The following is a 72,089-nucleotide window of genomic DNA, read 5'->3' as shown; positions in this document are numbered from 1 at the left end:
GACATGCTAAGCGCTAAGAGGCCTACATTGGGAAAAAGAATATCTTCAAATAAAAACTACACAGATGCATTCTGTGAAACTTATTTCTGATCTGTAAATTCAGTTAACAGAGATAAAACATATTTTTGATTGAGCAGTTATGAAACACTCTTTTTGTAGAAAATGCAAGTGGAGATTCGGAGCGCTAAGAGGGTAATATTGGAAAAAGGAATGTCTTCAAATATAAACTACACAGAATCATTCGGTGAAACTTCTTTCTGATCTGTGCATTCAGCTAACAGAGTTAAACCATACTTTTGATTGAGCAGATCTGAAAACTCTTTCTGTAGAAAATGCAACTGGACATTTGGAGCGCTAAGAGCGTAGTAGTGGAAAAAGGAATATATTCAAATATAAACTACACAGAAGCATTCTGTGAAACTCCTTTCTGATCTGAGCATTCAGCTAACAGAGTTAAACCATACTTTTGATTGAGCAGTTTTGAAACACTCTGTCTGTAGAAAATGCAACTGGACATTCGTAGCGCTAAGTGGGTAATAGTGGAAAAAAGAATATGTTCAAATATAAACTACACAGAAGCATTGTATGAAACTTCTTTCTGTTCTGTGCATTCAACTAACAGAGTTGAACCTTACTTTTGATTGAGCCGTTCTGAAACACTCTTTCTGTAGAAACTGCAATTGGACATTCTGAGCGCTAAGAGGCCTATATTGGGAAAAAAATGTCTACAAATAAAAACTACACAGAAGAATTGTGTGAAACTTCTTTCTGTTCTGTTTGTTCAACTAAAAGAGTTGAACCTTAGTTTTGATTGAGCCGTTCTGAAACACTCTTTCTGTAGAAAATGCAAGTGGAGATTCGGAGCGCTAAGAGGGTAATAGTGGAAAAAGGAATGTCTCCAAATATAAACTACACAGAATCATTCTGTGAAACTTCTTTCTGATCTGTGCATTCAGCTAACAGAGTTAAACCATACTTTTGATTGAGCAGATCTGAACACTCTTTCTGTAGAAAATGCAACTGGACATTTGGAGCGCTAAGAGAGTAGTAGTGGAAAAAGGAATATATTCAAATATAAACTACACAGAAGCATTCTGTGAAACTTCTTTCTGATCTGAGCATTCAGCTAACAGAGTTAAACCATACTTTTGATTGAACAGTTTTGAAACACTCTGTCTGTAGAAAATGCAACTGGACATTCGTAGCGCTAAGTGGGTAATAGTGGAAAAAAGAATATGTTCAAATATAAACTACACAGAAGCATTGTATGAAACTTCTTTCTGTTCTGTGCATTCAACTAACAGAGTTGAACCTTACTTTTGATTGAGCCGTTCTGAAACACTCTTTCTGTAGAAACTGCAATTGGACATTCTGAGCGCTAAGACGCCTATATTGGGAAAAAGAATGTCTACAAATAAAAACTACACAGAAGAATTGTGTGAAACTTCTTTCTGTTCTGTTTGTTCAACTAAAAGAGTTGAACCTTAGTTTTGATTGAGCCGTTCTGAAACACTCTTTCTGTAGAAAATGCAAGTGGAGATTCGGAGCGCTAAGAGGGTAATAGTGGAAAAAGGAATGTCTCCATATATAAACTACACAGAATCATTCTGTGAAACTTCTTTCTGATCTGTGCATTCAGCTAACAGAGTTAAACCATACTTTTGATTGAGCAGATATGAACACTCTTTCTGTAGAAAATGCAACTGGACTTTTGGAGCGCTAAGAGAGTAGTAGTGGAAAAAGGAATATATTCAAATATAAACTACACAGAAGCATTCTGTGAAACTTCTCTCTGATCTGAGCATTCAGCTAACAGAGTTAAACCATACTTTTGATTGAGCAGTTTTGAAACACTCTGTCTGTAGAAAATGCCACTGGACATTCGTAGCGCTAAGTGGGTAATAGTGGAAAAAAGAATATATTCAAATATAAACTACACAGAAGCATTGTATGAAACTTCTTTCTGTTCTGTGCATTCAACTAACAGAGTTGAACCTTACTTTTGATTGAGCCTTTCTGAAACACTCTTTCTGTAGAAACTGCAATTGGACATTCAGAGCGCTAAGAGGCCTATATTGGGAAAAATAATATCTTCAAATAAAAACTACACAGAAGCATTGTGTGAAACTTATTTCTGATATGTTCATTAAGCTAACAGAGTTAAACCATACTTTTGATTGCGCAGTTCTGAACACTCTTTCTGTAGAAAATGCAAGTGGACATTCTGAGCGCTAAGAGGGTAATAGTGGAAAAAGGAATATATTCAAATATAAACTACACAGTAGCATTCTGTGAAAATTCTTTCTGTTCTGTGCATTCAACTAACAGAGTTGAAACTTACTTTTGATTGAGCCGTTCTGAAACACTCTTTCTGTAGAAACTGCAATTGGACATGCTAAGCGCTAAGAGGCCTACATTGCGAAAAAGAATATCTTCAAATAAAAACTACACAGATGCATTCTGTGAAACTTATTTCTGATCTGTAAATTCAGTTAACAGAGATAAAACATATTTTTGATTCAGCAGTTATGAAACACTCTTTTTGTAGAAAATGCAAGTGGAGATTCGGAGCGCTAAGAGGGTAATAGTGGAAAAAGGAATGTCTTCAAATATAAACTACACAGAATCATTCAGTGAAACTTCTTTCTGATCTGTGCATTCAGCTAACAAAGTTAAACCATACTTCTGATTGAGCAGATCTGAACACTCTTTCTGTAGAAAATGCAACTGGACATTTGGAGCGCTAAGAGAGTAGTAGTGGAAAAAGGAATATATTCAAATATAAACTACACAGAAGCATTCTGTGAATCTTCTTTCTGATCTGAGCATTCACCTAACAGAGTTAAACCATACTTTTGATTGAGCAGTTTTGAAACACTCTGTCTGTAGAAAATGCAACTGTACATTCGTAGCGCTAAGTGGGTAATAGTGGAAAAAGGAATATGTTCAAATATAAACTACACAGAAGCATTGTATGAAACTTCTTTCTGTTCTGTGCATTCAACTAACAGAGTTGAACCTTACTTTTGATTGAGCCGTTCTGAAACTCTCTTTCTGTAGAAACTGCAATTGGACATTCTGAGCACTAAGAGGCCTATATTGGGAAAAATAATATCTTCAAATAAAAACTACACAGAAACATTGTGTGAAACTTATTTCTGATATGTTCATTAAGCTAACAGAGTTAAACCATACTTTTGATTGCGCAGTTCTGAACACTCTTTCTGTAGAAAATGCAAGTGGACATTCGGAGCGCTAAGAGGGTAATAGTGGAAAAAGGAATATATACAAATATAAACTACATAGTAGCATTCTGTGAAAATTCTTTCTGTTCTGTGCATTCAACTAACAGAGTTGAACCTTACTTTTGATTGAGCCGTTCTGAAACACTCTTTCTGTAGAAACTGCAATTGGACATGCTAAGCGCTAAGAGGCCTACATTGGGAAAAAGAATATCTTCAAATAAAAACTACACAGATGCATTCTGTGAAACTTAATTCTGATCTGTAAATTCAGTTAACAGAGATAAAACATATTTTTGATTGAGCAGTTATGAAACACTCTTTTTGTAGAAAATGCAAGTGGAGATTCGGAGCGCTAAGAGGGTAATAGTGGAAAAAGGAATGTCTTCAAATATAAACTACACAGAATCATTCGGTGAAACTTTTTTCTGATCTGTTCATTCAGCTAACAGAGTTAAACCATACTTTTGATTGAGCAGATCTGAACACTCTTTCTGTAGAAAATGCAACTGGACATTTGGAGCGCTAAGAGCGTAGTAGTGGAAAAAGGAATATATTCAAATATAAACTACACAGAAGCATTCTGTGAAACTTCTTTCTGATCTGAGCATTCAGCTAACAGAGTTACACCATACTTTTGATTGAGCAGTTTTGAAACACTCTGTCTGTAGTAAATGCAACTGGACATTCGTAGCGCTAAGTGGGTAATAGTGGAAAAAAGAATATGTTCAAATATAAACTACACAGAAGCATTGTATGAAATTTCTTTCTGTTCTGTGCATTCAACTAACAGAGTTGAACCTTACTTTTGATTGAGCCGTTCTGAAACACTCTTTCTGTAGAAACTGCAATTGGACATTCTGAGCGCTAAGAGGCCTATATTGGGAAAAAGAATGTCTACAAATAAAAACTACACAGAAGAATTGTGTGAAACTTATTTCTGTTCTGTTTGTTCAACTAAAAGTGTTGAACCTTAGTTTTGATTGAGCCATTCTGAAACACTCTTTCTGTAGAAAATGCAAGTGGAGATTCGGAGCGCTAAGAGGGTAAGAGTGGAAAAAGGAATGTCTCCAAATATAAACTACACAGAATCATTCTGTGAAACTTCTTTCTGATCTGTGCATTCAGCTAACAGAGTTAAACCATACTTTTGATTGAGCAGATCTGAACACTCTTTCTGTAGAAAATGCAACTGGACTTTTGGAGCGCTAAGAGTGTAGTAGTGGAAAAAGGAATATATTCAAATATAAACTACACAGAAGCATTCTGTGAAACTTCTTTCTGATCTGAGCATTCAGCTAACAGAGTTAAACCATACTTTTGATTGAGCAGTTTTGAAACACTCTGTCTGTAGAAAATGCAACTGGACATTTGTAGCGCTAAGTGGGTAATAGTGGAAAAAAGAATATGTTCAAATATAAACTACACAGAAGCATTGTATGAAACTTCTTTCTGTTCTGTGCATTCAACTAACAGAGTTGAACCTTACTTTTGATTGAGCCTTTCTGAAACACTCTTTCTGTAGAAACTGCAATTGGACATTCAGAGCGCTAAGAGGCCTATATTGGGAAAAATAATATCTTCAAATAAAAACTACACAGAAGCATTTTGTGAAACTTATTTCTGATATGTTCATTAAGCTAACAGAGTTAAACCATACTTTTGATTGCGCAGTTCTGAACACTCTTTCTGTAGAAAATGCAAGTGGACATTCTGAGCGCTAAGAGGGTAAGAGTGGAAAAAGGAATATATTCAAATATAAACTACACAGTAGCATTCTGTGAAAATTCTTTCTGTTCTGTGCATTCAACTAACAGAGTTGAAACTTACTTTTGATTGAGCCGTTCTGAAACACTCTTTCTGTAGAAACTGCAATTGGACATGCTAAGCGCTAAGAGGCCTACATTGGGAAAAAGAATATCTTCAAATAAAAACTACACAGATGCATTCTGTGAAACTTATTTCTGATCTGTAAATTCAGTTAACAGAGATAAAACATATTTTTGATTCAGCAGTTATGAAACACTCTTTTTGTAGAAAATGCAAGTGGAGATTCGGAGCGCTAAGAGGGTAATAGTGGAAAAAGGAATGTCTTCAAATATAAACTACACAGAATCATTCGGTGAAACTTCTTTCTGATCTGTGCATTCAGCTAACAGAGTTAAACCATACTTCTGATTGAGCAGATCTGAACACTCTTTCTGTAGAAAATGCAACTGGACATTTGGAGCGCTAAGAGCGTAGTAGTGGAAAAAGGAATATATTCAAATGTAAACTACACAGAAGCATTCTGTGAAACTTTTTCTGATCTGAGCATTCAGCTAACAGAGTTAAACCATTCTTTTGATTGAGCAGTTTTGAAACACTCTGTCTGTAGAAAATGCAACTGGACATTCGTAGCGCTAAGTGGGTAATAGTGGAAAAAAGAATATGTTCAAATATAAACTACACAAAAGCATTGTATGAAACTTCTTTCTGTTCTGTGCATTCAACTAACAGAGTTGAACCTTACTTTTGATTGAGCCTTTCTGAAACACTCTTTCTGTAGAAACTGCAATTGGACATTCTGAGCGCTAAGAGGCCTATATTGGGAAAAATAATATCTTCAAATAAAAACTACACAGAAGCATTGTGTGAAACTTATTTCTGATATGTTCATTAAGCTAACAGAGTTAAACCATACTTTTGATTGCGCAGTTCTGAACACTCTTTCTGCAGAAAATGCAAGTGGACATTCGGAGCGCTAAGAGGGTAATAGTGGAAAAAGGAATATATTCAAATATAAACTACACAGTAGCATTCTGTGAAACTTCTTTCTGTTCTGTGCATTCAACTAACAGAGTTGAACCTTACTTTTGATTGAGCCGTTCTGAAACACTCTTTCTGTAGAAACTGCAATTGGACATGCTAAGCGCTAAGAGGCCTACATTGGGAAAAAGAATATCTTCAATTAAAAATTACACAGATGCATTCTGTGAAACTTATTTCTGATCTGTAAATTAAGTTAACAGAGATAAAACATATTTTTGATTGAGCAGTTATGAAACACTCTTTTTGTAGAAAATGCAAGTGGAGATACGGAGCGCTAAGAGGGTAATAGTGGAAAAAGGAATGTCTTCAAATATAAACTACACAGAATCATTCGGTGAAACTTCTTTCTGATCTGTGCATTCAGCTAACAGAGTTAAACCATACTTTTGATTGAGCAGATCTGAAAACTCTTTCTGTAGAAAATGCAACTGGACATTTGGAGCGCTAAGAGCGTAGTAGTGGAAAAAGGAATATATTCAAATATAAACTACACAGAAGCATTCTGTGAAACTTCTTTCTGATCTGAGCATTCAGCTAACAGAGTTAAACCATACTTTTGATTGAGCAGTTTTGAAACACTCTGTCTGTAGAAAATGCAACTGGACATTCGTAGCGCTAAGTGGGTAATAGTGGAAAAAAGAATATGTTCAAATATAAACTACACAGAAGCATTGTATGAAACTTCTTTCTGTTCTGTGCATTCAACTAACAGAGTTGAACCTTACTTTTGATTGAGCCGTTCTGAAACACTCTTTCTGTAGAAACTGCAATTGGACATTCTGAGCGCTAAGAGGCCTATATTGGGAAAAAGAATGTCTACAAATAAAAACTACACAGAAGAATTCTGTGAAACTTCTTTCTGTTCTGTTTGTTCAACTAAAAGAGTTGAACCTTAGTTTTGATTGAGCCGTTCTGAAACACTCTTTCTGTAGAAAATGCAAGTGGAGATTCGGAGCGCTAAGAGGGTAATAGTGGAAAAAGGAATGTCTCCAAATATAAACTACACAGAATCATTGTGTGAAACTTCTTTCTGATCTGTGCATTCAGCTAACAGAGTTAAACCATACTTTTGATTGAGCAGATCTGAACACTCTTTCTGTAGAAAATGCAACTGGACATTTGGAGCGCTAAGAGAGTAGTAGTGGAAAAAGGAATATATTCAAATATAAACTACACAGAAGCATTCTGTGAAACTTCTTTCTGATCTGAGCATTCAGCTAACAGAGTTAAACCATACTTTTGATTGAGCAGTTTTGAAACACTCTGTCTGTAGAAAATGCAACTGGACATTCGTAGCGCTAAGTGGGTAATAGTGTAAAAAAGAATATGCTCAAATATAAACTACACAGAAGCATTGTATGAAACTTCTTTCTGTTCTGTGCATTCAACTAACAGAGTTGAACCTTACTTTTGATTGAGCCTTTCTGAAACACTCTTTCTGTAGAAACTGCAATTGGACATTCTGAGCGCTAAGAGGCCTATATTGGGAAAAATAATATCTTCAAATAAAAACTACCCAGAAGCATTGTGTGAAACTTATTTCTGATATGTTCATTAAGCTAACAGAGTTAAACCATACTTTTGATTGCGCAGTTCTGAACACTCTTTCTGCAGAAAATGCAAGTAGACATTCGGAGCGCTAAGATGGTAATAGTGGAAAAAGGAATATATTCAAATATAAACTACACAGTATCATTCTGTGAAAATAGTTTCTGTTCTGTGCATTCAACTTACAGAGTTGAACCTGACTTTTGATTGAGCCGTTCTGAAACACTCTTTCTGTAGAAACTGCAATTGGACATGCTAAGCGCTAAGAGGCCTACATTGGGAAAAAGAATATCTTCAAATAAAAACTACACAGATGCATTCTGTGAAACTTATTTCTGATCTGTAAATTCAGTTAACAGAGATAAAACATATTTTTGATTGAGCAGTTATGAAACACTCTTTTTGTAGAAAATGCAAGTGGAGATTCGGAGCGCTAAGAGGGTAATATTGGAAAAAGGAATGTCTTCAAATATAAACTACACAGAATCATTCGGTGAAACTTCTTTCTGATCTGTGCATTCAGCTAACAGAGTTAAACCATACTTTTGATTGAGCAGATCTGAAAACTCTTTCTGTAGAAAATGCAACTGGACATTTGGAGCGCTAAGAGCGTAGTAGTGGAAAAAGGAATATATTCAAATATAAACTACACAGAAGCATTCTGTGAAACTCCTTTCTGATCTGAGCATTCAGCTAACAGATTTAAACCATACTTTTGATTGAGCAGTTTTGAAACACTCTGTCTGTAGAAAATGCAACTGGACATTCGTAGCGCTAAGTGGGTAATAGTGGAAAAAAGAATATGTTCAAATATAATCTACACAGAAGCATTGTATGAAACTTCTTTCTGTTCTGTGCATTCAACTAACAGAGTTGAACCTTACTTTTGATTGAGCCGTTCTGAAACACTCTTTCTGTAGAAACTGCAATTGGACATTCTGAGCGCTAAGACGCCTATATTGGGAAAAAGAATGTCTACAAATAAAAACTAAACAGAAGAATTGTGTGAAACTTCTTTCTGTTCTGTTTGTTCAACTAAAAGAGTTGAACCTTAGTTTTGATTGAGCCGTTCTGAAACACTCTTTCTGTAGAAAATGCAAGTGGAGATTCGGAGCGCTAAGAGGGTAATAGTGGAAAAAGGAATGTCTCCAAATATAAACTACACAGAATCATTCTGTGAAACTTCTTTCTGATCTGTGCATTCAGCTAACAGAGTTAAACCATACTTTTGATTGAGCAGATATGAACACTCTTTCTGTAGAAAATGCAACTGGACTTTTGGAGCGCTAAGAGAGTAGTAGTGGAAAAAGGAATATATTCAAATATAAACTACACAGAAGCATTCTGTGAAACTTCTTTCTGATCTGAGCATTCAGCTAACAGAGTTAAACCATACTTTTGATTGAGCAGTTTTGAAACACTCTGTCTGTAGAAAATGCAACTGGACATTCATAGCGCTAAGTGGGTAATAGTGGAAAAAAGAATATGTTCAAATATAAACTACGCAGAAGCATTGTATGAAACTTCTTTCTGTTCTGTGCATTCAACTAACAGAGTTGAACCTTACTTTTGATTGAGCCTTTCTGAAACACTCTTTCTGTAGAAACTGCAATTGGACATTCAGAGCGCTAAGAGGCCTATATTGGGAAAAATAATATCTTCAAATAAAAACTACACAGAAGCATTGTGTGAAACTTATTTCTGATATGTTCATTAAGCTAACAGAGTTAAACCATACTTTTGATTGCGCAGTTCTGAACACTCTTTCTGTAGAAAATGCAAGTGGACATTCTGAGCGCTAAGAGGGTAATAGTGGAAAAAGGAATATATTCAAATATAAACTACACAGTAGCATTCTGTGAAAATTCTTTCTGTTCTGTGCATTCAACTAACAGAGTTGAAACTTACTTTTGATTGAGGCGTTCTGAAACACTCTTTCTGTAGAAACTGCAATTGGACATGCTAAGCGCTAAGAGGCCTACATTGCGAAAAAGAATATCTTCAAATAAAAACTACACAGATGCATTCTGTGAAACTTATTTCTGATCTGTAAATTCAGTTAACAGAGATAAAACATATTTTTGATTCAGCAGTTATGAAACACTCTTTTTGTAGAAAATGCAAGTGGAGATTCGGAGCGCTAAGAGGGTAATAGTGGAAAAAGGAATGTCTTCAAATATAAACTACACAGAATCATTCGGTGAAACTTCTTTCTGATCTGTGCATTCAGCTAACAGAGTTAAACCATACTTCTGATTGAGCATATCTGAACACTCTTTCTGTAGAAAATGCAACTGGACATTTGGAGCGCTAAGAGCGTAGTAGTGGAAAAAGGAATATATTCAAATGTAAACTACACAGAAGCATTCTGTGAAACTTTTTCTGATCTGAGCATTCAGCTAACAGAGTTAAACCATTCTTTTGATTGAGCAGTTTTGAAACACTCTGTCTGTAGAAAATGCAACTGGACATTCGTAGCGCTAAGTGGGTAATAGTGGAAAAAAGAATATGTTCAAATATAAACTACACAAAAGCATTGTATGAAACTTCTTTCTGTTCTGTGCATTCAACTAACAGAGTTGAACCTTACTTTTGATTGAGCCTTTCTGAAACACTCTTTCTGTAGAAACTGCAATTGGACATTCTGAGCGCTAAGAGGCCTATATTGGGAAAAATAATATCTTCAAATAAAAACTACACAGAAGCATTGTGTGAAACTTATTTCTGATATGTTCATTAAGCTAACAGAGTTAAACCATACTTTTGATTGCGCAGTTCTGAACACTCTTTCTGCAGAAAATGCAAGTGGACATTCGGAGCGCTAAGAGGGTAATAGTGGAAAAAGGAATATATTCAAATATAAACTACACAGTAGCATTCTGTGAAACTTCTTTCTGTTCTGTGCATTCAACTAACAGAGTTGAACCTTACTTTTGATTGAGCCGTTCTGAAACACTCTTTCTGTAGAAACTGCAATTGGACATGCTAAGCGCTAAGAGGCCTACATTGGGAAAAAGAATATCTTCAATTAAAAATTACACAGATGCATTCTGTGAAACTTATTTCTGATCTGTAAATTAAGTTAACAGAGATAAAACATATTTTTGATTGAGCAGTTATGAAACACTCTTTTTGTAGAAAATGCAAGTGGAGATTCGGAGCGCTAAGAGGGTAATAGTGGAAAAAGGAATGTCTTCAAATATAAACTACACAGAATCATTCGGTGAAACTTCTTTCTGATCTGTGCATTCAGCTAACAGAGTTAAACCATACTTTTGATTGAGCAGATCTGAAAACTCTTTCTGTAGAAAATGCAACTGGACATTTGGAGCGCTAAGAGCGTAATAGTGGAAAAAGGAATATATTCAAATATAAACTACACAGAAGCATTCTGTGAAACTTCTTTCTGATCTGAGCATTCAGCTAACAGAGTTAAACCATACTTTTGATTGAGCAGTTTTGAAACACTCTGTCTGTAGAAAATGCAACTGGACATTCGTAGCGCTAAGTGGGTAATAGTGGAAAAAAGAATATGTTCAAATATAAACTACACAGAAGCATTGTATGAAACTTCTTTCTGTTCTGTGCATTCAACTAACAGAGTTGAACCTTACTTTTGATTGAGCCGTTCTGAAACACTCTTTCTGTAGAAACTGCAATTGGACATTCTGAGCGCTAAGAGGCCTATATTGGGAAAAAGAATGTCTACAAATAAAAACTACACAGAAGAATTCTGTGAAACTTCTTTCTGTTCTGTTTGTTCAACTAAAAGAGTTGAACCTTAGTTTTGATTGAGCCGTTCTGAAACACTCTTTCTGTAGAAAATGCAAGTGGAGATTCGGAGCGCTAAGAGGGTAATAGTGGAAAAAGGAATGTCTCCAAATATAAACTACACAGAATCATTGTGTGAAACTTCTTTCTGATCTGTGCATTCAGCTAACAGAGTTAAACCATACTTTTGATTGAGCAGATCTGAACACTCTTTCTGTAGAAAATGCAACTGGACATTTGGAGCGCTAAGAGAGTAGTAGTGGAAAAAGGAATATATTCAAATATAAACTACACAGAAGCATTCTGTGAAACTTCTTTCTGATCTGAGCATTCAGCTAACAGAGTTAAACCATACTTTTGATTGAGCAGTTTTGAAACACTCTGTCTGTAGAAAATGCAACTGGACATTCGTAGCGCTAAGTGGGTAATAGTGTAAAAAAGAATATGCTCAAATATAAACTACACAGAAGCATTGTATGAAACTTCTTTCTGTTCTGTGCATTCAACTAACAGAGTTGAACCTTACTTTTGATTGAGCCTTTCTGAAACACTCTTTCTGTAGAAACTGCAATTGGACATTCTGAGCGCTAAGAGGCCTATATTGGGAAAAATAATATCTTCAAATAAAAACTACCCAGAAGCATTGTGTGAAACTTATTTCTGATATGTTCATTAAGCTAACAGAGTTAAACCATACTTTTGATTGCGCAGTTCTGAACACTCTTTCTGCAGAAAATGCAAGTAGACATTCGGAGCGCTAAGATGGTAATAGTGGAAAAAGGAATATATTCAAATATAAACTACACAGTATCATTCTGTGAAAATAGTTTCTGTTCTGTGCATTCAACTAACAGAGTTGAACCTGACTTTTGATTGAGCCGTTCTGAAACACTCTTTCTGTAGAAACTGCAATTGGACATGCTAAGCGCTAAGAGGCCTACATTGGGAAAAAGAATATCTTCAAATAAAAACTACACAGATGCATTCTGTGAAACTTATTTCTGATCTGTAAATTCAGTTAACAGAGATAAAACATATTTTTGATTGAGCAGTTATGAAACACTCTTTTTGTAGAAAATGCAAGTGGAGATTCGGAGCGCTAAGAGGGTAATATTGGAAAAAGGAATGTCTTCAAATATAAACTACACAGAATCATTCGGTGAAACTTCTTTCTGATCTGTGCATTCAGCTAACAGAGTTAAACCATACTTTTGATTGAGCAGATCTGAAAACTCTTTCTGTAGAAAATGCAACTGGACATTTGGAGCGCTAAGAGCGTAGTAGTGGAAAAAGGAATATATTCAAATATAAACTACACAGAAGCATTCTGTGAAACTTCTTTCTGATCTGAGCATTCAGCTAACAGAGTTAAACCATACTTTTGATTGAGCCGTTTTGAAACACTCTGTCTGTAGAAAATGCAACTGGACATTCGTAGCGCTAAGTGGGTAATAGTGGAAAAAAGAATATGTTCAAATATAATCTACACAGAAGCATTGTATGAAACTTCTTTCTGTTCTGTGCATTCAACTAACAGAGTTGAACCTTACTTTTGATTGAGCCGTTCTGAAACACTCTTTCTGTAGAAACTGCAATTGGACATTCTGAGCGCTAAGACGCCTATATTGGGAAAAAGAATGTCTACAAATAAAAACTAAACAGAAGAATTGTGTGAAACTTCTTTCTGTTCTGTTTGTTCAACTAAAAGAGTTGAACCTTAGTTTTGATTGAGCCGTTCTGAAACACTCTTTCTGTAGAAAATGCAAGTGGAGATTCGGAGCGCTAAGAGGGTAATAGTGGAAAAAGGAATGTCTCCAAATATAAACTACACAGAATCATTCTGTGAAACTTCTTTCTGATCTGTGCATTCAGCTAACAGAGTTAAACCATACTTTTGATTGAGCAGATATGAACACTCTTTCTGTAGAAAATGCAACTGGACTTTTGGAGCGCTAAGAGAGTAGTAGTGGAAAAAGGAATATATTCAAATATAAACTACACAGAAGCATTCTGTGAAACTTCTTTCTGATCTGAGCATTCAGCTAACAGAGTTAAACCATACTTTTGATTGAGCAGTTTTGAAACACTCTGTCTGTAGAAAATGCAACTGGACATTCGTAGCGCTAAGTGGGTAATAGTGGAAAAAAGAATATGTTCAAATATAAACTACGCAGAAGCATTGTATGAAACTTCTTTCTGTTCTGTGCATTCAACTAACAGAGTTGAACCTTACTTTTGATTGAGCCTTTCTGAAACACTCTTTCTGTAGAAACTGCAATTGGACATTCAGAGCGCTAAGAGGCCTATATTGGGAAAAATAATATCTTCAAATAAAAACTACACAGAAGCATTGTGTGAAACTTATTTCTGATATGTTCATTAAGCTAACAGAGTTAAACCATACTTTTGATTGCGCAGTTCTGAACACTCTTTCTGTAGAAAATGCAAGTGGACATTCTGAGCGCTAAGAGGGTAATAGTGGAAAAAGGAATATATTCAAATATAAACTACACAGTAGCATTCTGTGAAAATTCTTTCTGTTCTGTGCATTCAACTAACAGAGTTGAAACTTACTTTTGATTGAGGCGTTCTGAAACACTCTTTCTGTAGAAACTGCAATTGGACATGCTAAGCGCTAAGAGGCCTACATTGCGAAAAAGAATATCTTCAAATAAAAACTACACAGATGCATTCTGTGAAACTTATTTCTGATCTGTAAATTCAGTTAACAGAGATAAAACATATTTTTGATTGAGCAGTTATGAAACACTCTTTTTGTAGAAAATGCAAGTGGAGATTCGGAGCGTTAAGAGGGTAATAGTGGAAAAAGGAATGTCTTCAAATATAAACTACACAGAATCATTCGGTGAAACTTCTTTCTGATGTGTGCATTCAGCTAACAGAGTTAAACCATACTTCTGATTGAGCAGATCTGAACACTCTTTCTGTAGAAAATGCAACTGGACATTTGGAGCGCTAAGAGAGTAGTAGTGGAAAAAGGAATATATTCAAATATAAACTACACAGAAGCATTCTGTGAAATTTCTTTCTGATCTGAGCATTCACCTAACAGAGTTAAACCATACTTTTGATTGAGCAGTTTTGAAACACTCTGTCTGTAGAAAATGCAACTGGACATTCGTAGCGCTAAGTGGGTAATAGTGGAAAAAAGAATATGTTCAAATATAAACTACACAGAAGCATTGTATGAAACTTCTTTCTGTACTGTGCATTCAACTAACAGAGTTGAACCTTACTTTTGATTGAGCCGTTCTGAAACACTCTTTCTGTAGAAACTGCAATTGGACATTCTGAGCACTAAGAGGCCTATATTGGGAAAAATAATATCTTCAAATAAAAACTACACAGAAACATTGTGTGAAACTTATTTCTGATATGTTCATTAAGCTAACAGAGTTAAACCATACTTTTGATTGCGCAGTTCTGAACACTCTTTCTGTAGAAAATGCAAGTGGACATTCGGAGCGCTAAGAGGGTAATAGTGGAAAAAGGAATATATACAAATATAAACTACACAGTAGCATTCTGTGAAAATTCTTTCTGTCTGTGCATTCAACTAACAGAGTTGAACCTTACTTTTGATTGAGCCGTTCTGAAACACTCTTTCTGTAGAAACTGCAATTGGACATGCTAAGCGCTAAGAGGCCTACATTGGGAAAAAGAATATCTTCAAATAAAAACTACACAGATGCATTCTGTGAAACTTATTTCTGATCTGTAAATTCAGTTAACAGAGATAAAACATATTTTTGATTGAGCAGTTATGAAACACTCTTTTTGTAGAAAATGCAAGTGGAGATTCGGAGCGCTAAGAGGGTAATAGTGGAAAAAGGAATGTCTTCAAATATAAACTACACAGAATCATTCGGTGAAACTTCTTTCTGATCTGTGCATTCGGCTAACAGAGTTAAACCATACTTTTGATTGAGCAGATCTGAAAACTCTTTCTGTAGAAAATGCAACTGGACAGTTGGAGCGCTAAGAGCGTAGTAGTGGAAAAAGGAATATATTCAAATATAAACTACACAGAAGCATTCTGTGAAACTTCTTTCTGATCTGAGCATTCAGCTAACAGAGTTAAACCATACTTTTGATTGAGCAGTTTTGAAACACTCTGTCTGTAGAAAATGCAACTGGACATTCGTAGCGCTAAGTGGGTAATAGTGGAAAAAAGAATATGTTCAAATATAAACTACACAGAAGCATTGTATGAAACTTCTTTCTGTTCTGTGCATTCAACTAACAGAGTTGAACCTTACTTTTGATTGAGCCGTTCTGAAACACTCTTTCTGTAGAAACTGCAATTGGACATTCTGAGCGCTAAGACGCCTATATTGGGAAAAAGAATGTCTACAAATAAAAACTAAACAGAAGAATTGTGTGAAACTTCTTTCTGTTCTGTTTGTTCAACTAAAAGAGTTGAACCTTAGTTTTGATTGAGCCGTTCTGAAACACTCTTTCTGTAGAAAATGCAAGTGGAGATTCGGAGCGCTAAGAGGGTAATAGTGGAAAAAGGAATGTCTCCAAATATAAACTACACAGAATCATTCTGTGAAACTTCTTTCTGATCTGTGCATTCAGCTAACAGAGTTAAACCATACTTTTGATTGAGCAGATATGAACACTCTTTCTGTAGAAAATGCAACTGGACTTTTGGAGCGCTAAGAGAGTAGTAGTGGAAAAGGGAATATATTCAAATATAAACTACACAGAAGCATTCTGTGAAACTTCTTTCTGATCTGAGCATTCAGCTAACAGAGTTAAACCATACTTTTGATTGAGCAGTTTTGAAACACTCTGTCTGTAGAAAATGCAACTGGACATTCGTAGCGCTAAGTGGGTAATAGTGGAAAAAAGAATATGTTCAAATATAAACTACACAGAAGCATTGTATGAAACTTCTTTCTGTTCTGTGCATTCAACTAACAGAGTTGAACCTTACTTTTGATTGAGCCGTTCTGAAACACTCTTTCTGTAGAAACTGCAATTGGACATTCTGAGCGCTAAGAGGCCTATATTGGGAAAAAGAATGTCTACAAATAAAAACTACACAGAAGAATTCTGTGAAACTTCTTTCTGTTCTGTTTGTTCAACTAAAAGAGTTGAACCTTAGTTTTGATTGAGCCGTTCTGAAACACTCTTTCTGTAGAAAATGCAAGTGGAGATTCGGAGCGCTAAGAGGGTAATAGTGGAAAAAGGAATGTCTCCAAATATAAACTACACAGAATCATTGTGTGAAACTTTTTTCTGATCTGTGCATTCAGCTAACAGAGTTAAACCATACTTTTGATTGAGCAGATCTGAACACTCTTTCTGTAGAAAATGCAACTGGACATTTGGAGCGCTAAGAGAGTAGTAGTGGAAAAAGGAATATATTCAAATATAAACTACACAGAAGCATTCTGTGAAACTTCTTTCTGATCTGAGCATTCAGCTAACAGAGTTAAACCATACTTTTGATTGAGCAGTTTTGAAACACTCTGTCTGTAGAAAATGCAACTGGACATTCGTAGCGCTAAGTGGGTAATAGTGGAAAAAAGAATATGCTCAAATATAAACTACACAGAAGCATTGTATGAAACTTCTTTCTGTTCTGTGCATTCAACTAACAGAGTTGAACCTTACTTTTGATTGAGCCTTTCTGAAACACTCTTTCTGTAGAAAATGCAATTGGACATTCTGAGCGCTAAGAGGCCTATATTGGGAAAAATAATATCTTCAAATAAAAACTACCCAGAAGCATTGTGTGAAACTTATTTCTGATATGTTCATTAAGCTAACAGAGTTAAACCATACTTTTGATTGCGCAGTTCTGAACACTCTTTCTGCAGAAAATGCAAGTAGACATTCCGAGCGCTAAGATGGTAATAGTGGAAAAAGGAATATATTCAAATATAAACTACACAGTATCATTCTGTGAAAATAGTTTCTGTTCTGTGCATTCAACTAACAGAGTTGAACCTGACTTTTGATTGAGCCGTTCTGAAACACTCTTTCTGTAGTAACTGCAATTGGACATGCTAAGCGCTAAGAGGCCTACATTGGGAAAAAGAATATCTTCAAATAAAAACTACACAGATGCATTCTGTGAAACTTATTTCTGATCTGTAAATTCAGTTAACAGAGATAAAACATATTTTTGATTGAGCAGTTATGAAACACTCTTTTTGTAGAAAATGCAAGTGGAGATTCGGAGCGCTAAGAGGGTAATATTGGAAAAAGGAATGTCTTCAAATATAAACTACACAGAATCATTCGGTGAAACATCTTTCTGATCTGTGCATTCGGCTAACAGAGTTAAACCATACTTTTGATTGAGCAGATCTGAAAACTCTTTCTGTAGAAAATGCAACTGGACAGTTGGAGCGCTAAGAGCGTAGTAGTGGAAAAAGGAATATATTCAAATATAAACTACACAGAAGCATTCTGTGAAACTTCTTTCTCATCTGAGCATTCAGCTAACAGAGTTAAACCATACTTTTGATTGAGCAGTTTTGAAACACTCTGTCTGTAGAAAATGCAACTGGACATTCGTAGCGCTAAGTGGGTAATAGTGGAAAAAAGAATATGTTCAAATATAAACTACACAGAAGCATTGTATGAAACTTCTTTCTGTTCTGTGCATTCAACTAACAGAGTTGAACCTTACTTTGATTGAGCCGTTCTGAAACACTCTTTCTGTAGAAACTGCAATTGGACATTCTGAGCGCTAAGACGCCTATATTGGGAAAAAGAATGTCTACAAATAAAAACTAAACAGAAGAATTGTGTGAAACTTCTTTCTGTTCTGTTTGTTCAACTAAAAGAGTTGAACCTTATTTTTGATTGAGCCGTTCTGAAACACTCTTTCTGTAGAAAATGCAAGTGGAGATTCGGAGCGCTAAGAGGGTAATAGTGGAAAAAGGAATGTCTCCAAATATAAACTACACAGAATCATTCTGTGAAACTTCTTTCTGATCTGTGCATTCAGCTAACAGAGTTAAACCATACTTTTGATTGAGCAGATATGAACACTCTTTCTGTAGAAAATGCAACTGGACTTTTGGAGCGCTAAGAGAGTAGTAGTGGAAAAAGGAATATATTCAAATATAAACTACACAGAAGCATTCTGTGAAACTTCTTTCTGATCTGAGCATTCAGCTAACAGAGTTAAACCATACTTTTGATTGAGCAGTTTTGAAACACTCTGTCTGTAGAAAATGCAACTGGACATTCGTAGCGCTAAGTGGGTAATAGTGGAAAAAAGAATATGTTCAAATATAAACTACACAGAAGCATTGTATGAAACTTCTTTCTGTTCTGTGCATTCAACTAACAGAGTTGAACCTTACTTTTGATTGAGCCTTTCTGAAACACTCTTTCTGTAGAAACTGCAATTGGACATTCAGAGCGCTATGAGGCCTGTATTGGGAAAAATAATATCTTCAAATAAAAACGACACAGAAGCATTGTGTGAAACTTATTTCTGATATGTTCATTAAGCTAACAGAGTTAAACCATACTTTTGATTGCGCAGTTCTGAACACTCTTTCTGTAGAAAATGCAAGTGGACATTCTGAGCGCTAAGAGGGTAATAGTGGAAAAAGGAATATATTCAAATATAAACTACACAGTAGCATTCTGTGAAAATTCTTTCTGTTCTGTGCATTCAACTAACAGAGTTGAAACTTACTTTTGATTGAGCCGTTCTGAAACACTCTTTCTGTAGAAACTGCAATTGGACATGCTAAGCGCTAAGAGGCCTACATTGCGAAAAAGAATATCTTCAAATAAAAACTACACAGATGCATTCTGTGAAACTTATTTCTGATCTGTAAATTCAGTTAACAGAGATAAAACATATTTTTGATTCAGCAGTTATGAAACACTCTTTTTGTAGAAAATGCAAGTGGAGATTCGGAGCGCTAAGAGGGTAATAGTGGAAAAAGGAATGTCTTCAAATATAAACTACACAGAATCATTCGGTGAAACTTCTTTCTGATCTGTGCATTCAGCTAACAGAGTTAAACCATACTTCTGATTGAGAAGATCTGAACACTCTTTCTGTAGAAAATGCAACTGGACATTTGGAGCGCTAAGAGAGTAGTAGTGGAAAAAGGAATATATTCAAATATAGACTACACAGAAGCATTCTGTGAAATTTCTTTCTGATCTGAGCATTCACCTAACAGAGTTAAACCATACTTTTGATTGAGCAGTTTTGAAACACTCTGTCTGTCGAAAATGCAACTGGACATTCGTAGCGCTAAGTGGGTAATAGTGGAAAAAAGAATATGTTCAAATATAAACTACACAGAAGCATTGTATGAAACTTCTTTCTGTTCTGTGCATTCAACTAACAGAGTTGAATCTTACTTTTGATTGAGCCGTTCTGAAACACTCTTTCTGTAGAAACTGCAATTGGACATTCTGAGCACTAAGAGGCCTATATTGGGAAAAATAATATCTTCAAATAAAAACTACACAGAAACATTGTGTGAAACTTATTTCTGATATGTTCATTAAGCTAACAGAGTTAAACCATACTTTTGATTGCGCAGTTCTGAACACTCTTTCTGTAGAAAATGCAAGTGGACATTCGGAGCGCTAAGAGGGTAATAGTGGAAAAAGGAATATATACAAATATAAACTACACAGTAGCATTCTGTGAAAATTCTTTCTGTCTGTGCATTCAACTAACAGAGTTGAACCTTACTTTTGATTGAGCCGTTCTGAAACACTCTTTCTGTAGAAACTGCAATTGGACATGCTAAGCGCTAAGAGGCCTACATTGGGAAAGAGAATATCTTCAAATAAAAACTACACAGATGCATTCTGTGAAACTTATTTCTGATCTGTAAATTCAGTTAACAGAGATAAAACATATTTTTGATTGAGCAGTTGTGAAACACTCTTTTTGTAGAAAATGCAAGTGGAGATTCGGAGCGCTAAGAGGGTAATAGTGGAAAAAGGAATGTCTTCAAATATAAACTACACAGAATCATTCGGTGAAACTTTTTTCTGATCTGTGCATTCAGCTAACAGAGTTAAACCATACTTTTGATTGAGCAGATCTGAACACTCTTTCTGTAGAAAATGCAACTGGACATTTGGAGCGCTAAGAGCGTAGTAGTGGAAAAAGGAATATATTCAAATATAAACTACACAGAAGCATTCTGTGAAACTTCTTTCTGATCTGAGCATTCAGCTAACAGAGTTAAACCATACTTTTGATTGAGCAGTTTTGAAACACTCTGTCTGTAGAAAATGCAACTGGACATTCGTAGCGCTAAGTGGGTAATAGTGGAAAAAAGAATATGTTCAAATATAAACTACACAGAAGCATTGTATGAAACTTCTTTCTGTTCTGTGCATTCAACTAACAGAGTTGAACCTTACTTTTGATTGAGCCGTTCTGAAACACTCTTTCTGTAGAAACTGCAATTGGACATTCTGAGCGCTAAGACGCCTATATTTGGAAAAAGAATGTCTACAAATAAAAACTAAACAGAAGAATTGTGTGAAACTTCTTTCTGTTCTGTTTGTTCAACTAAAAGAGTTGAACCTTAGTTTTGATTGAGCCGTTCTGAAACACTCTTTCTGTAGAAAATGCAAGTGGAGATTCGGAGCGCTAAGAGGGTAATAGTGGAAAAAGGAATGTCTCCAAATATAAACTACACAGAATCATTCTGTGAAACTTCTTTCTGATCTGTGCATTCAGCTAACAGAGTTAAACCATACTTTTGATTGAGCAGATATGAACACTCTTTCTGTAGAAAATGCAACTGGACTTTTGGAGCGCTAAGAGAGTAGTAGTGGAAAAAGGAATATATTCAAATATAAACTACACAGAAGCATTCTGTGAAACTTCTTTCTGATCTGAGCATTCAGCTAACAGAGTTAAACCATACTTTTGATTGAGCAGTTTTGAAACACTGTCTGTAGAAAATGCAACTGGACATTCGTAGCGCTAAGTGGGTAATAGTGGAAAAAAGAATATGTTCAAATATAAACTACACAGAAGCATTGTATGAAATTTCTTTCTGTTCTGTGCATTCAACTAACAGAGTTGAACCTTACTTTTGATTGAGCCTTTCTGAAACACTCTTTCTGTAGAAACTGCAATTGGACATTCAGAGCGCTAAGAGGCCTATATTGGGAAAAATAATATCTTCAAATAAAAACTACACAGAAGCATTGTGTGAAACTTATTTCTGATATGTTCATTAAGCTAACAGAGTTAAACCATACTTTTGATTGCGCAGTTCTGAACACTCTTTCTGTAGAAAATGCAAGTGGACATTCTGAGCGCTAAGAGGGTAATAGTGGAAAAAGGAATATATTCAAATATAAACTACACAGTAGCATTCTGTGAAAATTCTTTCTGTTCTGTGCATTCAACTAACAGAGTTGAAACTTACTTTTGATTGAGCCGTTCTGAAACACTCTTTCTGTAGAAACTGCAATTGGACATGCTAAGCGCTAAGAGGCCTACATTGCGAAAAAGAATATCTTCAAATAAAAACTACACAGATGCATTCTGTGAAACTTATTTCTGATCTGTAAATTCAGTTAACAGAGATAAAACATATTTTTGATTCAGCAGTTATGAAACACTCTTTTTGTAGAAAATGCAAGTGGAGATTCGGAGCGCTAAGAGGGTAATAGTGGAAAAAGGAATGTCTTCAAATATAAACTACACAGAATCATTCGGTGAAACTTCTTTCTGATCTGTGCATTCAGCTAACAGAGTTAAACCATACTTCTGATTGAGCAGATCTGAACACTCTTTCTGTAGAAAATGCAACTGGACATTTGGAGCGCTAAGAGAGTAGTAGTGGAAAAAGGAATATATTCAAATATAAACTACACAGAAGCATTCTGTGAAATTTCTTTCTGATCTGAGCATTCACCTAACAGAGTTAAACCATACTTTTGATTGAGCAGTTTTGAAACACTCTGTCTGTAGAAAATGCAACTGGACATTCGTAGCGCTAAGTGGGTAATAGTGGAAAAAAGAATATGTTCAAATATAAACTACACAGAAGCATTGTATGAAACTTCTTTCTGTTCTGTGCATTCAACTAACAGAGTTGAACCTTACTTTTGATTGAGCCGTTCTGAAACACTCTTTCTGTAGAAACTGCAATTGGACATTCTGAGCACTAAGAGGCCTATATTGGGAAAAATAATATCTTCAAATAAAAACTACACAGAAACATTGTGTGAAACTTATTTCTGATATGTTCATTAAGCTAACAGAGTTAAACCATACTTTTGATTGCGCAGTTCTGAACACTCTTTCTGTAGAAAATGCAAGTGGACATTCGGAGCGCTAAGAGGGTAATAGTGGAAAAAGGAATATATACAAATATAAACTACACAGTAGCATTCTGTGAAAATTCTTTCTGTCTGTGCATTCAACTAACAGAGTTGAACCTTACTTTTGATTGAGCCGTTCTGAAACACTCTTTCTGTAGAAACTGCAATTGGACATGCTAAGCGCTAAGAGGCCTACATTGGGAAAAAGAATATCTTCAAATAAAAACTACACAGATGCATTCTGTGAAACTTATTTCTGATCTGTAAATTCAGTTAACAGAGATAAAACATATTTTTGATTGAGCAGTTATGAAACACTCTTTTTGTAGAAAATGCAAGTGGAGATTCGGAGCCCTAAGAGGGTAATAGTGGAAAAAGGAATGTCTTCAAATATAAACTACACAGAATCATTCGGTGAAACTTTTTTCTGATCTGTGCATTCAGCTAACAGAGTTAAACAATACTTTTGATTGAGCAGATATGAACACTCTTTCTGTAGAAAATGCAACTGGACTTTTGGAGCGCTAAGAGAGTAGTAGTGGAAAAAGGAATATATTCAAATATAAACTACACAGAAGCATTCTGTGAAACTTCTTTCTGATCTGAGCATTCAGCTAACAGAGTTAAACCATACTTTTGATTGAGCAGTTTTGAAACACTCTGTCTGTAGAAAATGCAACGGGACATTCGTAGCGCTAAGTGGGTAATAGTGGAAAAAAAATATGTTCAAATATAAACTACACAGAAGCATTGTATGAAACTTCTTTCTGTTCTGTGCATTCAACTAACAGAGTTGAACCTTACTTTTGATTGAGCCTTTCTGAAACACTCTTTCTGTAGAAACTGCAATTGGACATTCAGAGCGCTAAGAGGCCTATATTGGGAAAAATAATATCTTCAAATAAAAACTACACAGAAGCATTGTGTGAAACTTATTTCTGATATGTTCATTAAGCTAACAGAGTTAAACCATACTTTTGATTGCGCAGTTCTGAACACTCTTTCTGTAGAAAATGCAAGTGGACATTCTGAGCGCTAAGAGGGTAATAGTGGAAAAAGGAATATATTCAAATATAAACTACACAGTAGCATTCAGTGAAAATTCTTTCTGTTCTGTGCATTCAACTAACAGAGTTGAACCTTACTTTTGACTGAGCCGTTCTGAAACACTCTTTCTGTAGATACTGCAATTGGACATGCTAAGCGCTAAGAGGCCTACATTGGGAAAAAGAATATCTTCAAATAAAAACTACACAGATGCATTCTGTGAAACTTATTTCTGATCTGTAAATTCAGTTAACAGAGATAAAACATATTTTTGATTCAGCAGTTATGAAACACTCTTTTTGTAGAAAATGCAAGTGGAGATTCGGAGCGCTAAGAGGGTAATAGTGGAAAAAGGAATGTCTTCAAATTTAAACTACACAGAATCATTCGGTGAAACTTCTTTCTGATCTGTGCATTCAGCTAACAGAGTTAAACCATACTTCTGATTGAGCAGATCTGAACACTCTTTCTGTACAAAATGCAACTGGACATTTGGAGCGCTAAGAGAGTAGTAGTGGAAAAAGGAATATATTCAAATATAAACTACACAGAAGCATTCTGTGAAACTTCATTCTGATCTGAGCATTCACCTAACAGAGTTAAACCATACTTTTGATTGAGCAGTTTTGAAACACTCTGTCTGTAGAAAATGCAACTGTACATTCGTAGCGCTAAGTGGGTAATAGTGGAAAAAAGAATATGTTCAAATATAAACTACAAAGAATCATTGTATGAAACTTCTTTCTGTTCTGTGCATTCAACTAACAGAGTTGAACCTTACTTTTGATTGAGCCGTTCTGAAACACTCTTTCTGTAGAAACTGCAATTGGACATTCTGAGCACTAAGAGGCCTATATTGGGAAAAATAATATCTTCAAATAAAAACTACACAGAAACATTGTGTGAAACTTATTTCTGATATGTTCATTAAGCTAACAGAGTTAAACCATACTTTTGATTGCGCAGTTCTGAACACTCTTTCTGTAGAAAATGCAAGTGGACATTCGGAGCGCTAAGAGGGTAATAGTGGAAAAAGGAATATATACAAATATAAACTACACAGTTGCATTCTGTGAAAATTCTTTCTGTTCTGTGCATTCAACTAACAGAGTTGAACCTTACTTTTGATTGAGCCGTTCTGAAACACTCTTTCTGTAGAAACTGCAATTGGACATGCTAAGCGCTAAGAGGCCTACATTGGGAAAAAGAATATCTTCAAATAAAAACTACACAGATGCATTCTGTGAAACTTATTTCTGATCTGTAAATTCAGTTAACAGAGATAAAACATATTTTTGATTGAGCAGTTATGAAACACTCTTTTTGTAGAAAATGCAAGTGGAGATTCGGAGCGCTAAAAGGGTAATAGTGGAAAAAGGAATGTCTTCAAATATAAACTACACAGAATCATTCGGTGAAACTTCTTTCTGATCTGTGCATTCAGCTAACAGAGTTAAACCATACTTTTGATTGAGCAGATCTGAACACTCTTTCTGTAGAAAATGCAACTGGACATTTGGAGCGCTAAGAGCGTATTAGTGGAAAAAGGAATATATTCAAATATAAACTACACAGAAGCATTCTGTGAAACTTCTTTCTGATCTGAGCATTCAGCTAACAGAGTTAAACCATACTTTTGATTGAGCAGTTTTGAAACACTCTGTCTGTAGAAAATGCAACTGGACATTCGTAGCGCTAAGTGGGTAATAGTGGAAAAAAGAATATGTTCAAATATAAATTACACAGAAGCATTGTATGAAATTTCTTTCTGTTCTGTGCATTCAACTAACAGAGTTGAACCTTACTTTTGATTGAGCCGTTCTGAAACACTCTTTCTGTAGAAACTGCAATTGGACATTCTGAGCGCTAAGAGGCCTATATTGGGAAAAAGAATGTCTACAAATAAAAACTACACAGAAGAATTGTGTGAAACTTCTTTCTGTTCTGTTTGTTCAACTAAAAGTGTTGAACCTTAGTTTTGATTGAGCCGTTCTGAAACACTCTTTCTGTAGAAAATGCAAGTGGAGATTCGGAGCGCTAAGAGGGTAATAGTGGAAAAAGGAATGTCTCCAAATATAAACTACACAGAATCATTCTGTGAAACTTCTTTCTGATCTGTGCATTCAGCTAACAGAGTTAAACCATACTTTTGATTGAGAAGATCTGAACACTCTTTCTGTAGAAAATGCAACTGGACATTTGGAGCGCTAAGAGAGTAGTAGTGGAAAAAGGAATATATTCAAATATAAACTACACAGAAGCATTCTGTGAAACTTCTTTCTGATCTGAGCATTCAGCTAACAGAGTTAAACCATACTTTTGATTGAGCAGTTTTGAAACACTCTGTCTGTAGAAAATGCAACTGGACATTCGTAGCGCTAAGTGGGTAATAGTGGAAAAAAGAATATGTTCAAATATAAACTACACAGAAGCATTGTATGAAATTTCTTTCTGTTCTGTGCATTCAACTAACAGAGTTGAACCTTACTTTTGATTGAGCCGTTCTGAAACACTCTTTCTGTAGAAACTGCAATTGGACATTCTGAGCGCTAAGAGGCCTATATTGGGAAAAAGAATGTCTACAAATAAAAACTACACAGAAGAATTGTGTGAAACTTCTTTCTGTTCTGTTTGTTCAACTAAAAGTGTTGAACCTTAGTTTTGATTGAGCCGTTCTGAAACACTCTTTCTGTAGAAAATGCAAGTGGAGATTCGGAGCGCTAAGAAGGTAATAGTGGAAAAAGGAATGTCTCCAAATATAAACTACACAGAATCATTCTGTGAAACTTCTTTCTGATCTGTGCATTCAGCTAACAGAGTTAAACCATACTTTTGATTGAGCAGATCTGAACACTCTTTCTGTAGAAAATGCAACTGGACATTTGGAGCGCTAAGAGAGTAGTAGTGGAAAAAGGAATATATTCAAATATAAACTACACAGAAGCATTCTGTGAAACTTCTTTCTGATCTCAGCATTCAGCTAACAGAGTTAAACCATACTTTTGATTGAGCAGTTTTGAAACACTCTGTCTGTAGAAAATGCAACTGGACATTCGTAGCGCTAAGTGGGTAATAGTGGAAAAAAGAATATGTTCAAATATAAACTACACAGAATCATTGTATGAAACTTCTTTCTGTTCTGTGCATTCAACTAACAGAGTTGAACCTTACTTTTGATTGAGCCTTTCTGAAACACTCTTTCTGTAGAAACTGCAATTGGACATTCTGAGCGCTAAGAGGCTTCTATTGGGAAAAATAATATCTTCAAATAAAAACTACACAGAAGCATTGTGTGAAACTTATTTCTGATATGTTCATTAAGCTAACAGAGTTAAACCATACTTTTGATTGCGCAGTGCTGAACCCTCTTTCTGTAGAAAATGCAAGTGGACATTCGGAGCGCTAAGAGGGTAAGAGTGGAAAAAGGACTATATTCAAATATAAACTACACAGTAGCATTCTGTGAAAATTCTTTCTGTTCTGTGCATTCAACTAACAGAGTTGAACCTTACTTTTGATTGAGCCGTTCTGAAACACTCTTTCTGTAGAAACTGCAATTGGACATTCTGAGCGCTAAGAGGCCTAGATTGGGAAAAAGAATGTCTACAAATAAAAACTACACAGAAGAATTGTGTGAAACATCTTTCTGTTCTGTTTGTTCAACTAAAAGAGTTGAACCTTAGTTTTGATTGGGCCGTTCTGAAACACTCTTTCTGTAGAAAATGCAAGTGGAGATTCGGAGCGCTAAGAGGGTAATAGTGGAAAAAGGAATGTCTCAAAATATAAACTACACAGAATCATTCTGTGAAACTTCTTTCCGATCTGTGCATTCAGCTAACAGAGTTAAACCATACTTTTGATTGAGCAGATCTGAACACTCTTTCTGTAGAAAATGCAACTGGATATTTGGAGCGCTAAGAGTGTAGTAGTGGAAAAAGGAATATATTCAAATATAAACTACACCGAAGCATTCTGTGAAACTTCTTTCTGATTTGAGCATTCAGCTAACAGAGTTAAACCATACTTTTGATTGAGCAGTTTTGAAACACTCTGTCTGTAGAAAATGCAACTGGACATTCGTAGCGCTAAGTGGGTAATAGTGGAAAAAAGAATATGTTCAAATATAAACTACACAGAAGCATTGTATGAAACTTCTTTCTGTTCTGTGCATTCAACTAACAGAGTTGAACCTTACTTTTGATTGAGCCTTTCTGAAACACTCTTTCTGTAGAAACTGCAATTGGAAATTCTGAGCGCTAAGAGGCCTCTATTGGGAAAAATAATATCTTCAAATAAAAACTACACAGAAGCATTGTGTGAAACTTATTTCTGATATGTTCATTAAGCTAACAGAGTTAAACCATACTTTTGATTGCGCAGTGCTGAACCCTCTTTCTGTAGAAAATGCAAGTGGACATTCGGAGCGCTAAGAGGGTAATAGTGGAAAAAGGACTATATTCAAATATAAACTACACAATAGCATTCTGTGAAAATACTTTCTGTTCTGTGCATTCAACTAACAGAGTTGAACCTTACTTTTGATTGAGCCGTTCTGAAACACTCTTTCTGTAGAAACTGCAATTGGACATTCTGAGCGCTAAGAGGCCTAGATTGGGAAAAAGAATGTCTACAAATAAAAACTACACAGAAGAATTGTGTGAAACTTCTTTCTGTTCTGTTTGTTCAACTAAAAGAGTTGAACCTTAGTTTTGATTGGGCCGTTCTGAAACACTCTTTCTGTAGAAAATGCAAGTGGAGATTCGGAGCTCTAAGAGGTTAATAGTGGAAAAAGGAATGTCTCAAAATATAAACTACACAGAATCATTCTGTGAAACTTCTTTCCGATCTGTGCATTCAGCTAACAGAGTTAAACCATACTTTTGATTGAGCAGATCTGAACACTCTTTCTGTAGAAAATGCAACTGGATATTTGGAGCGCTAAGAGTGTAGTAGTGGAAAAAGGAATATATTCAAATATAAACTACACCGAAGCATTCTGTGAAACTTCTTTCTGATTTGAGCATTCAGCTAACAGAGTTAAACCATACTTTTGATTGAGCAGTTTTGAAACACTCTGTCTGTAGAAAATGCAACTGGACATTCGTAGCGCTAAGTGGGTAATAGTGGAAAAAAGAATATGTTCTAATATAAACTACACAGAAGCATTGTATGAAACTTCTTTCTGTTCTGTGCATTCAACTAACAGAGTTGAACCTTACTTTTGATTGAGCCTTTCTGAAACACTCTTTCTGTAGAAACTGCAATTGGAAATTCTGAGCGCTAAGAGGCCTCTATTGGGAAAAATAATATCTTCAAATAAAAACTACACAGAAGCATTGTGTGAAACTTATTTCTGATATGTTCATTAAGCTAACAGAGTTAAACCATACTTTTGATTGCGCAGTGCTGAACCCTCTTTCTGTAGAAAATGCAAGTGGACATTCGGAGCGCTAAGAGGGTAATAGTGGAAAAAGGACTATATTCAAATATAAACTACACAGTAGCATTCTGTGAAAATTCTTTCTGTTCTGTGCATTCAACTAACAGAGTTGAACCTTACTTTTGATTGAGCCGTTCTGAAACACTCTTTCTGTAGAAACTGCAATTGGACATTCTGAGCGCTAAGAGGCCTAGATTGGGAAAAAGAATGTCTACAAATAAAAACTACACAGAAGAATTGTGTGAAACTTCTTTCTGTTCTGTTTGTTTAACTAAAAGAGGTGAACCTTAGTTTTGATTGAGCCGTTCTGAAACACTCTTTCTGTAGAAAATGCAAGTGGAGATTCGGAGCGCTAAGAGGGTAATAGTGGAAAAAGGAATGTCTCAAAATATAAACTACACAGAATCATTCTGTGAAACTTCTTTCCGATCTGTGCATTCAGCTAACAGAGTTAAACCATTCTTTTGATTGAGCAGATCTGAACACTCTTTCTGTAGAAAATGCAACTGGATATTTGGAGCGCTAAGAGTGTAGTAGTGGAAAAAGGAATATATTCAAATATAAACTACACCGAAGCATTCTGTGAAACTTCTTTCTGATTTGAGCATTCAGCTAACAGAGTTAAACCATACTTTTGATTGAGCAGTTTTGAAACACTCTGTCTGTAGAAAATGCAACTGGACATTCGTAGCGCTAAGTGGGTAATAGTGGAAAAAAGAATATGTTCAAATATAAACTACACAGAAGCATTGTATGAAACTTCTTTCTGTTCTGTGCATTCAACTAACAGAGTTGAACCTTACTTTTGATTGAGCCTTTCTTAAACACTCTTTCTGTAGAAACTGCAATTGGAAATTCTGAGCGCTAAGAGGCCTCTATTGGGAAAAATAATATCTTCAAATAAAAACTACACAGAAGCATTGTGTGAAACTTATTTCTGATATGTTCATTAAGCTAACAGAGTTAAACCATACTTTTGATTGCGCAGTGCTGAACCCTCTTTCTGTAGAAAATGCAAGTGGACATTCGGAGCGCTAAGAGGGTAATAGTGGAAAAAGGACTATATTCAAATATAAACTATACAGTAGCATTCTGTGAAAATTCTTTCTGTTCTGTGCATTCAACTAACAGAGTTGAACCTTACTTTTGATTGAGCCGTTCTGAAACACTCTTTCTGTAGAAACTGCAATTGTACATGGTAAGCGCTAAGAGGCCTACATTGGGAAAAAGAATCTCTTCAAATAAAAACTACACAGATGCATTCTGTGAAACTTATTTCTGATCTGTAAATTCAGTTAACAGAGATAAAACATATTTTTGATTGAGCAGTTATGAAACACTCTTTTTGTAGAAAATGCAAGTGGAGATTCGGAGCGCTAAGAGGGTAATAGTGGAAAAAGGAATGTCTTCAAATATAAACTACACAGAATCATTCGGTGAAACTTCTTTCTGATCTGTGCATTCAGCTAACAGAGTTAAACCATACTTTTGATTGAGCAGATCTGAACACTCTTTCTGTAGAAAACGCAACTGGACATTTGGAGCGCTAAGCGCGTAGTAGTGGAAAAAGGAATATATTCAAATATAAACTACACAGAAGCATTCTGTGAAACTTCTTTCTGATCTGAGCATTCAGCTAACAGAGTTAAACCATACTTTTGATTGAGCAGTTTTGAAACACTTTGTCTGTAGAAAATGCAACTGGACATTGGTAGCGCTAAGTGGGTAATAGTGGAAAAAAGAATATGTTCAAATATAAACTACACAGAAGCATTGTATGAAACTTCTTTCTGTTCTGTGCATTCAACTAACAGAGTTGAACCTTACTTTTGATTGAGCCTTTCTGAAACACTCTTTCTGTAGAAACTGCAATTGGACATTCTGAGCGCTAAGAGGCCTCTATTGGGAAAAAAAATATCTTCAAATAAAAACTACACAGAAGCATTGTGTGAAACTTATTTCTGATATGTTCATTAAGCTAACAGAGTTAAACCATACTTTTGATTGCGCAGTGCTGAACCCTCTTTCTGTAGAAAATGCAAGTGGACATTCGGAGCGCTAAGAGGGTAAGAGTGGAAAAAGGACTATATTCAAATATAAACTACACAGTAGCATTCTGTGAAAATTCTTTCTGTTCTGTGCATTCAACTAACAGAGTTGAACCTTACTTTTGATTGAGCCGTTCTGAAACACTCTTTCTGTAGAAACTGCAATTGGACATTCTGAGCGCTAAGAGGCCTAGATAGGGAAAAAGAATGTCTAAAAATAAAAAGTACACAGAAGAATTGTGTGAAACTTCTTTCTGTTCTGTTTGTTCAACTAAAAGAGTTGAACCTTAGTTTTGATTGAGCCGTTCTGAAACACTCTTTCTGTAGAAAATGCAAGTGGAGATTCGGAGCGCTAAGAGGGTAATAGTGGAAAAAGGAATGTCTCAAAATATAAACTACACAGAATCATTCTGTGAAACTTGTTTCCGATCTGTGCATTCAGCTAACAGAGTTAAACCATACTTTTGATTGAGCAGATCAGAACACTCTTTCTGTAGAAAATGCAAATGGATATTTGGAGCGCTAAGAGTTTAGTAGTGGAAAAAGGAATATATTCAAATATAAACTACACCGAAGCATTCTGTGAAACTTCTTTCTGATTTGAGCATTCAGCTAACAGAGTTAAACCATACTTTTGATTGAGCAGTTTTGAAACACTCTGTCTGTAGAAAATGCAACTGGACATTCGTAGCGCTAAGTGGGTAATAGTGGAAAAAAGTATATGTTCAAATATAAACTACACAGAAGCATTGTATGAAACTTCTTTCTGTTCTGTGCATTCAACTAACAGAGTTGAAACTTACTTTTGATTGAGCCTTTCTGAAACACTCTTTCTGTAGAAACTGCAATTGGAAATTCTGAGCGCTAAGAGGCCTCTATTGGGAAAAATAATATCTTCAAATAAAAACTACACAGAAGCATTGTGTGAAACTTATTTCTGATATGTTCCTTAAGCTAACAGAGTTAAACCATACTTTTGATTGCGCAGTGCTGAACCCTCTTTCTGTAGAAAATGCAAGTGGACATTCGGAGCGCTAAGAGGGTAATAGTGGAAAAAGGACTATATTCAAATATAAACTACACAGTAGCATTCTGTGAAAATTCTTTCTGTTCTGTGCATTCAACTAACAGAGTTGAACCTTACTTTTGATTGAGCCGTTCTGAAACACTCTTTCTGTAGAAACTGCAATTGGACATTCTGAGCGCTAAGAGGCCTATATTGGGAAAAAGAATGTCTACAAATAAAAACTACACAGAAGAATTGTGTGAAACTTCTTTCTGTTCTGTTTGTTCAACTAAAAGAGTTGAACCTTAGTTTTGATTGAGCCGTTCTGATACACTCTTTCTGTAGAAAATGCAAGTGGAGATTCGGAGCGCTAAGAGGGTAATAGTGGAAAAAGGAATGTCTCCAAATATAAACTACACAGAATCATTCTGTGAAACTTCTTTCCGATCTGTGCATTCAGCTAACAGAGTTAAACCATACTTTTGATTGAGCAGATCTGAACACTCTTTCTGTAGAAAATGCAACTGGACATTTGGAGCGCTAAGAGAGTAGTAGTGGAAAAAGGAATATATTCAAATATAAACTACACAGAAGCATTCTGTGAAACTTCTTTCTGATTTCAGCATTCAGCTAACAGAGTTAAACCATACTTTTCATTGAGCAGTTTTGAAACACTCTGTCTGTAGAAAATGCAACTGGACATTCGTAGCGCTAAGTGGGTAATAGTGGAAAAAAGAATATGTTCAAATATAAACTACACAGAAACATTGTATGAAACTTCTTTCTGTTCTGTGCATTCAACTAACAGAGTTGAACCTTACTTTTGATTGAGCCTTTCTGAAACACTCTTTCTGTAGAAACTGCAATTGGACATTCTGAGCGCTAAGAGGCCTCTATTGGGAAAAATAATATCTTCAAATAAAAACTACACAGAAGCATTGTGTGAATCTTATTTCTGATATGTTCATTAAGCTAACAGAGTTAAACCATACTTTTGATTGCGCAGTTCTGAACCCTCTTTCTGAAGAAAATGCAAGTGGACATTCGGAGCGCTATGAGGGTAATAGTGGAAAAAGGACTATATTCAAATATAAACTACACAGTAGCATTCTGTGAAAATTCTTTCTGTTCTGTGCATTCAACTAACAGAGTTGAACCTTACTTTTGATTGAGCCGTTCTGAAACACTCTTTCTGTAGAAACTGCAATTGGACATGCTAAGCGCTAAGAGGCCTACTTTGGGAAAAAGAATATCTTCAAATAAAAACTACACAGATGCATTCTGTGAAACTTATTTCTGGTCTGTAAATTCAGTTAACAGAGATAAAACATATTTTTGATTGAGCAGTTATGAAACACTCTTTTTGTAGAAAATACAAGTGGAGATTCGGAGCGCTAAGAGGGTAATAGTGGAAAAAGGAATGTCTTCAAATATAAACTACACAGAATCATTCGGTGAAACTTCTTTCTGATCTGTGCATTCAGCTAACAGAGTTAAACCATACTTTTGATTGAGCAGATCTGAACACTCTTTCTGTAGAAAATGCAACTGGACATTTGGAGCGCTAAGAGCGTAGTAGTGGAAAAAGGAATATATTCATATATAAACTACACAGAAGCATTCTGTGAAACTTCTTTCTGATCTGAGCATTCAGCTAACAGAGTTAAACCATACTTTTGATTGAGCAGTTTTGAAACACTCTGTCTGTAGAAAATGCAACTGGACATTCGTAGCGCTAAGTGGGTAATAGTGGAAAAAAAATATGTTCAAATATAAACTACACAGAAGCATTGTATGAAACTTCTTTCTGTTCTGTGGATTCAACTAACAGAGTTGAACCTTACTTTTGATTGAGCCGTTCTGAAACACTCTTTCTGTAGAAACTGCAATTGGACATTCTGAGCGCTAAGAGGCCTATATTGGGAAAAAGAATGTCTACAAATAAAAACTACACAGAAGAATTGTGTGAAAATTCTTTCTGTTCTGTTTGTTCAACTAAAAGAGTTGAACCTTAGTTTTGATTGAGCCGTTCTGAAACACTCTGTCTGTAGAGAATGCAAGTGGAGATTCGGAGCGCTAAGAGGATAATAGTGGAAAAAGGAATGTCTCCAAATATAAACTACACAGAATCATTCTGTGAAACTTCTTTCTGATCTGTGCATTCAGCTAACAGAGTTAAACCATACTTTTGATTGAGCAGATCTGAACATTCTTTCTGTAGAAAATGCAACTGGACATTTGGAGCGCTAAGAGAGTAGTAGTGGAAAAAGTAATATATTCAAATATAAACTACACAGAAGCATTCTGTGAAACTTCTTTCTGATCTGAGCATTCAGCTAACAGAGTTAAACCATACTTTTGATTGAGCAGTTTTGAAACACTCTGTCTGTAGAAAATGCAACTGGACATTCGTAGCGCTAAGTGGGTAATAGTGGAAAAAAGAATATGTTCAAATATAAACTACACAGAAGCATTGTATGAAACTTCTTTCTGTTCTGTGCATTCAACTAACAGAGTTGAACCTTACTTTTGATTGAGCCTTTCTGAAACACTCTTTCTGTAGAAACTGCAATTGGACATTCTGAGTGCTAAGAGGCCTCTATTGGGAAAAATAATATCTTCAAATAAAAACTACACAGAAGCATTTTGTGAAACTTATTTCTGATATGTTCATTAAGCTAAGAGAGTTAAACCATACTTTTGATTGCGCAGTTCTGAACACTCTTTCTGTAGAAAATGCAAGTGGACATTCGGAGCGCTAAGAGGGTAATAGTGGAAAAAGGAATATATTCAAATATAAACTACACAGTAGCATTCTGTGAAACTTCTTTCTGTTCTGTGCATTCAACTAACAGAGTTGAACCTTACTTTTGATTGAGCCGTTCTGAAACACTCTTTCTGTAGAAACTGCAATTGGACATGCTAAGCGCTAAGAGGCCTACATTGGGCAAAAGAATATCTTCAAATAAAAACTACACAGATGCATTCTGTGAAACTTATTTCTGATCTGTAAATTCAGTTAACAGAGATAAAACATATTTTTGATTGAGCAGTTATGAAACACTCTTTTTGTAGAAAATGCAAGTGGAGATTCGGAGCGCTAAGAGGGTAATAGTGGAAAAAGGAATGTCTTCAAATATAAACTACACAGAATCATTCGGTGAAACTTCTTTCTGATCTGTGCATTCAGCTAACAGAGTTAAACCATACTTTTGATTGAGCAGATCTGAACATTCTTTCTGTAGAAAATGCAACTGGACATTTGGAGCGCTAAGAGCGTAGTAGTGGAAAAAGGAATATATTCAAATATAAACTACACAGAAGCATTCTGTGAAACTTCTTTCTGATCTGAGCATTCAGCTAACAGAGTTAAACCATAGTTTTGATTGAGCAGTTTTGAAACACTCTGTCTGTAGAAAATGCAACTGGACATTCGTAGCGCTAAGTGGGTAATAGTGGAAAAAAGAATATGTTCAAATATAAACTACACAGAAGCATTGTATGAAACTTCTTTCTGTTCTGTGCATTCAACTAACAGAGTTGAACCTTACTTTTGATTGAGCCTTTCTGAAACACTCTTTCTGTAGAAACTGCAAATGGACATTCTGAGCGCTAAGAGGCCTCTATAGGGAAAAATAATATCTTCAAATAAAAACTACACAGAAGCATTGTGTGAAACTTATTTCTGATATGTTCATTAAGCTAACAGAGTTAAACCATACTTTTGATTGCGCAGTGCTGAACCCTCTTTCTGTAGAAAATGCAAGTGGACATTCGGAGCGCTAAGAGGGTAATAGTGGAAAAAGGAATATATTCAAATATAAACTACACAGAAGTATTCTGTGAAACTTATTTCTGATCTGAGCATTCAGCTAACAGAGTTAAACCATACATTTGATTGAGCAGTTTTGAAACACTCTGTCTGTAGAAAATGCAACTAGACATTCGTAGCGCTAAATGGGTAATAGTGGAAAAAAGAATATGTTCAAATATAAACTACAGAGAAGCATTGTATGAAACTTCTTTCTGTTCTGTGCATTCAACTAACAGAGTTGAACCTTACTTTTGATTGAGCCGTTCTGAAACACTCTTTCTGTAGAAACTGCAATTGGACATTCTGAGCGCTAAGAGGCCTATATTGGGAAAAAGAAATTCTACAAATAAAAACTACACAGAAGAATTGTGTGAAACTTCTTTCTGTTCTGTTTGTTCAACTAAAAGAGTTGAACATTAGTTTTGATTGAGCCGTTCTGAAACACTCTTTCTGTAGAAAATGCAAGTGGAGATTCGGAGCGCTAAGAGGGTAATAGTGGAAAAAGGAATGTCTCCAAATATAAACTACACAGAATCATTCTGTGAAACTTCTTTCTAATCTGTGCATTCAGCTAACAGAATTAAACCATACTTTTGATTGAGCAGATCTGAACACTCTTTCTGTAGAAAATGCAACTGGACATTTGGAGCGCTAAGATAGTAGTAGTGGAAAAAGGAATATATTCAAATATAAACTACACAGAAGCATTCTGTGAAACTTCTTTCTGATCTGAGCATTCAGCTAACGGAGTTAAACCATACTTTTGATTGAGCAGTTTTGAAACACTCTGTCTGTAGAAAATGCAACTGGACATTCGTAGCACTAAGTGGGTAATAGTGGAAAAAAGAATATGTTCAAATATAAACTACACAGAAGCATTGTATGAAACTTCTTTCTGTTCTGTGCATTCAACTAACAGAGTTGAACCTTACTTTTGATTGAGCCTTTCTGAAACACTCTTTCTGTAGAAACTGCAATTGGAAATTCTGAGCGCTAAGAGGCCTCTATTGGGAAAAATAATATCTTCAAATAAAAACTACACAGAAGCATTGTGTGAAACTTATTTCTGATATGTTCATTAAGCTAACAGAGTTAAACCATACTTTTGATTGCACAGTGCTGAACCCTCTTTCTGTAGAAATTGCAAGTGGACATTCGGAGCGCTAAGAGGGTAAGAGTGGAAAAAGGACTATATTCAAATATAAACTACACAGTAGCATTCTGTGAAAATTCTTTCTGTTCTGTGCATTCAACTAACAGAGTTGAACCTTACTTTTGATTGAGCCGTTCTGAAACACTCTTTCTGTAGAAACTGCAATTGGACATGCTAAGCGCTAAGAGGCCTACATTGGGAAAAAGAATATCTTCAAATAAAAACTACACAGATGCATTCTGTGAAACTTATTTCTGATCTGTAAATTCAGTTAACAGAGATAAAACATATTTTTGATTGAGCAGTTATGAAACACTCTTTTTGTAGAAAATGCAAGTGGAGATTCGGAGCGCTAAGAGGGTAATAGTGGAAAAAGGAATGTCTTCAAATATAAACTACACAGAATCATTCGGTGAAACTTCTTTCTGATCTGTGCATTCAGGTAACAGAGTTAAACCATACTTTTGATTGAGCAGATCTGAACACTCTTTCTGTAGAAAATGCAACTGGACATTTGGAGCGCTAAGAGCGTAGTAGTGGAAAAAGGAATATATTCAAATATAAACTACACAGAAGCATTCTGTGAAACTTCTTTCTGATCTGAGCATTCAGCTAACAGAGTTAAACCATACTTTTGATTGAGCAGTTTTGAAACACTCTGTCTGTAGAAAATGCAACTGGACATTCGTAGCGCTAAGTGGGTAATAGTGGAAAAAAGAATATGTTCAAATATAAACTACACAGAAGCATTGTATGAAACTTCTTTCTGCTCTGTGCATTCAACTAACAGAGTTGAACCTTACTTTTGATTGAGCCTTTCTGAAACACTCTTTCTGTAGAAACTGCAATTGGACATTCTGAGCGCTAAGAGGCTTCTATTGGGAAAAATAATATCTTCAAATAAAAACTACACAGAAGCATTGTGTGAAACTTATTTCTGATATGTTCATTAAGCTAACAGAGTTAAACCATACTTTTGATTGCGCAGTTCTGAACACTCTTTCTGTAGAAAATGCAAGTGGACATTCGGAGCGCTAAGAGGGTAATAGTGGAAAAAGGAATATATTCAAATATAAACTACACAGTAGCATTCTGTGAAAATACTTTCTGTTCTGTGCATTCAACTAACAGAGTTGAACCTTACTTTTGATTGAGCCGTTCTGAAACACTCTTTCTGTAGAAACTGCAATTGGACATGCTAAGCGCTAAGAGGCCTACATTGGGAAAAAGAATATCTTCAAATAAAAACTACACAGATGCATTCTGTGAAACTTATTTCTGATCTGTAAATTCAGTTAACACAGATAAAACATATTTTTGATTGAGCAGTTATGAAACACTCTTTTTGTAGAAAATGCAAGTGGAGATTCGGAGCGCTAAGAGGGTAATAGTGGAAAAAGGAATGTCTTCAAATATAAACTACACAGAATCATTCGGTGAAACTTCTTTCTGATCTGTGCATTCAGGTAACAGAGTTAAACCATACTTTTGATTGAGCAGATCTGAACACTCTTTCTGTAGAAAATGCAACTGGACATTTGGAGCGCTAAGAGCGTAGTAGTGGAAAAAGGAATATATTCAAATATAAACTACACAGAAGCATTCTGTGAAACTTCTTTCTGATCTGAGCATTGAGCTAACAGAGTTAAACCATACTTTTGATTGAGCAGTTTTGAAACACTCTGTCTGTAGAAAATGCAACTGGACATTCGTAGGGCTAAGTGGGTAATAGTGGAAAAAAGAATATGTTCAAATATAAACTACACAGAATCATTGTATGAAACTTCTTTCTGTTCTGTGCATTCAACTAACAGAGTTGAACCTTACTTTTGATTGAGCCTTTCTGAAACACTCTTTCTGTAGAAACTGCAAATGGACATTCTGAGCGCTAAGAGGCCTCTATAGGGAAAAATAATATCTTCAAATAAAAACTACACAGAAGCATTGTGTGAAACTTATTTCTGATATGTTCATTAAGCTAACAGAGTTAAACCATACTTTTGATTGCGCAGTGCTGAACCCTCTTTCTGTAGAAAATGCAAGTGGACATTCGGAGCGCTAAGAGGGTAATAGTGGAAAAAGGAATGTATTCAAATATAAACTACACAGAAGCATTCTGTGAAACTTCTTTCTGATCTGAGCATTCAGCTAACAGAGTTAAACCATACTTTTGATTGAGCAGTTTTGAAACACTCTGTCTGTAGAAAATGCAACTGGACATTCGTAGCGCTAAGTGGGTAATAGTGGAAAAAAGAATATGTTCAAATATAAACTACACAGAAGCATTGTATGAAACTTCTTTCTGTTCTGTGCATTGAACTAACAGAGTTGAACCTTACTTTTGATTGAGCCTTTCTGAAACACTCTTTCTGTAGAAACTGCAATTGTACATTCTGAGCGCTAAGAGGCCTCTATTGGGAAAAATATTATCTTCAAATAAAAACTACACAGAAGCATTGTGTGAAACTTATTTCTGATATGTTCATTAAGCTAACAGAGTTAAACCATACTTTTGATTGCGCAGTTCTGGACACTCTTTCTGTAGAAAATGCAAGTGGACATTCGGAGCGCTAAGAGGGTACTAGTGGAAAAAGGAATATATTCAAATATAATCTACACAGTAGCATTCTGTGAAAATTCTTTCTGTTCTGTGCATTCAACTAACAGAGTTGAACCTTACTTTTGATTGAGCCGTTCTGAAACACTCTTTCTGTAGAAACTGCAATTGGACATGCTAAGCGCTAAGAGGCCTAGATTGGGAAAAAGAATATCTTCAAATAAAAACTACACAGATGCATTCTGTGAAACTTATTTCTGATCTGTAAATTCAGTTAACAGAGATAAAACATATTTTTGATTGAGCAGTTATGAAACACTCTTTTTGTAGAAAATGCAAGTGGAGATTCGGAGCGCTAAGAGGGTAATAGTGGAAAAAGGAATGTCTTCAAATATAAACTACACAGAATCATTCGGTGAAACTTCTTTCTGATCTGTGCATTCAGCTAACAGAGTTAAACCATACTTTTGATTGAGCAGATCTGACCACTCTTTCTGTAGAAAATGCAACTGGACATTTGGAGCGCTAAGAGCGTAGTAGTGGAAAAAGGAATATATTCAAATATAAACTACACAGAAGTATTCTGTGAAACTTATTTCTGATCTGAGCATTCAGCTAACAGAGTTAAACCATACATTTGATTGAGCAGTTTTGAAACACTCTGTCTGTAGAAAATGCAACTAGACATTCGTAGCGCTAAATGGGTAATAGTGGAAAAAAGAATATGTTCAAATATAAACTACACAGAAGCATTGTATGAAACTTCTTTCTGTTCTGTGCATTCAACTAACAGAGTTGAACCTTACTTTTGATTGAGCCGTTCTGAAACACTCTTTCTGTAGAAACTGCAATTGGACATTCTGAGCGCTAAGAGGCCTATATTGGGAAAAAGAAATTCTACAAATAAAAACTACACAGAAGAATTGTGTGAAACTTCTTTCTGTTCTGTTTGTTCAACTAAAAGAGTTGAACATTAGTTTTGATTGAGCCGTTCTGAAACACTCTTTCTGTAGAAAATGCAAGTGGAGATTCGGAGCGCTAAGAGGGTAATAGTGGAAAAAGGAATGTCTCAAATATAAACTACACAGAATCATTCTGTGAAACTTCTTTCTGATCTGTGCATTCAGCTAACAGAATTAAACCATACTTTTGATTGAGCAGATCTGAACACTCTTTCTGTAGAAAATGCAACTGGACATTTGGAGCGCTAAGAGAGTAGTAGTGGAAAAAGGAATATATTCAAATATAAACTACACAGAAGCATTCTGTGAAACTTCTTTCCGATCTGAGCATTCAGCTAACAGAGTTAAACCATACTTTTGATTGAGCAGTTTTGAAACACTCTGTCTGTAGAAAATGCAACTGGACATTCGTAGCGCTAAGTGGGTAATAGTGGAAAAAAGAATATGTTCAAATATAAACTACACAGAAGCATTGTATGAAAATTCTTTCTGTTCTGTGCATTCAACTAACTGAGTTGAACCTTACTTTTGATTGAGCCTTTCTGAAACACTCTTTCTGTAGAAAGTGCAATTGGACATTCTGAGCGCTAAGAGGCCTCTATTGGGAAAAATAATATCTTCAAATAAAAACTACACAGAAGCATTGTGTGAAACTTATTTCTGATATGTTCATTAAGCTAACAGAGTTAAACCATACTTTTGATTGCGCAGTTCTGAACCCTCTTTCTGTAGAAAATGCAAGTGGACATTCGGAGCGCTAAGAGGGTAATAGTGGAAAAAGGACTATATTCAAATATAAACTACACAGTAGCATTCTGTGAAAATTCTTTCTGTTCTGTGCATTCAACTAACAGAGTTGAGCCTTACTTTTGATTGAGCCGTTCTGAAACACTCTTTCTGTAGAAACTGCAATTGGACATGCTAAGCGCTAAGAGGCCTACTTTGGGAAAAAGAATATCTTCAAGTAAAAACTACACAGATGCATTCTGTGAAACTTATTTCTGATCTGTAAATTCAGTTAACAGAGATAAAACATATTTTTGATTGAGCAGTTATGAAACACTCTTTTTGTAGAAAATACAAGTGGAGATTCGGAGCGCTAAGAGGGTAATAGTGGAAAAAGGAATGTCTTCAAATATAAACTACACAGAACCATTCGGTGAAACTTCTTTCTGATCTGTGCATTCAGCTAACAGAGTTAAACCATACTTTTGATTGAGCAGATCTGAACACTCTTTCTGTAGAAAATGCAACTGGACATTTGGAGCGCTAAGAGCGTAGTAGTGGAAAAAGGAATATATTCAAATAAAAACTACACAGAAGCATTCTGTGAAACTTCTTTCTGATCTGAGCATTCAGCTAACAGAGTTAAACCATACTTTTGATTGAGCAGTTTTGAAACACTCTGTCTGTAGAAAATGCAACTGGACATTCGTAGCGCTAAGTGGGTAATACTGGAAAAAAGAATATGTTCAAATATAAACTACACAGAACCATTGTATGAAACTTCTTTCGGTTCTGTGCATTCAACTAACAGAGTTGAACCTTACTTTTGATTGAGCCGTTCTGAAACACTCTTTCTGTAGAAACTGCAATTGGAAATTCTGAGCGCTAAGAGGCCTATATTGGGAAAAAGAATGTCTACAAATAAAAACTACGCAGAAGAATTGTGTGAAACTTCTTTCTGTACTGTTTGTTCAACTAAAAGAGTTGAACCTTAGTTTTGATTGAGCCGTTCTGAAACACTCTTTCTGTAGAAAATGCAAGTGGAGATTCGGAGCGCTAAGAGGGTAATAGTGGAAAAAGGAATGTCTCCAAATATAAACTACACAGAATCATTCTGTGAAACTTCTTTCCGATCTGTGCATTCAGCTAACAGAGTTAAACCATACTTTTGATTGAGCAGATCTGAACACTCTTTCTGTAGAAAATGCAACTGGATATTTGGAGCGCTAAGAGAGTAGTAGTGGAAAAAGGAATATATTCAAATATAAACTACACAGAAGCATTCTGTGAAACTTCTTTCTGATTTGAGCATTCAGCTAACAGAGTTAAACCATACTTTTGACTGAGCAGTTTTGAAACTCTCTGTCTGTAGAAAATGCAACTGGCATTCGTAGCGCTAAGTGGGTAATAGTGGAAAAAAGAATATGTTCAAATATAAACTACACAGAAGCATTGTATGAAACTTCTTTCTGTTCTGTGCATTCAACTAACAGAGTTGAACCTTACTTTTGATTGAGCCTTTCTGAAACACTCTTTCTGTAGAAACTGCAATTGGACATTCTGAGCGCTAAGAGGTCTATATGGGGAAAAATAATATCTTCAAATAAGAACTACACAGAAGCATTGTGTGAATCTTATTTCTGATATGTTCATTAAGATAACAGAGTTAAACCATACTTTTGATTGCGCAGTTCTGAACACTTTTCTGTAGAAAATGCAAGTGGACATTCGGAGCGCTAAGAGGGTAATAGTGGAAAAAGGAATATATTCAAATATAAACTACACAGTAGCATTCTGTGAAAATACTTTCTGTTCTGTGCATTCAACTAACAGAGTTGAACCTTACTTTTGATTGAGCCGTTCTGAAACACTCTTTCTGTAGAAACTGCAATTGGACATGCTAAGCGCTAAGAGGCCTACATTGGGAAAAAGAATATCTTCAAATAAAAACTACACAGATGCATTCTGTGAAACTTATTTCTGATCTGTAAATTCAGTTAACAGAGATAAAACATATTTTTGATTGAGCAGTTATGAAACACTCTTTTTGTAGAAAATGCAAGTGGAGATTCGGAGCGCTAAGAGGGTAATAGTGGAAAAAGGAATGTCTTCAAATATAAACTACACAGAATCATTCGGTGAAACTTCTTTCTGATCTGTGCATTCAGCTAACAGAGTTAAACCATACTTTTGATTGAGCAGATCTGAACACTCTTTCTGTAGAAAATGCAACTGGACATTGGAGCGCTAAGAGCGTAGTAGTGGAAAAAGGAATATATTCAAATATAAACTACACAGAAGCATTCTGTGAAACTTCTTTCTGATCTGAGCATTCAGCTAACAGAGTTAAACCATACATTTGATTGAGCAGTTTTGAAACACTCTGTCTGTAGAAAATGCAACTGGACATTCGTAGCGCTAAATGGGTAATAGTGGAAAAAAGAATATGTTCAAATATAAACTACACAGAAGCATTGTATGAAACTTCTTTCTGTTCTGTGCATTCAACTAACAGAGTTCAACCTTACTTTTGATTGAGCCGTTCTGAAACACTCTTTCTGTAGAAACTGCAATTGGACATTCTGAGCGCCAAGAGGCCTATATTGGGAAAAAGAATGTCTACAAATAAAAACTACACAGAAGAATTGTGTAAAACTTCTTTCTGTTCTGTTTGTTCAACTAAAAGAGTTGAACCTTAGTTTTGATTGAGCCGTTCTGAAACACTCTTTCTGTAGAAAATGCAAGTGGAGATTCGGAGCGCTAAGAGGGTAATAGTGGAAAAAGGAATGTCTCCAAATATAAACTACACAGAATCATTCTGTGAAACTTCTTTCTGATCTGTGCATTCAGCTAACAGAGTTAAACCATACTTTTGATTGAGCAGATCTGAACACTCTTTCTGTAGAAAATGCAACTGGACATTTGGAGCGCTAAGAGAGTAGTAGTGGAAAAAGGAATACATTCAAATATAAACTAAACAGAATCATTCTGTGAAACTTCTTTCTGATCTGAGCATTCAGCTAACAGAGTTAAACCATTCTTTTGATTGAGCAGTTTTGAAACACTCTGTCTGTAGAAAATGCAACTGGACATTCGTAGCGCTAAGTGGGTAATAGTGGAAAAAAGAATATGTTCAAATATAAACTACACAGAAGCATTGTATGAAACTTCTTTCTGTTCTGTGCATTCAACTAACAGAGTTCAACCTTACTTTTGATTGAGCCGTTCTGAAACACTCTTTCTGTAGAAACTGCAATTGGACATTCTGAGCGCTAAGAGGCCTATATTGGGAAAAAGAATGTCTACAAATAAAAACTACACAGAAGAATTGTGTGAAACTTTTTCTGTTCTGTTTGTTCAACTAAAAGAGTTGAACCTTAGTTTTGATTGAGCCGTTCTGAAACACTCTTTCTGTAGAAAATGCAAGTGGAGATTCGGAGCGCTAAGAGGGTAATAGTGGAAAAAGGAATGTCTCCAAATATAAACTACACAGAATCATTCTGTGAAACTTCTTTCTGATCTGTGCATTCAGCTAACAGAGTTAAACCATACTTTTGATTGAGCAGATCTGAACACTCTTTCTGTAGAAAATGCAACTGGACATTTGGAGCGCTAAGAGAGTAGTAGTGGAAAAAGGAATATATTCAAATATAAACTACACAGAAGCATTCTGTGAAACTTCTTTCTGATCTGAGCATTCAGCTAACAGAGTTAAACCATACTTTTGATTGAGCAGTTTTGAAAAACTCTGTCTGTAGAAAATGCAACTGGACATTCGTAGCGCTAAGTGGGTAATAGTGGAAAAAAGAATATGTTCAAATATAAACTACACAGAAGCATTTTATGAAACTTCTTTCTGTTCTGTGCATTCAACTAACAGAGTTGAACCTTACTTTTGATTGAGCCTTTCTGAAACACTCTTTCTGTAGAAACTGCAATTGGACATTCTGAGCGCTAAGAGGCCTCTATTGGGAAAAATAATATCTTCAAATAAAAACTACACAGAAGCATTGTGTGAAACTTATTTCTGATATGTTCATTAAGCTAACAGAGTTAAACCATACTTTTGATTGCGCAGTGCTGAACCCTCTTTCTGTAGAAAATGCAAGTGGACATTCGGAGCGCTAAGAGGGTAATAGCGGAAAAAGGACTATATTCAAATATAAACTACACAGTAGCATTCTGTGAAAATTCTTTCTGTTCTGTGCATTCAACTAACAGAGTTGAGCCTTACTTTTGATTGAGCCGTTCTGAAACACTCTTTCTGTAGAAACTGCAATTGGACATGCTAAGCGCTAAGAGGCCTACTTTGGGAAAAAGAATATCTTCAAATAAAAACTACACAGATGCATTCTGTGAAACTTATTTCTGATCTGTAAATTCAGTTAACAGAGATAAAACATATTTTTGATTGAGCAGTTATGAAACACTCTTTTTGTAGAAAATACAAGTGGAGATTCGGAGCGCTAAGAGGGTAATAGTGGAAAAAGGAATGTCTTCAAATATAAACTACACAGAATCATTCGGTGAAACTTCTTTCTGATCTGTGCATTCAGCTAACAGAGTTAAACCATACTTTTGATTGAGCAGATCTGAACACTCTTTCTGTAGAAAATGCAACTGGACATTTGGAGCGCTAAGAGCGTAGTAGTGGAAAAAGGAATATATTCAAATATAAACTACACAGAAGCATTCTGTGAAACTTCTTTCTGATCTGAGCATTCAGCTAACAGAGTTAAACCATACTTTTGATTGAGCAGTTTTGAATCACTCTGTCTGTAGAAAATGCAACTGGACATTCGTAGCGCTAAGTGGGTAATAGTGGAAAAAAGAATATGTTCAAATATAAACTACACAGAAGCATTGTATGAAACTTCTTTCTGTTCTGTGCATTCTACTAACAGAGTTGAACATTACTTTTGATTGAGCCGTTCTGAAACACTCTTTCTGTAGAAAGTGCAATTGGACATTCTGAGCGCTAAGAGGCCTATATTGGGAAAAAGAATGTCTACAAATAAAAACTACACAGAAGAATTGTGTGAAACTTCTTTCTGTACTGTTTGTTCAACTAAAAGAGTTGAACCTTAGTTTTGATTGAGCCGTTCTGAAACACTCTTTCTGTAGAAAATGCAAGTGGAGATTCGGAGCGCTAAGAGGGTAATAGTGGAAAAAGGAATGTCTCCAAATATAAACTACACAGAATCATTCTGTGAAACTTCTTTCCGATCTGTGCATTCAGCTAACAGAGTTAAACCATACTTTTGATTGAGCAGATCTGAACACTCTTTCTGTAGAAAATGCAACTGGACATTTGGAGCGCTAAGAGATTAGTTGTGGAAAAAGGAATATATTCAAATATAAACTACACAGAAGCATTCTGTGAAACTTCTTTCTGATGTGAGCATTCAGCTAACAGAGTTAAACCATACTTTTGATTGAGCAGTTTTGAAACACTCTGTCTGTAGAAAATGCAACTGGACATTCGTAGCGCTAAGTGGGTAATAGTGGAAAAAAGAATATGTTCAAATATAAACTACACAGAAGCATTGTATGAAACTACTTTCTGTTCTGTGCATTCAACTAACAGAGTTGAACCTTACTTTTGATTGAGCCTTTCTGAAACACTCTTTCTGTAGAAACTGCAATTGGACATTCTGAGCGCTAAGAGGCCTATATGGGGAAAAAAAATATCTTCAAATAAAAACTACACAGAAGCATTGTGTGAATCTTATTTCTGATATGTTCATTAAGCTAACAGAGTTAAACCATACTTTTGATTGCGCAGTTCTGAACACTCTTTCTGTAGAAAATGCAAGTGGACATTCGGAGCGCTAAGAGGGTAATAGTGGAAAAAGGAATATATTCAAATATAAACTACACAGTAGCATTCTGTGAAAATTCTTTCTTTTCTGTGCATTCAACTAACAGAGTTGAACCTTACTTTTGATTGAGCCGTTCTGAAACACTCTTTCTGTAGAAACTGCAATTGGACATGCTAAGCGCTAAGAGGCCTACATTGGGAAAAAGAATCTCTTCAAATAAAAACTACACAGATGCATTCTGTGAAACTTATTTCTGATCTGTAAATTCAGTTAACAGAGATAAAACATATTTTTGATTGAGCAGTTATGAAACACTCTTTTTGTAGAAAATGCAAGTGGAGATTCCGAGCGCTAAGAGGGTAATAGTGGAAAAAGGAATGTCTTCAAATATATACTACACAGAATCATTCGGTGAAACTTCTTTCTGATCTGTGCATTCAGCTAACAGAGTTAAACCATACTTTTGATTGAGCAGATCTGAACACTCTTTCTGTAGAAAATGCAACTGGACATTTGGAGCGCTAAGAGAGTAGTAGTGGAAAAAGGAATATATTCAAATATCAACTACACAGAAGCATTCTGTGAAACTTCTTTCTGATCTGAGCATTCAGCCAAAAGAGTTAAACCATACTTTTGATTGAGCAGTTTTGAAACACTCTGTCTGTAGAAAATGCAACTGGACATTCGTAGCGCTAAGTGGGTAATAGTGGAAAAAAGAATATGTTCAAATATAAACTACACAGAAGCATTGTATGAAACTTCTTTCTGTTCTGTGCATTCAACTAACAGAGTTGAACCTTAATTTTGATTGAGCCTTTCTGAAACACTCTTTCTGTAGAAACTGCAATTGGACATTCTGAGCGCTAAGAGGACTCTATTGGGAAAAATAATATCTTCAAATAAAAACTACACAGAAGCATTGTGTGAAACTTATTCCTGATATGTTCATTAAGCTAACAGAGTTAAAACATACTTTTGATTGCGCAGTGCTGAACCCTCTTTCTGTAGAAAATGCAAGTGGACATTCGGAGCGCTAAGAGGGTAATAGTGGAAAAAGGACTGTATTCAAATATAAACTACACAGTAGCATTCTGTGAAAATTCTTTCTGTTCTGTGCATTCAACTAACAGAGTTGAACCTTACTTTTGATTGAGCCGTTCTGAAACACTCTTTCTGTAGAAACTGCAATTGGACATGCTAAGCGCTAAGAGGCCTACTTTGGGAAAAAGAATATCTTCAAATAAAAACTACACAGATGCATTCTGTGAAACTTATTTCTGATCTGTAAATTCAGTTAACAGAGATAAAACATATTTTTGATTGAGCAGTTATGAAACACTCTTTTTGTAGAAAATACAAGTGGAGATTCGGAGCGCTAAGAGGGTAATAGTGGAAAAAGGAATGTCTTCAAATATAAACTACACAGAATCATTCGGAGAAACTTCTTTCTGATCTGTGCATTCAGCTAACAGAGTTAAACCATACTTTTGATTGAGCAGATCTGAACACTCTTTCTGTAGAAAATGCAACTGGACATTTGGAGCGCTAAGAGCGTAGTAGTGGAAAAAGGAATATATTCAAATATAAACTACACAGAAGCATTCTGTGAAACTTCTTTCTGATCTCAGCATTCAGCTAACAGAGTTAAACCATACTTTTGATTGAGCAGTTTTGAAACACTCTGTCTGTAGAAAATGCAACTGGACATTCGTAGCGCTAAGTGGGTAATAGTGGAAAAAAGAATATGTTCAAATATAAACTACACAGAAGCATTGTATGAAACTTCTTTCTGTTCTGTGCATTCAACTAACAGAGTTCAACCTTACTTTTGATTGAGCCGTTCTGAAACACTCTTTCTGTAGAAACTGCAATTGGACATTCTGAGCGCTAAGAGGCCTATATTGGGAAAAAGAATGTCTACAAATAAAAACAACACAGAAGAATTGTGTGAAACTTCTTTCTGTTCTGTTTGTTCAACTAAAAGTGTTGAACCTTAGTTTTGATTGAGCCGTTCTGAAACACTCTTTCTGTAGAAAATGCAAGTGGAGATTCGGAGCGCTAAGAGGGTAATAGTGGAAAAAGGAATGTCTCAAAATATAAACTACACAGAATCATTCTGTGAAACTTCTTTCTTATCTGTGCATTCAGCTAACAGAGTTAAACCATACTTTTGATTGAGCAGATCTGAACACTCTTTCTGTAGAAAATGCAACTGGACATTTGGAGCGCTAAGAGAGTAGTAGTGGAAAAAGGAATATATTCAAATATAAACTACACAGAAGCATTCTGTGAAACTTCTTTCTGATCTGAGCATTCAGCTAACAGAGTTAAACCATACTTTTGATTGAGCAGTTTTGAAACACTCTGTCTGTAGAAAATGCAACTGGACATTCGTAGCGCTAAGTGGGTAATAGTGGAAAAAAGAATATGTTCAAATATAAACTACACAGAAGCATTGTATGAAACTTCTTTCTGTTCTGTGCATTCAACTAACAGAGTTGAACCTTATTTTTGATTGAGCCTTTCTGAAACACTTTCTGTAGAAACTGCAATTGGACATTCTGAGCGCTAAGAGGCCCCTATTGGGAAAAATAATATCTTCAAATAAAAACTACACAGAAGCATTGTGTGAAATTTATTTCTGATATGTTCATTAAGCTAACAGAGTTAAACCATACTTTTGATTGCGCAGTTCTGAACCCTCTTTCTGTAGAAAATGCAAGTGGACATTCGGAGCGCTAAGAGGGTAATATTGGAAAAAGGACTATATTCAAATATAAACTACACAGTAGCATTCTGTGAAAATTCTTTCTGTTCTGTGCATTCAACTAACAGAGTTGAACCTTACTTTTGATTGAGCCGTTCTGAAACACTCTTTCTGTAGAAACTGCAATTGGACATGCTAAGCGCTAAGAGGCCTACTTTGGGAAAAAAAATATCTTCAAATAAAAACTACACAGATGCATTCTGTGAAACTTATTTCTGATCGGTAAATTCAGTTAACAGAGATAAAACATATTTTTGATGAGCAGTTATGAAACACTCTTTTTGTAGAAAATACAAGTGGAGATTCGGAGCGCTAAGAGGGTAATAGTGGAAAAATTAATGTCTTCAAATATAAACTACACAGAATCATGCGGTGAAACTTCTTTCTGATCTGTGCATTCAGCTAACAGAGTTAAACCATACTTTTGATTGAGCAGATCTGAACACTCTTTCTGTAGAAAATGCAACTGGACATTTGGAGCGCTAAGAGCGTAGTAGTGGAAAAAGGAATATATTCAAATATAAACTACACAGAAGCATTCTGTGAAACTTCTTTCTGATCTGAGCATTCAGCTAACAGAGTTAAACCATAATTTTGATTGAGCAGTTTTGAAACACTCTGTCTGTAGAAAATGCAACTGGACATTCGTAGCGCTAAGTGGGTAATAGTGGAAAAAAGAATATGTTCAAATATAAACTACACAGAAGCATTGTATGAAACTTCTTTCTGTTCTGTGCATTCAACTAACAGAGTTGAACCTTACTTTTGATTGAGCCGTTCTGAAACACTCTTTCTGTAGAAACTGCAATTGGACATTCTGAGCGCTAAGAGGCCTATATTGGGAAAAAGAATGTCTACAAATAAAAACTACACAGAAGAATTGTGTGAAACTTCTTTCTGTTCTGTTTGTTCAACTAAAAGAGTTGAACCTTAGTTTTGATTGAGCCGTTCTGAAACACTCTTTCTGTAGAAAATGCAAGTGGAGATTCGGAGCGCTAAAAGGGTAATAGTGGAAAAAGGAATGTCTCCAAATATAAACTACACAGTAGCATTCTGTGAAAATTCTTTCTGTTCTGTGCATTCAACTAACAGAGTTGAACCTTACTTTTGATTGAGCCGTTCTGAAACACTCTTTCTGTAGAAACTGCAATTGGACATGCTAAGCGCTAAGAGGCCTACATTGGGAAAAAGAATATCTTCAAATAAAAACTACACAGATGCATTCTGTGAAACTTATTTCTGATCTGTAAATTCAGTTAACAGACATAAAACATATTTTTGATTGAGCAGTTATGAAACACTCTTTTTGTAGAAAATGCAAGTGGAGATTCGGAGCGCTAAGAGGGTAATAGTGGAAAAAGGAATGTCTTCAAATATAAACTACACAGAATCATTCGGTGAAACTTCTTTCTGATCTGTGCATTCAGCAAACAGAGTTAAACCATACTTTTGATTGAGCAGATCTGAACACTCTTTCTGTAGAAAATGCGACTGGACATTTGGAGCGCTAAGAGCGTAGTAGTGGAAAAAGGAATATATTCAAATATAAACTACACAGAAGCATTCTGTGAAACTTCTTTCTGATCTGAGCATTCAGCTAACACAGTTAAACCATACTTTTGATTGAGCAGTTTTGAAACACTCTGTCTGTAGAAAATGCAACTGGACATTCGTAGCGCTAAGTGGGTAATAGTGGAAAAAAGAATATGTTCAAATATAAACTACACAGAAGCATTGTATGAAACTTCTTTCTGTTCTGTGCATTCAACTAACAGAGTTGAACCTTACTTTTGATTGAGCCGTTCTGAAACACTCTTTCTGTAGAAAATGCAATTGGACATTCTGAGCGCAAAGAGGCCTATATTGGGAAAAAGAATGTCTACAAATAAAAACTACACAGAAGAATTGTGTGAAACTACTTTCTGTTCTGTTTGTTCAACTAAAAGAGTTGAAACTTAGTTTTGATTGAGCCGTTCTGAAACACTCTTTCTGTAGAAAATGCAAGTGGAGATTCGGAGCGCTAAGAGGGTAATAGTGGAAAAAGGAATGTCTCCAAATATAAACTACACAGAATCATTCTGTGAAACTTCTTTCTGATCTGTGCATTCAGCTAACAGAGTTAAACCATACTTTTGATTGAGCAGATCTGAACACTCTTTCTGTAGAAAATGCAACTGGACATTTGGAGCGCTAAGAGAGTAGTAGTGGAAAAAGGAATATATTCAAATATAAACTACACAGAAGCATTCTGTGAAACTTCTTTCTGATCTGAGCATTCAGCTAACAGAGTTAAACCATACTTTTGATTGAGCAGTTTTGAAACACTCTGTCTGTAGAAAATGCAACTGGACATTCGTAGCGCTAAGTGGGTAATAGTGGAAAAAAGAATATGTTCAAATATAAACTACACAGAAGCATTGTATGAAACTTCTTTCTGTTCTGTGCATTCAACTAACAGAGTTGAACCTTACTTTTGATTGAGCCTTTCTGAAACACTCTTTCTGTAGAAACTGCAATTGGACATTCTGAGCGCTAAGAGGCCTCTATTGGGAAAAATAATATCTTCAAATAAAAACTACACAGAAGCATTGTGTGAAATTTATTTCTGATATGTTCATTAAGCTAACAGAGTTAAACCATACTTTTGATTGCGCAGTGCTGAACCCTCTTTCTGTAGAAAATGCAAGTGGACATTCGGAGCGCTAAGAGGGTAATATTGGAAAAAGGACTATATTCAAATATAAACTACACAGTAGCATTCTGTGAAAATTCTTTCTGTTCTGTGCATTCAACTAACAGAGTTGAACCTTACTTTTGATTGAGCCGTTCTGAAACACTCTTTCTGTAGAAACTGCAATTGGACATGCTAAGCGCTAAGAGGCCTACTTTGGGAAAAAAAATATCTTCAAATAAAAACTACACAGATGCATTCTGTGAAACTTATTTCTGATCGGTAAATTCAGTTAACAGAGATAAAACATATTTTTGATTGAGCAGTTATGAAACACTCTTTTTGTAGAAAATACAAGTGGAGATTCGGATCGCTAAGAGGGTAATAGTGGAAAAAGGAATGTCTTCAAATATAAACTACACAGAATCATGCGGTGAAACTTCTTTCTGATCTGTGCATTCAGCTAACAGAGTTAAACCATACTTTTGATTGAGCAGATCTGAACACTCTTTCTGTAGAAAATGCAACTGGACATTTGGAGCGCTAAGAGCGTAGTAGTGGAAAAAGGAATATATTCAAATATAAACTACACAGAAGCATTCTGTGAAACTTCTTTCTGATCTGAGCATTCAGCTAACAGAGTTAAACCATAATTTTGATTGAGCAGTTTTGAAACACTCTGTCTGTAGAAAATGCAACTGGACATTCGTAGCGCTAAGTGGGTAATAGTGGAAAAAAGAATATGTTCAAATATAAACTACACAGAAACATTGTATGAAACTTCTTTCTGTTCTGTGCATTCAACTAACAGAGTTGAACCTTACTTTTGATTGAGCCGTTCTGAAACACTCTTTCTGTAGAAACTGCAATTGGACATTCTGAGCGCTAAGAGGCCTATATTGGGAAAAAGAATGTCTACAAATAAAAACTACACAGAAGAATTGTGTGAAACTTCTTTCTGTTCTGTTTGTTCAACTAAAAGAGTTGAACCTTAGTTTTGATTGAGCCGTTCTGAAACACTCTTTCTGTAGAAAATGCAAGTGGAGATTCGGAGCGCTAAGAGGGTAATAGTGGAAAAAGGAATGTCTCCAAATATAAACTACACAGTAGCATTCTGTGAAAATTCTTTCTGTTCTGTGCATTCAACTAACAGAGTTGAACCTTACTTTTGATTGAGCCGTTCTGAAACACTCTTTCTGTAGAAACTGCAATTGGACATGCTAAGCGCTAAGAGGCCTACATTGGGAAAAAGAATATCTTCAAATAAAAACTACACAGATGCATTCTGTGAAACTTATTTCTGATCTGTAAATTCAGTTAACAGACATAAAACATATTTTTGATTGAGCAGTTATGAAACACTCTTTCTGTAGAAAATGCAAGTGGAGATTCGGAGCGCTAAGAGGGTAATAGTGGAAAAAGGAATGTCTCCAAATATAAACTACACAGAATCATTCTGTGAAACTTCTTTCTGATCTGTGCATTCAGCTAACAGAGTTAAACCATACTTTTGATTGAGCAGATCTGAACACTCTTTCTGTAGAAAATGCAACTGGACATTTGGAGCGCTAAGAGAGTAGTAGTGGAAAAAGGAATATATTCAAATATAAACTACACAGAAGCATTCTGTGAAACTTCTTTCTGATCTGAGCATTCAGCTAACAGAGTTAAACCATACTTTTGATTGAGCAGTTTTGAAACACTCTGTCTGTAGAAAATGCAACTGGACATTCGTAGCGCTAAGTGGGTAATAGTGGAAAAAAGAATATGTTCAAATATAAACTACACAGAAGCATTGTATGAAACTTCTTTCTGTTCTGTGCATTCAACTAACAGAGTTGAACCTTACTTTTGATTGAGCCTTTCTGAAACACTCTTTCTGTAGAAACTGCAATTGGACATTCTGAGCGCTAAGAGGCCTCTATTGGGAAAAATAATATCTTCAAATAAAAACTACACAGAAGCATTGTGTGAAATTTATTTCTGATATGTTCATTAAGCTAACAGAGTTAAACCATACTTTTGATTGCGCAGTGCTGAACCCTCTTTCTGTAGAAAATGCAAGTGGACATTCGGAGCGCTAAGAGGGTAATATTGGAAAAAGGACTATATTCAAATATAAACTACACAGTAGCATTCTGTGAAAATTCTTTCTGTTCTGTGCATTCAACTAACAGAGTTGAACCTTACTTTTGATTGAGCCGTTCTGAAACACTCTTTCTGTAGAAACTGCAATTGGACATGCTAAGCGCTAAGAGGCCTACTTTGGGAAAAAAAATATCTTCAAATAAAAACTACACAGATGCATTCTGTGAAACTTATTTCTGATCGGTAAATTCAGTTAACAGAGATAAAACATATTTTTGATTGAGCAGTTATGAAACACTCTTTTTGTAGAAAATACAAGTGGAGATTCGGATCGCTAAGAGGGTAATAGTGGAAAAAGGAATGTCTTCAAATATAAACTACACAGAATCATGCGGTGAAACTTCTTTCTGATCTGTGCATTCAGCTAACAGAGTTAAACCATACTTTTGATTGAGCAGATCTGAACACTCTTTCTGTAGAAAATGCAACTGGACATTTGGAGCGCTAAGAGCGTAGTAGTGGAAAAAGGAATATATTCAAATATAAACTACACAGAAGCATTCTGTGAAACTTCTTTCTGATCTGAGCATTCAGCTAACAGAGTTAAACCATAATTTTGATTGAGCAGTTTTGAAACACTCTGTCTGTAGAAAATGCAACTGGACATTCGTAGCGCTAAGTGGGTAATAGTGGAAAAAAGAATATGTTCAAATATAAACTACACAGAAGCATTGTATGAAACTTCTTTCTGTTCTGTGCATTCAACTAACAGAGTTGAACCTTACTTTTGATTGAGCCGTTCTGAAACACTCTTTCTGTAGAAACTGCAATTGGACATTCTGAGCGCTAAGAGGCCTATATTGGGAAAAAGAATGTCTACAAATAAAAACTACACAGAAGAATTGTGTGAAACTTCTTTCTGTTCTGTTTGTTCAACTAAAAGAGTTGAACCTTAGTTTTGATTGAGCCGTTCTGAAACACTCTTTCTGTAGAAAATGCAAGTGGAGATTCGGAGCGCTAAGAGGGTAATAGTGGAAAAAGGAATGTCTCCAAATATAAACTACACAGTAGCATTCTGTGAAAATTCTTTCTGTTCTGTGCATTCAACTAACAGAGTTGAACCTTACTTTTGATTGAGCCGTTCTGAAACACTCTTTCTGTAGAAACTGCAATTGGACATGCTAAGCGCTAAGAGGCCTACATTGGGAAAAAGAATATCTTCAAATAAAAACTACACAGATGCATTCTGTGAAACTTATTTCTGATCTGTAAATTCAGTTAACAGACATAAAACATATTTTTGATTGAGCAGTTATGAAACACTCTTTTTGTAGAAAATGCAAGTGGAGATTCGGAGCGCTAAGAGGGTAATAGTGGAAAAAGGAATGTCTTCAAATATAAACTACACAGAATCATTCGGTGAAACTTCTTTCTGATCTGTGCATTCAGCTAACAGAGTTAAACCATACTTTTGATTGAGCAGATCTGAACACTCTTTCTGTAGAAAATGCAACTGGACATTTGGAGCGCTAAGAGCGTAGTAGTGGAAAAAGGAATATATTCAAATATAAACTACACAGAAGCATTCTGTGAAACTTCTTTCTGATCTGAGCATTCAGCTAACACAGTTAAACCATACTTTTGATTGAGCAGTTTTGGAACACTCTGTCTGTAGAAAATGCAACTGGACATTCGTAGCGCTAAGTGGGTAATAGTGGAAAAAAGAATATGTTCAAATATAAACTACACAGAAGCATTGTATGAAACTTCTTTCTGTTCTGTGCATTCAACTAACAGAGTTGAACCTTACTTTTGATTGAGCCGTTCTGAAACACTCTTTCTGTAGAAAATGCAATTGGACATTCTGAGCGCAAAGAGGCCTCTATTGGGAAAAAGAATGTCTACAAATAAAAACTACACAGAAGAATTGTGTGAAACTACTTTCTGTTCTGTTTGTTCAACTAAAAGAGTTGAAACTTAGTTTTGATTGAGCCGTTCTGAAACACTCTTTCTGTAGAAAATGCAAGTGGAGATTCGGAGCGCTAAGAGGGTAATAGTGGAAAAAGGAATGTCTCCAAATATAAACTACACAGAATCATTCTGTGAAACTTCTTTCTGATCTGTGCATTCAGCTAACAGAGTTAAACCATACTTTTGATTGAGCAGATCTGAACACTCTTTCTGTAGAAAATGCAACTGGACATTTGGAGCGCTAAGAGCGTAGTAGTGGAAAAAGGAATATATTCAAATATAAACTACACAGAAGCATTCTGTGAAACTTCTTTCTGATCTGAGCATTCAGCTAACAGAGTTAAACCATACTTTTGATTGAGCAGTTTTGAAACACTCTGTCTGTAGAAAATGCAACTGGACATTCGTAGCGCTAAGTGGGTAATAGTGGAAAAAAGAATATGTTCAAATATAAACTACACAGAATCATTGTATGAAACTTCTTTCTGTTCTGTGCATTCAACTAACAGAGTTGAACCTTACTTTTGATTGAGCCTTTCTGAAACACTCTTTCTGTAGAAACTGCAATTGGACATTCTGAGCGCTAAGAGGCCTCTATTGGGAAAAATAATATCTTCAAATAAAAACTACACAGAAGCATTGTGTGAAATTTATTTCTGATATGTTCATTAAGCTAACAGAGTTAAACCATACTTTTGATTGCGCAGTGCTGAACCCTCTTTCTGTAGAAAATGCAAGTGGACATTCGGAGCGCTAAGAGGGTAATATTGGAAAAAGGACTATATTCAAATATAAACTACACAGTAGCATTCTGTGAAAATTCTTTCTGTTCTGTGCATTCAACTAACAGAGTTGAACCTTACTTTTGATTGAGCCGTTCTGAAACACTCTTTCTGTAGAAACTGCAATTGGACATGCTAAGCGCTAAGAGGCCTACTTTGGGAAAAAGAATATCTTCAAATAAAAACTACACAGATGCATTCTGTGAAACTTATTTCTGATCGGTAAATTCAGTTAACAGAGATAAAACATATTTTTGATTCAGCAGTTATGAAACACTCTTTTTGTAGAAAATGCAAGTGGAGATTCGGAGCGCTAAGTGGGTAATAGTGGAAAAAGGAATGTCTTCAAATATAAACTACCCAGAATCATTCGGTGAAACTTGTTTCTGATCTGTGCATTCAGCTAACAGAGTTAAACCATACTTTTGATTGAGCAGATCTGAACACTCTTTCTGTAGAAAATGCAACTGGACATTTGGAGCGCTAAGAGCGTAGTAGTGGAAAAAGGAATATATTCAAATATAAACTACACAGAAGCATTCTGTGAAACTTCTTTCTGATCTGAGCATTCAGCTAACAGAGTTAAACCATAATTTTGATTGAGCAGTTTTGAAACACTCTGTCTGTAGAAAATGCAGCTGGACATTCGTATCGCTAAGTGGGTAATAGTGGAAAAAAGAATATGTTCAAATATAAACTACACAGAAGCATTGTATGAAACTTCTTTCTGTTCTGTGCATTCAACTAACAGAGTTGAACCTTACTTTTGATTGAGCCGTTCTGAAACACTCTTTCTGTAGAAACTGCAATTGGACATTCTGAGCGCTAAGAGGCCTATATTGGGAAAAAGAATGTCTACAAATAAAAACTACACAGAAGAATTGTGTGAAACTTCTTTCTGTTCTGTTTGTTCAACTAAAAGAGTTGAAACTTAGTTTTGATTGAGCCGTTCTGAATCACTCTTTCTGTAGAAAATGCAAGTGGAGATTCGGAGCGCTAAGAGGGTAATAGTGGAAAAAGGAATGTCTCCAAATATAAACTACACAGAATCATTCTGTGAAACTTCTTTCTGATCTGTGCATTCAGCTAACAGAGTTAAACCATACTTTTGATTGAGCAGATCTGAACACTCTTTCTGTAGAAAATGCAACTGGACATTTGGAGCGCTAAGAGAGTAGTAGTGGAAAAAGGAATATATTCAAATATAAACTACACAGAAGCATTCTGTGAAACTTCTTTCTGATCCGAGCATTCAGCTAACAGACTTAAACAATACTTTTGATTGAGCAGTTTTGAAACACTCTGTCTGTAGAAAATGCAACTGGACATTCGTAGCGCTAAGTGGGTAATAGTGGAAAAAAGAATATGTTCAAATATAAACTACACAGAAGCATTGTATGAAACTTCTTTCTGTTCTGTGCATTCAACTAACAGAGTTGAACCTTAATTTTGATTGAGCCTTTCTGAAACACTCTTTCTGTAGAAACTGCAATTGGACATTCTGAGCGCTAAGAGGACTCTATTGGGAAAAATAATATCTTCAAATAAAAACTACACAGAAGCATTGTGTGAAACTTATTTCTGATATGTTCATTAAGCTAACAGAGTTAAAACATACTTTTGATTGCGCAGTGCTGAACCCTCTTTCTGTAGAAAATGCAAGTGGACATTCGGAGCGCTAAGAGGGTAATAGTGGAAAAAGGACTGTATTCAAATATAAACTACACAGTAGCATTCTGTGAAAATTCTTTCTGTTCTGTGCATTCAACTAACAGAGTTGAACCTTACTTTTGATTGAGCCGTTCTGAAACACTCTTTCTGTAGAAACTGCAATTGGACATGCTAAGCGCTAAGAGGCCTACTTTGGGAAAAAGAATATCTTCAAATAAAAACTACACAGATGCATTCTGTGAAACTTATTTCTGATCTGTAAATTCAGTTAACAGAGATAAAACATATTTTTGATTGAGCAGTTATGAAACACTCTTTTTGTAGAAAATACAAGTGGAGATTCAGAGCGCTAAGAGGGTAATAGTGGAAAAAGGAATGTCTTCAAATATAAACTACACAGAATCATTCGGTGAAACTTCTTTCTGATCTGTGCATTCAGCTAACAGAGTTAAACCATACTTTTGATTGAGCAGATCTGAACACTCTTTCTGTAGAAAATGCAACTGGACATTTGGAGCGCTAAGAGCGTAGTAGTGGAAAAAGGAATATATTCAAATATAAACTACACAGAAGCATTCTGTGAAACTTCTTTCTGATCTGAGCATTCAGCTAACAGAGTTAAACCATAATTTTGATTGAGCAGTTTTGAAACACTCTGTCTGTAGAAAATGCAACTGGACATTCGTAGCGCTAAGTGGGTAATAGTGGAAAAAAGAATATGTTCAAATATAAACTACACAGAAGCATTGTATGAAACTTCTTTCTGTTCTGTGCATTCAACTAACAGAGTTGAACCTTACTTTTGATTGAGCCGTTCTGAAACACTCTTTCTGTAGAAACTGCAATTGGACATTCTGAGCGCTAAGAGGCCTATATTGGGAAAAAGAATGTCTACAAATAAAAACTACACAGAAGAATTGTGTGAAACTTCTTTCTGTTCTGTTTGTTCAACTAAAAGAGTTGAACCTTAGTTTTGATTGAGCCGTTCTGAAACACTCTTTCTGTAGAAAATGCAAGTGGAGATTCGGAGCACTAAGAGGGTAATAGTGGAAAAAGGAATGTCTCCAAATATAAACTACACAGTAGCATTCTGTGAAAATTCTTTCTGTTCTGTGCATTCAACTAACAGAGTTGAACCTTACTTTTGATTGAGACGTTCTGAAACACTCTTTCTGTAGAAACTGCAATTGGACATGCTAAGCGCTAAGAGGCCTACATTGGGAAAAAGAATATCTTCAAATAAAAACTACACAGATGCATTCTGTGAAACTTATTTCTGATCTGTAAATTCAGTTAACAGAGATAAAACATATTTTTGATTGAGCAGTTATGAAACACTCTTTTTGTAGAAAATGCAAGTGGAGATTCGGAGCGCTAAGAGGGTAATAGTGGAAAAAGGAATGTCTTCAAATATAAACTACACAGAATCATTCGGTGAAACTTCTTTCTGATCTGTGCATTCAGCTAACAGAGTTAAACCATACTTTTGATTGAGCAGTTTTGAAACACTCTGTCTGTAGAAAATGCAACTGGACATTCGTAGCGCTAAGTGGGTAATAGTGGAAAAAAGAATATGTTCAAATATAAACTACACAGAAGCATTGTATGAAACTTCTTTCTGTTCTGTGCATTCAACTAACAGAGTTGAACCTTACTTTTGATTGAGCCGTTCTGAAACACTCTTTCTGTAGAAACTGCAATTGGACATTCTGAGCGCTAAGAGGCCTATATTGGGAAAAAGAATGTCTACAAATAAAAACTACACAGAAGAATTGTGTGAAACTTCTTTCTGTTCTGTTTGTTCAACTAAAGAGTTGAACCTTAGTTTTGATTGAGCCGTTCTGAAACACTCTTTCTGTAGAAAATGCAAGTGGAGATTCGGAGCGCTAAGAGGGTAATAGTGGAAAAAGGATTGTCTCCAAATATAAACTACACAGAATCATTCTGTGAAACTTCTTTCTGATCTGTGCATTCAGCTAACAGAGTTAAACCATACTTTTGATTGAGCAGATCTGAACACTCTTTCTGTAGAAAATGCAACTGGACATTTTGAGAGCTAAGAGAGTAGTAGTGGAAAAAGGAATATATTCAAATATAAACTACACAGAAGCATTCTGTGAAACTTCTTTCTGATCTGAGCATTCAGCTAACAGAGTTAAACCATACTTTTGATTGAGCAGTTTTGAAACACTCTGTCTGTAGAAAATGCAACTGGACATTCGTAGCGCTAAGTGGGTAATAGAGGAAAAAAGAATATGTTCAAATATAAACTACACAGAAGCATTGTATGAAACTTCTTTCTATTCTGTGCATTCAACTAACAGAGTTGAACCCTACTTTTGATTGAGCCGTTCTGAAACACTCTTTCTGTAGAAACTGCAATTGGACATTCTGAGCGCAAAGAGGCCTATATTGGGAAAAAGAATGTCTACAAATAAAAACTACACAGAAGAATTGTGTGAAACTTCTTTCTGTTCTGTTTGTTCAACTAAAAGAATTGAACCTTAGTTTTGATTGAGCCGTTCTGAAACACTCTTTCTGTAGAAAATGCAAGTGGAGATTCGGAGCGCTAAGAGGGTAATAGTGGAAAAAGGAATGTCTCCAAATATAAACTACACAGAATCATTCTGTGAAACTTCTTTCTGATCTGTGCATTCAGCTAACAGAGTTAAACCATAATTTTGATTGAGCAGATCTGTACACTCTTTCTGTAGATAATGCAACTGGACATTTGGAGCGCTAAGAGAGTAGTAGTGGAAAAAGGAATATATTCAAATATAAACTACACAGAAGCATTCTGTTAAACTTCTTTCTGATCTGAGCATTCAGCTAACAGAGTTAAACCATACTTTTGATTGAGCAGTTTTGAAACACTCTGTCTGTAGAAAATGCAACTGGACATTCGTAGCGCTAAGTGGGTAATTGTGGAAAAAAGAATATGTTCAAATATAAACTACACAGAAGCATTGTATGAAACTTCTTTCTGTTCTGTGCATTCAACTAACAGAGTTGGACCTTACTTTTGATTGAGCCTTTCTGAAACACTCTTTCTGTAGAAACTGCAATTGGACATTCTGAGCGCTAAGAGGCCTCTATTGGGAAAAATAATATCTTCAAATAAAAACTACACAGAAGCATTGTGTGAAACTTATTTCTGATATGTTCATTAAGCTAACAGAGTTAAACCATACTTTTGATTGCGCAGTTCTGAACACTCTTTCTGTAGAAAATGCAAGTGGACATTCGGAGCGCTAAGAGGGTAATAGTGGAAAAAGGAATATATTCAAATATAAACTACACAGTAGCATTCTGTGAAAATTCTTTCTGTTCTGTGCATTCAACTAACAGAGTTGAACCTTACTTTTGATTGAGCCGTTCTGAAACACTCTTTCTGTAGAAACTGCAATTGGACATGCTAAGCGCTAAGAGGCCTACATTGGGAAAAAGAATATCTTCAAATAAAAACTACACAGATGCATTCTGTGAAACTTATTTCTGATCTGTAAATTCAGTTAACAGAGATAAAACATATTTTTGATTGAGCAGTTATGAAACACTCTTTTTGTAGAAAATGCAAGTGGAGATTCGGAGCGCTAAGAGGGTAATAGTGGAAAAAGGAATGTCTTCAAATATAAACTACACAGAATCATTCGGTGAAACTTCTTTCTGATCTGTGCATTCAGCTAACAGAGTTAAACCATACTTTTGATTGAGCAGATATGAACACTCTTTCTGTAGAAAATGCAACTGGACATTTGGAGCGCTAAGAGCGTAGTAGTGGAAAAAGGAATATATTCAAATATAAACTACACAGAAGCATTCTGTGAAACTTCTTTCTGATCTGAGCATTCAGCTAACAGAGTTAAACCATACTTTTGATTGAGCAGTTTTGAAACACTCTGTCTGTAGAAAATGCAACTGGACATTCGTAGCGCTAAGTGGGTAATAGTGGAAAAAAGAATATGTTCAAATATAAACTACACAGAAGCATTGTATGAAACTTCTTTCTGTTCTGTGCATTCAACTAACAGAGTTGAACCTTACTTTTGATTGAGCCTTTCTGAAACACTCTTTCTGTAGAAACTGCAATTGGACATTCTGAGCGCTAAGAGGCATCTATTGGGAAAAATAATATCTTCAAATAAAAACTACACAGAAGCATTGTGTGAAACTTATTTCTGATATGTTCATTAAGCTAACAGAGTTAAACCATACTTTTGATTGCGCAGTTCTGAACACTCTTTCTGTAGAAAATGCAAGTGGACATTCGGAGCGCTAAGAGGGTAATAGTGGAAAAAGGAATATATTCAAATATAAACTACACAGTAGCATTCTGTGAAAATTCTTTCTGTTCTGTGCATTCAACTAACAGAGTTGAACCTTACTTTTGATTGAGCCGTTCTGAAACACTCTTTCTGTAGAAACTGCAATTGGACATGCTAAGCGCTAAGAGGCCTACATTGGGAAAAAGAATATCTTCAAATAAAAACTACACAGATGCATTCTGTGAAACTTATTTCTGATCTGTAAATTCAGTTAACAGAGATAAAACATATTTTTGATTGAGCAGTTATGAAACACTCTTTTTGTAGAAAATGCAAGTGGAGATTCGGAGCGCTAAGGGGGTAATAGTGGAAAAAGGAATGTCTCCAAATATAAACTACACAAAATCATTCGGTGAAACTTCTTTCTGATCTGTGCATTCAGCTAACAGAGTTAAACCATACTTTTGATTGAGCAGATCTGAACACTCTTTCTGTAGAAAATGCAACTGGACATTTGGAGCGCTAAGAGAGTAGTAGTGGAAAAAGGAATATATTCAAATATAAACTACACAGAAGCATTCTGTGAAACTTCTTTCTGATCCGAGCATTCAGCTAACAGACTTAAACAATACTTTTGATTGAGCAGTTTTGAAAAACTCTGTCTGTAGAAAATGCAACTGGACATTCGTAGCGCTAAGTGGGTAATAGTGGAAAAAAGAATATGTTCAAATATAAACTACACAGAAGCATTGTATGAAACTTCTTTCTGTTCTGTGCATTCAACTAACAGAGTTGAACCTTACTTTTGATTGAGCCTTTCTGAAACACTCTTTCTGTAGAAACTGCAATTGGACATTCTGAGCGCTAAGAGGCCTCTATTGGGAAAAATAATATCTTCAAATAAAAACTACACAGAAGCATTGTGTGAAACTTATTTCTGATATGTTCATTAAGCTAACAGAGTTAAACCATACTTTTGATTGCGCAGTGCTGAACCCTCTTTCTGTAGAAAATGCAAGTGGACATTCGGAGCGCTAAGAGGGTAATAGTGGAAAAAGGACTATATTCAAATATAAACTACACAGTAGCAGTCTGTGAAAATTCTTTCTGTTCTGTGCATTCAACTAACAGAGTTGAACCTTACTTTTGATTGAGCCGTTCTGAAACACTCTTTCTGTAGAAACTGCAATTGGACATGCTAAGCGCTAAGAGGCCTACTTTGGGAAAAAGAATATCTTCAAATAAAAACTACACAGATGCATTCTGTGAAACTTATTTCTGATCTGTAAATTCAGTTAACAGAGATAAAACATATTTTTGATTGAGCAGTTATGAAACACTCTTTTTGTAGAAAATACAAGTGGAGATTCGGAGCGCTAAGAGGGTAATAGTGGAAAAAGGAATGTCTTCAAATATAAACAACACAGAATCATTCGGTGAAACTTCTTTCTGATCTGTGCATTCAGCTAACAGAGTTAAACCATACTTTTGATTGAGCAGATCTCAACACTCTTTCTGTAGAAAATGCCACTGGACATTTGGAGCGCTAAGAGCATAGTAGTGGAAAAAGGAATATATTCAAATATAAACTACACAGAAGCATTCTGTGAAACTTCTTTCTGATCTGAGCATTCAGCTAACAGAGTTAAACCATACTTTTGATTGAGCAGTTTTGAAACACTCTGTCTGTAGAAAATGCAACTGGACATTCGTAGCGCTAAGTGGGTAATAGTGGAAAAAAGAATATGTTCAAATATAAACTACACAGAAGCATTGTATGAAACTTCTTTCTGTTCTGTGCATTCAACTAACAGAGTTGAACCTTACTTTTGATTGAGCCGTTCTGAAACACTCTTTCTGTAGAAACTGCAATTGGACATTCTGAGCGCTAAGAGGCCTATATTGGGAAAAAGAATGTCTACAAATAAAAACTACACAGAAGAATTGTGTGAAACTTCTTTCTGTTCTGTTTGTTCAACTAAAAGAGTTGAACCTTAGTTTTGATTGAGCCGTTCTGAAACACTCTTTCTGTAGAAAATGCAAGTGGAGATTCGGAGCGCTAAGAGGGTAATAGTGGAAAAAGGATTGTCTCCAAATATAAACTACACAGAATCATTCTGTGAAACTTCTTTCTGATCTGTGCATTCAGCTAACAGAGTTAAACCATACTTTTGATTGAGCAGATCTGAACACTCTTTCTGTAGAAAATGCAACTGGACATTTTGAGAGCTAAGAGAGTAGTAGTGGAAAAAGGAATATATTCAAATATAAACTACACAGAAGCATTCTGTGAAACTTCTTTCTGATCTGAGCATTCAGCTAACAGAGTTAAACCATACTTTTGATTGAGCAGTTTTGAAACACTCTGTCTGTAGAAAATGCAACTGGACATTCGTAGCGCTAAGTGGGTAATAGTGGAAAAAAGAATATGTTCAAATATAAACTACACAGAAGCATTGTATGAAACTTCTTTCTATTCTGTGCATTCAACTAACAGAGTTGAACCCTACTTTTGATTGAGCCGTTCTGAAACACTCTTTCTGTAGAAACTGCAATTGGACATTCTGAGCGCAAAGAGGCCTATATTGGGAAAAAGAATGTCTACAAATAAAAACTACACAGAAGAATTGTGTGAAACTTCTTTCTGTTCTGTTTGTTCAACTAAAAGAGTTGAACCTTAGTTTTGATTGAGCCGTTCTGAAACACTCTTTCTGTAGAAAATGCAAGTGGAGATTCGGAGCGCTAAGAGGGTAATAGTGGAAAAAGGAATGTCTCCAAATATAAACTACACAGAATCATTCTGTGAAACTTCTTTCTGATCTGTGCATTCAGCTAACAGAGTTAAACCATACTTTTGATTGAGCAGATCTGAACACTCTTTCTGTAGAAAATGCAACTGGACATTTGGAGCGCTAAGAGAGTAGTAGTGGAAAAAGGAATATATTCAAATATAAACTACACAGAAGCATTCTGTGAAACTTCTTTCTGATCTGAGCATTCAGCTAACAGAGTTAAACCATACTTTTGATTGAGCAGTTTTGAAACACTCTGTCTGTAGAAAATGCAACTGGACATTCGTAGCGCTAAGTGGGTAATAGTGGAAAAAAGAATATGTTCAAATATAAACTACACAGAAGCATTGTATGAAACTACTTTCTGTTCTGTGCATTCAACTAACAGAGTTGAACCTTACTTTTGATTGAGCCTTTCTGAAACACTCTTTCTGTAGAAACTGCAATTGGACATTCTGAGCGCTAAGAGGCCTATATTGGGAAAAATAATATCTTCAAATAAAAACTACACAGAAGCATTGTGTGAAACTTATTTCTGATATGTTCATTAAGCTAACAGAGTTAAACCATACTTTTGATTGCGCAGTGCTGAACCCTCTTTCTGTAGAAAATGCAAGTGGACATTCGGAGCGCTAAGAGGGTAATAGTGGAAAAAGGAATATATTCAAATATAAACTACACAGTAGCATTCTGTGAAAATTCTTTCTGTTCTGTGCATTCAACTAACAGAGTTGAAACTTACTTTTGATTGAGCCGTTCTGAAACACTCTTTCTGTAGAAACTGCAATTGGACATGCTAAGCGCTAAGAGGCCTACATTGGGAAAAAGTATATCTTCAAATAAAAACTACACAGATGCATTCTGTGAAACTTATTTCTGATCTGTAAATTCAGTTAACAGATATAAAACATATTTTTGATTGAGCAGTTATGAAACACTCTTTTTGTAGAAAATGAAAGTGGAGATTCGGAGCGCTAAGAGGGTAATAGTGGAAAAAGGAATGTCTTCAAATATAAACTACACAGAATCATTCGGTGAAACTTCTTTCGGATCTGTGCATTCAGCTAACAGAGTTAAACCATACTTTTGATTGAGCAGATCTGAACACTCTTTCTGTAGAAAATGCAACTGGACATTTGGAGCGCTAAGAGCGTAGTAGTGGAAAAAGGAATATATTCAAATATAAACTACACAGAAGCATTCTGTGAAACTTCTTTATGATCTGAGCATTCAGCTAACAGAGTTAAACTATACTTTTGATTGAGCAGTTTTGAAACACTCTGTCTGTAGAAAATGCAACTGGACATTCGTAGCGCTAAGTGGGTAATAGTGGAAAAAAGAATATGTTCAAATATAAACTACACAGAAGCATTGTATGAAACTCCTTTCTGTTCTGTGCATTCAACTAACAGAGTTGAACCTTACTTTTGATTGAGCCGTTCTGAAACACTCTTTCTGTAGAAACTGCAATTGGACATTCTGAGCGCAAAGAGGCCTATATTGGGAAAAAGAATGTCTACAAATAAAAACTACACAGAAGAATTGTGTGAAACTTCTTTCTGTTCTGTTTGTTCAACTAAAAGATTTGAAACTTAGTTTTGATTGAGCCGTTCTGAAACACTCTTTCTGTAGAAAATGCAAGTGGAGATTCGGAGCGCTAAGAGGGTAATAGTTGAAAAAGGAATGTCTACAAATATAAACTACACAGAATCATTATGTGAAACTTCTTTCTGATCTGAGCATTCAGCTAACAGAGTTAAACCATACTTTTCATTGAGCAGTTTTGAAACACTCTGTCTGTAGAAAATGCAACTGGACATTCGTAGCGCTAAGTGGGTAATAGTGGAAAAAAGAATATGTTCAAATATAAACTACACAGAAGCATTGTATGAAACTTCTTTCTGTTCTGTGCATTCAACTAACAGAGTTGAACCTTACTTTTGATTGAGCCTTTCTGAAACACTCTTTCCGTAGAAACTGCAATTGGACATTCTGAGCGCTAAGAGGCCTCTATTGGGAAAAATAATATCTTCAAATAAAAACTACACAGAAGCATTGTGTGAAACTTATTTCTGATATGTTCATTAAGCTAACAGAGTTAAACCATACTTTTGATTGCGCAGTTCTGAACACTCTTTCTGTAGAAAATGCAAGTGGACATTCGGAGCGCTAAGAGGGTAATAGTGGAAAAAGGAATATATTAAAATATAAACTACACAGTAGCATTCTGTGAAAATTCTTTCTGTTCTGTGCATTCAACTAACAGAGTTGAACCTTACTTTTGATTGAGCCGTTCTGAAACACTCTTTCTGTAGAAACTGCAATTGGACATGCTAAGCGCTAAGAGGCCTACATTGGGAAAAAGAATATCTTCAAATAAAAACTACACAGATGCATTCTGTGAAACTTATTTCTGATCTGTAAATTCAGTTAACAGAGATAAAACATATTTTTGATTGAGCAGTTATGAAACACTCTTTTTGTAGAAAATGCAAGTGGAGATTCGGAGCGCTAAGAGGGTAATAGTGGAAAAAGGAATGTCTTCAAATATAAACTACACAGAATCATTAGGTGAAACTTCTTTCTGATCTGTGCATTCAGCTAACAGAGTTAAACCATACTTTTGATTGAGCAGATCTGAACACTCTTTCTTTAGAAAATGCAACTGGACATTTGGAGCGCTAAGAGCGTGGTAGTGGAAAAAGGAATATATTCAAATATAAACTACACAGAAGCATTCTGTGAAACTTCTTTCTGATCTGAGCATTCAGCTAACAGAGTTAAACCATACTTTTGATTGAGCAGTTTTGAAACACTCTGTCTGTAGAAAATGCAACTGGATATTCGTAGCGCTAATTGGGTAATAGAGGAAAAAAGAATATGTTCAAATATAAACTACACAGAAGCATTGTATGAAACTTCTTTCTGTTCTGTGCATTCAACTAACAGAGTTGAACCTTACTTTTGATTGAGCCGTTCTGAAACACTCTTTCTGTAGAAACTGCAATTGGACATTCTGAGCGCTAAGAGGCCTATATTGGGGAAAAGAATGTCTACAAATAAAAACTACACAGAAGAATTGTGTGAAACTTCTTTCTGTTCTGTTTGTTCAACTAAAAGAGTTGAACCTTAGTTTTGATTGAGCCGTTCTGAAACACTCTTTCTGTAGAAAATGCAAGTGGAGATTCGGAGCGCTAAGAGGGTAATAGTGGAAAAAGGAATGTCTACAAATATAAACTACACAGAATCATTCTGTGAAACTTCTTTCTGATCTGTGCATTCAGCTAACAGAGTTTAACCATACTTTTGATTGAGCAGTTTTGAAACACTCTGTCTGTAGAAAATGCAACTGTACATTCGTAGCGCTAAGTGGGTAATAGTGGAAAAAAGAATATGTTCAAATATAAACTACACAGAAGCATTTTATGAAACTTCTTTCTGTTCTGTGCATTCAACTAACAGAGTTGAACCTTACTTTTGATTGAGCCTTTCTGAAACACTCTTTCTGTTGAAACTGCAATTGGACATTCTGAGCGCTAAGAGGCCTCTATTGGGAAAAATAATATCTTCAAATAAAAACTACACAGATGCATTCTGTGAAACTTATTTCTGATCTGTAAATTCAGTTAACAGAGATAAAACATATTTTTGATTGAGCAGTTATGAAACACTCTTTTTGTAGAAAATGCAAGTGGAGATTCGGAGCGCTAAGAGGGTAATAGTGGAAAAAGTAATGTCTTCAAATATAAACTACACAGAATCATTCGGTGAAACTTCTTTCTGATCTGTGCATTCAGCTAACAGAGTTAAACCATACTTTTGATTGAGCAGATCTGAACACTCTTTCTGAAGAAAATGCAACTGGACATTTGGAGCGCTAAGAGCGTAGTAGTGGAAAAAGGAATATATTCAAATATAAACTACACAGAAGCATACTGTGAAACTTCTTTCTGATCTGTGCATTCAGCTAACAGAGTTAAACCATACTTTTGATTGAGCAGATCTGAACACTCTTTCTGTAGAAAATGCAACTGGACATTTGGAGCGCTAAGAGCGTGGTAGTGGAAAAAGGAATATATTCAAATATAAACTACACAGAAGCATTCTGTGAAACTTCTTTCTGATCTGAGCATTCAGCTAACAGAGTTAAACCATACTTTTGATTGAGCAGTTTTGAAACACTCTGTCTGTAGAAAATGCAACTGGATATTCGTAGCGCTAATTGGGTAATAGAGGAAAAAAGAATATGTTCAAATATAAACTACACAGAAGCATTGTATGAAACTTCTTTCTGTTCTGTGCATTCAACTAACAGAGTTGAACCTTACTTTTGATTGAGCCGTTCTGAAACACTCTTTCTGTAGAAACTGCAATTGGACATTCTGAGCGCTAAGAGGCCTATATTGGGGAAAAGAATGTCTACAAATAAAAACTACACAGAAGAATTGTGTGAAACTTCTTTCTGTTCTGTTTGTTCAACTAAAAGAGTTGAACCTTAGTTTTGATTGAGCCGTTCTGAAACACTCTTTCTGTAGAAAATGCAGGTGGAGATTCGGAGCACTAAGAGGGTAATAGTGGAAAAAGGAATGTCTACAAATATAAACTACACAGAATCATTCTGTGAAACTTCTTTCTGATCTGTGCATTCAGCTAACAGAGTTTAACCATACTTTTGATTGAGCAGTTTTGAAACACTCTGTCTGTAGAAAATGCAACTGGACATTCGTAGCGCTAAGTGGGTAATAGTGGAAAAATAATATGTTCAAATATAAACTACACAGAAGCATTGTATGAAACTTCTTTCTGTTCTGTGCATTCAACTAACAGAGTTGAACCTTACTTTTGATTGAGCCTTTCTGAAACAATCTTTCTGTTGAAACTGCAATTGGACATTCTGAGCGCTAAGAGGCCTCTATTGGGAAAAATAATATCTTCAAATAAAAACTACACAGATGCATTCTGTGAAACTTATTTCGGATCTGTAAATTCAGTTAACAGAGATAAAACATATTTTTGATTGAGCAGTTATGAAACACTCTTTTTGTAGTAAATGCAAGTGGAGATTCGTAGCGCTAAGGGGGTAATAGTGGAAAAACGAATGTCTTCAAATATAAACTACACAGAATCATTCGGTGAAACTTCTTTCTGATCTGTGCATTCAGCTAACAGAGTTAAACCATACTTTTGATTGAGCAGATCTGAACACTCTTTCTGTAGAAAATGCAACTGGACATTTGGAGCGCTAAGAGCGTAGTAGTGGAAAAAGGAATATATTAAAATATAAACTACACAGAAGCATTCTGTGAAATTCTTTCTGATCTGAGCATTCAGCTAACAGAGTTAAACCATACTTTTGATTGAGCAGTTTTGAAACACTCTGTCTGTAGAAAATGCAACTGGACATTCGTAGCGCTAAGTGGGTAATAGTGGAAAAAAGAATATGTTCAAATATAAACTACACAGAAGCATTGTATGAAACTTCTTTCTGTTCTGTGCATTCAACTAACAGAGTTGAACCTTACTTTTGATTGAGCCGTTCTGAAACACTCTTTCTGTAGAAACTGCAATTGGACATGCTAAGCGCTAAGAGGCCTACATTGGGAAAAAAGAATATCTTCAAATAAAAAGTACACAGATGCATTCTGTGAAACTTATTTCTGATCTGTAAATTCAGTTAACAGAGATAAATCATATTTTTGATTGAGCAGTTATGAAACACTCTTTTTGTAGAAAATGTAAGTGGAGATTCGGAGCGCTAAGAGGGTAATAGTGGAAAAAGGAATGTCTTCAAATATAAACTACACAGAATCATT

This window comes from Symphalangus syndactylus, chromosome 3, assembly GCF_028878055.3.
Source record: "Symphalangus syndactylus isolate Jambi chromosome 3, NHGRI_mSymSyn1-v2.1_pri, whole genome shotgun sequence".
Lineage (NCBI taxonomy): Eukaryota > Metazoa > Chordata > Mammalia > Primates > Hylobatidae > Symphalangus > Symphalangus syndactylus.
Note: the sequence above shows the minus strand (reverse complement) of the source record.